The 72,089-nt window shown below is 36.5% G+C and overlaps 1 long non-coding RNA gene across 2 annotated transcripts; it reads right to left on the minus strand.

The window, feature by feature from the left end:
* Positions 1 to 21,229: 21,229 nt before the first annotated feature.
* Positions 21,230 to 32,055, minus strand: LOC115837536. Of its 2 annotated transcripts, none has more exons than XR_004032549.1 (3): positions 31,996 to 32,055; positions 27,464 to 27,656; positions 21,230 to 22,312 (listed from the first exon to the last, which is right to left on the minus strand). It is a non-coding gene; the product is annotated as an uncharacterized LOC115837536 (long non-coding RNA). The 2 variants fall into 2 exon arrangements; XR_004032550.1 differs by lacking the exon at positions 31,996 to 32,055 and adding an exon at positions 28,448 to 28,555.
* Positions 32,056 to 72,089: the final 40,034 nt, after the last annotated feature.

The raw sequence follows: 72,089 nt of genomic DNA on the forward strand, positions 1-72,089 counted from the left end.
CAATGGGAGGAAATAATTCTCTCTTACTTGGGGGGAAAGTCAGTGTTTTGTTCTATTCGGGCCTTCAATTGATCAGATGAGGCCTACTCATGTTATGGAAGCAATCTGCTTTACTCAGTCTGTCAATTAAAATGTTAGTCTCATCTGAAAAGACCCTTACAGACACACCTAAAATAATGTTTGATCAAATATCAAAGCACCCTGTGGGCCAGTCAAACTAACACATAAAATTAACCATTACAAGCAGTAAGGATACATACTCATGATATGTTCAATTAAATGTCATTATTAATTGGCATTCAGAAAAGATGGTTTGAAATATCTTAACTAATTTCCACATTTAAATAATAACTATAAATATCCCAGCAAGACTCTCTGGCTAGAAGAGTGTTTCCAAACTTCAACCCTAAGCATAGAACACAGAGATACATAACACAAGCAGGAAGCGATTTCTTCTTTGGTAGAAGTATAAAACCTCAAGTGCTGATGTGGTCCTTCTGCCAGCAACTCTCATAAAAGTTGGCCGGGCGTGGCAGCTCACACCTGTAATCCCAGTACTTTGGGAGGCCAAGGCCGGTGGATCACCTGAGATCAGGAGTTCAAGACCAGCCTGACTAACATGGAGAAACCCCGTATATACTAAAAATACAAAATTAGCCAGGCATGGTGGCGCATGCCTGTAGTCCCAGCTACTCGGGAGGCTGAGGCAGGAGAATCCCTTGAACCAGGGAGGTGGAGGCTGCAGTGAGCCGAGATTGGGCCACTGCATTCCAGCCTGGTGACAGAGCAAGATTCTGTCTAAAAAAAAAAAAAAAAATTCAAAGGGTCCACAGTCATGAATTTTTCTAATCTGGCAAATTCCCAACTCAGCAAGTGTTTTATGAAGACTGTTGGCAGGTTTGTTCATGCTTAGCCTAGATAAGCATAACCATCTTGTAATTTTTGCATTATCAAAGTGCCATTTGTACTTTTGTACTTGGATTGCTTTTTTCCTTCCATCTACACACACAGACACACATTTCAAATATATTCTTTTTTGCTGTTTTATTTTACATTTATTTAAATATTGTCAAGAAAATAATGTTAATATTACATTTATGAAATCATGCAGTTTTTGCACTAGCTCTATTTCCCCAATTGACAGTAACGTAAATGCATAATTAATACAATTTAAAAAAATCTGTGTGCCACATAAAATAAGCTGATTACTACCAATGGTTTGAGAAAAACTAAGTTTGCAAAAATTATTATTATTATTATTTTTTTTTTTTTTGAGACGGAGTCTCGCTCTGTCGCCCAGGCTGGAGTGCAGTGGCACTATCTCAGCTCACTGCAAGCTCCGCCTCCCGGGTTCACGTCATTCTCCTGCCTCAGCCTCTCCGAGTAGCTGGGACTACAGGCGCCCGCCACCTCGGCCGGCTAGTTTTTTTGTATTTTTAGTAGAGACGGGGTTTCACCGTGGTCTCGATCTCCTGACCTCATGATCCACCCGCCTCGGCCTCTCAAAGTGCTGGGATTACAATCGTGAGCCACCACGCCCGGCCTGCAAAAATTATTTTTAAAGGATGAAAATACCAGCCACAACTTGAAAATTTAAAGCAACTTTTTTTTTTTATTATTTTGAGACGGAGTCTTGCTCTGTCGCCTAGGCTGGAGTGCAGTGGCGCCATCTTGGCTCACTGCAAGCTCCGCCCGCCAGGTTCACACCATTCTCCTGCCTCAGCCTCCAGAGTTGCTGGGACTACAGGCACCCGCCACCACGCCCGGCTAATTTTTTGTATTTTTTTCAGTAAAGACAGGGTTTCATCGTGTTAGCCAGGATGGTCTCGATCTCCTGAACTCGTGATCTGCCCACCTCAGCCTCCCAAAGTGCTGTGATTACAGGCGTGAGCCGCCAAGCCCGGCTTAAAGCAACTTTTTTTAAAAATAAATGTTTAATCTTATAAATAACGTCTAAAAGAGTAAAGTGGGCTTTTGTAAACCAGGGGCTATACAGTAATAAAAATAGGTGGTAAATTTGATTAGATAATATTCACATTGCCATATTGGTGGTTTAGGCGTAAACATATGAACCTTTGTGTATTTATAAATAAATTTGATATAATATGTGATATTAATATATTATGAGATGCAAAACATAGACCAAAATTAAAAATTTTAACGGATGATATATAGAAACATGTATAGAAATACGCATGAAACATTTTTTCTCCACTTCAGTTGATAGTCTTCAGCAATCTCTAGTGGTTATACTCCATTAGATGAAATCTATAAATCAATATCAGGGTTTGGCTGCTTATGTGAATCAATCATTTCACATTTCTTAAAGACTATTTGTTTGCCGTAATCTCTTGCTTTATTACCCCCCTTCACAGTTTCCAATTATTTGCATACTTTAATTTTAGTTGTGGGGTGGAGTTAGAGCAAAACAATGGATAACGAAATAAAAGAACAACTGCTGAAGGACCAATAAGAGTAGATTTAGGTATCCTAATTAGTGGTATTCAAGAATGTTAAACATAGATTTATTTTTCTAGGAAAGTTACAGTTTTGTTTTGTTTTGTTTTTTTAAAGTAAATAGCTGAATTGGCAAAGACACTTTGCAGACTGCGACTCAGTATTAAGTTAGTTCATGGTTGTTTACTATGAACTTAAGGACAAACAAGGGTCTTTCAATTTTTGCTTATGAAGACAAAGAGAAACCTGTTTTAAGTAGCATGTGGCTTATAGAAGCATCTTATTAAAATAACGTTTTCCCTATGGGCATATGTATTAAGAACCAGTTTACCCGGCCTAAAATCAATTACTTCTGCCTATGGCAATGAAGGTCTGAGTTAAACATAATTCTCAGAGGTAGTTAGCATTCCACTGAAGGTTATTGCTTCTATCCAAGAGAGGAGTTACCCAATTTAATCAATTCTCTGAGTATTAAACCTTAGATAGTAAACAATTTAGATTATAAATAGTGCAATTATTAAGTATAACAAGACACTGTGTTTTAACTAGATAATTCACATAGTAATCAATGGCTAGCAAGAGTTCCAGTTGTTTAATATTTACTTGAACTTTTGATCAGAAGTCAACATAAAACAATTTTATTTATTAACTTATTTCCATGACTCTAGACTTGCTCTCTCTCTCTCTCTCATATGCTCTGCTCATTTAGTTAAAGGGTTTTTTTATTTTTTCTAAAGAAGGAACTGAGGTAACTTTCCTGATTAAAATGTTTACTTTATCTTCTGTGCACTCTGGTAGAATCCAAATGCCTTTACAGGGCTTAGTAGGGTTTTCATTATCTGACTCCTGTTTACTTTCCTAGCCTCAGGTTTTATCTCAGTAACTCTCGGTTTTCCGTCCTTTCTTCCACTTGAATTCTACACTCTGGTCATTCTAAAAATTTTTTTCTTTTATTTCTTCAAAGACAGTTCAATCTCTCCCTTCAGAGTGTTTATATAGGCTGTAGCCTCTGTTAGGAAATTTCTTCTGTTTTTGCCTCACTCATTTATTTCGATGTTTAGGTTTCAACATGGATACCAATACCACTGGACATCCTTCCCTCACTTGCCAAAACCAGATTAGTATTCTTTCTCAGTAGTCTCATAATGATTTATTTTTTTCCTATCATATGTCTTTCCATCCTGAACTTGCAGCTTTATTTAATACCATGTCTAAATCTTACCCTGTTGTGTTCCTAGAGGCTAGGTGCTAAGCAGGTGGTAGTTACTCAAGACATGTTTATTGAGTAATTCAGTGATTAAACTCTTAGTTAAAATAGAAGTGTTTTTCAATTTCTTAATTAATACAGAAGTGATTCTTAACACACTCCCAACATTTGATCCACTTCCATCAGAAGCAATGGTTTATTCGTAGTGGTTTTATTTATTTATTTATTTATTTTTTTCTGAGATGGAATCTTGCCCTGTCACCAGGCTGGGGTGCAATGGTGCAATCTTGGTTCACTGCAACCTCTGCTTCTCAGGTTCACGCAATTCTTCTGCCTCGGCCTCCCAAGTAGCGGGGACTACAGGTGCATGCCACCATGCCCAGCTAATTTTTGTATTTTTAGTAGAGGCGGGGTTTCACCGTGTTGGCCAAGATGGTTTCGATCTCTTGACCTTGTGATCCACCTGCCTTGGCCTCCCAAAGTGCTGGGATTACAGGCATAAGCCACCGTGCCCAGCCATTTTGTAGCGTTTTAATGGAAAGTGGGAGGCATAGTAAGGTCTCTATGAGTATGAGGTGGATGAGGGGTGTGTGTGTGCGCGCGTGCGCGCGCGTGTCCAGTTTGAAAGGTTCCCAGATGACTCTGATACATTTCTCTGTGCAACATGTCTTCTGGACTAGATTTAGTAATTTAAGAATAGTCATTTGAATTCTTCCAAAATCAGCTACCTGTTTTAATATAAATTTGAAAATCTTTTTATTAAAACCTTGGGGAGAAAAAAAAAAGACCTCATTATTTGGATACTATGAAAAAAGAAGACAATGGCTAACCAATTACCTACCTCTGCCTTCATTTTCCCATTCTGTTCCTAATAGTGTTATTTATCACCTGGCAATTCTTTACTTTCCATCAGTGTAGAATATAGGGTGCTACTGTTAATGGTTCATCCAAGAATATGACTTAGCCGTAATAGACACCTGCTAAGATTTCTGTTTAATGGGGATATGGAGGTGTTTGTTAGCTCCTAGGGTTTATCCACATAGCATGAATTTTAAATTATACGTAGAAGTCTGTCAACAGCTACTATACCTTTTTCTAGCTATATCCAGGAAAAGATTTTGCCAATGTAATCAGATCCGAAAATGAAATAAATTATGAATATTAGAGAGTAAGATATTTAAACATAAAAAATATAGTGGATTTTGAAATCATCAGCTTTTATGAAAAAATAGAAGAAAGTTCCCGAATTCTTTTAGATTAGTAAGAAATGAGTCATAGCAGTCATAATACTAGCAGGATTTACTGAAATATTTGGGGAGGCATATGGTATTAAAGCCAGCAAAAATGGTTTTAATGAACTATTTAAAAATATTATACCTTATATCTTAGAGAAAGAATGCTGTTACACAGAAGAACTTACTATTTGAGAATGAATAATTGAGGAAAAGTGATGGATTAATCAATTAATGGTGTGAAGGTAGGGGGCTTACCTCTTAGAAAAACAAATTTGACTCCTGCATCACATGGAATAAATTGCCAATGATTTAAATGTGAAAATATTTTTATAGTACTAGAGGAAATATAGATAAATTATGTAAGTATTGACATTAGTAAGCCATATTAAAACATGATACCAAAAGCCAAAATTATTGTAAACCTCTCTGGCAAAAAAAAAAAAAGTACATGATAAAAAATAATATGTAATATATATCCTTTGTGATAAACCGCAAGAAATTTGAAAATGTTATCTTAGCAATGTTATCAGAGGTAGGGGGAAAAATATACTCATAACAGATTGCGTGTTATGCATCAATTAAAAACATTTCTTTTTTTTGAGACGGAGTCTCGCTCTGTTGCCCAGGCTGGAGTGTAGTGACGCGATCTCGGCTCACTGCACCCTCTGCCTCCCGGGTTCACTCCATTCTCCTGCCTCAGCCTCCTGAGTAGCTGGGACTGCAGGCGCCCACCACCATGCCTGGCTAATTTTTTTGTATTTTTAGTAGAGACGTGCTAGCCAGGATGATCTCGATCTCCTGACCTTGTGATCCACCCACCTCAGCCTCCCAAAGTGCTGGGATTATAGGCATGCATTTAATTCTTTTGATTTTGAAAATTTTCATCCAAAATTCATTCTATGCTAAAGACACATGTACAAAGATGTTTTCATAACTCCAAAATGTTAATTGCTGTGGAAGCAGGGAATTAGTGCATTTTATTAAGTTTTATGCAAAGTATCTAGAACAGTATCAAGTACATGACGCTAACTAACTACTTCCTCTTCATGAACACTTTGTTCTAGTCAAACTGAGCCCCTAATCAACCCATAAAAATTACTTCACTTTATGGTATCTATTTTAATATTACTTAAAGTATTCTTTTTTCTGAGAAGGACTTTCCTTTTGTCCCTGTTCACATTTTTCATTTGTCCCAGATTTGTCTTAATTTTTGAAAACTAATTTTTAATTTCAATTTTTTCCATTCCATTATTTATTGTTTCTCATATGATATGTAATTCCATATATATATATAAAATCTTTGTTTTTCTGAACATGTAATTTCCACTCATAGAATAAGTTTTTTGATGATATAGACCAATGCCTTATTTATCATTTTATATCATATAATGGATAGCAAACACTTTGAATAGAGCAGAAGATTTTTTGAATTACTGAGCTGAGAAGATTTTTTCAGAAATGGTGCAATTACAGTCTTTCTTATATAGAATCTAAAAAAACAAAGAAAATATAATGTTTACAAAGTAGCTTAAAAATCTGAGGGGAAATGTCAAAATCGCTCTCAAGTTAAGCTTTTATTTCACCTGCCAAATAGAGCTTATGTATTTATTTTTAAAATGTAACTAACTCAAGTATAGAGCGTTGGAATTAGGAGGTTTTTTTTTTTTAGCCAATGTTTTATTCATTCTAAGTCATTGTTTTGTTCCATTTCACAGTAATTAATTTATGTCAGTGATCTTATCAGATCACACATGCAGGAGTCACAGCAAAAGTAATTTTGAAGCTAGCATGAGTAAGAGACTCAGAACAGATAAATGCTTACAGAAGTTTTTGTGATTTTTCTCTAACCTACAAATATCTGAAATCTTTCTGAGCTGATCCATTTGAGAATTTAAGACCAGCAAGTTTAGATAAGCATCTTAGAAATTATGACTCTGTTTTCTCAAATGTGGCAGGTGTGCAGAACTTTATTTTGGCTTGCTTACAGAATCTTAACCCATGCAGGAAGTATGCCACTGTATCTGTCTCAGTCATTAGTTCTACTGACACTACTAAGTTGGGAGATCCAAATGCAATCACGGATAGCACACACCTGCTTAATGCTTAACAGCTCTTGTCATAGTGGTCATTTAAACACAAGGTGGTACTAAATATGTCCCTATTTTCTGGGCAAGTCATTGTGTGGCTGGCCAATTTCCCCATTGAGACGCTTATCTGACGTGGCTTCTGCCACCATTGTGTCCTGCACTTCTCCATTAAAGAGAGTTCCCCATTGCTTCAGCTGGACTCCCAAAGCACTCTGAACTTACAATACCCAGATGCTCCATGACTGGCTGACTTTATTTTCATTTTTCCAAGAATGGCGAAGTAGTTACGTGTTAGACTTGGGTTGATGAAGGAGTCAAAGCAAAACAGCCTGCTCCACAGTTAAAAACAGGAAAGTCTCACAATGAGTTGCCACAACTTTCTGAGCTGGGGAGAAACAAAGCTGATTTATTTTGAAGGCTTTCTTGCTCAGATCTCATTACAGTGCTTATGGGGCTGCCACGACTGCCCTCAGGTATGTATAAGAGAGTAAAGTACAGCCCACGGAAAGGGTTGAGCAAAGCTGTCCTATGGGATCAGGCCTCATCCCTATTATCACCAGAAACAATGATAATCACAACCACCACCACCACCAAAACAGATATTTTCTACTTTTACTTATACCAGCAATGCATGTCTACTCAGGTTGTGCATTTGCCTATAGACTATTGCTAAAATGCTCTCAGCTCATTTTTTTTTTTTTTTTTTTTTTTTTTTTGAGTCGGAGTCTCACTCTGTCGCCCAGGCTGGAGTGCAGCGGCACAATCTCGCCTCACTGCAAGCTCCGCCTCCCGGGTTCACGCCATTCTCCTGCCTCAGCCTCTCCGAGTAGCTGGGACTACAGGCGCCCGCCACCATGCCCGGCTAATTTTTTTGTATTTTTAGTAGAGATGGGGTTTCACCGTGGTCTCGATCTCCTGACCTCGTGATCCGCCTGCCTCGGCCTCCCAAAGTGCTGGGATTACAAGCATGAGCCACCGCGCCCGGCCTCTCAGCTCATTTTTTGATATTAGTCATGTTATCATCCTGTAATGTTACAGATGTGATCACTCATTTAAAAAAAAAGAGTTGAATTTTATTTTAATTTGCCTTTTCTCTTTATTTTCAAAGTTCCAGCATTTTAGCAGTCTAGGAAAATGTTTCGGGCTTTCATTTATTTATTTTTTTCAGATTAAAACAATGTGTGCCTGTAGCATTCATCATTTAAGAAAATAGTGTTTTTCTCTTTCAGATCCCAATTTCCACTCATTATTAGAGAGCTGAATTCTAAATCAAAGATTGTGGAGAATAGATGTGCAACCTGAATAAAACATTTCCAGAAAAGCCTGAATAATGGTCCTGAATAAAGGGACCTGCAATGTTCTTGAATTGTAATTGGAAAAAATTCAAGTGTGTGTACTCAGGAGCACATGCACTAAGAAGAGGTTAGTTATTACTATTTTTAGTGCTATTTAACATTTATGGCGCCCCAATAGTATATTTAGTTCTGAATTGAACACAAGTGGTCTGATAAGTGATCTCCCATCTAAATTACCCATGTGGAGATTCATCTGTAATCATTCTTTGTGCAGAGAGAGGCAGCACTGACAAACAACCCGAGTAGGGGGATTGTGAATGCAGCAGTATAATCTAACTCACTCCCAAGTAAAGGAATTTGTTCAGACAAATAGGACCTTTGAAAATATCACTGGCACTTTTTTTTTCTTTTACCTGATTTTTCTGTGCCTGGACATTCAGCAGTCAGTGAACACAGTTGTTGTGCTCATACCAGGTCAATGAAAAATTGGAGAAAGAAGTAAAGGTTTAGGACTATGATTAGGTTTAATCTCTGACCTCAAGGACTTTATACTCCACAGATAAGTAATAGAGTCTCTTTTTGGACAACAATATAAAGCAGGGATGGCTGCTTTTGAGACACTGTCTCTGATACTTAATTCTGAAAAACATAATAGAAAAAAATACTGAAGTAATAAATACCATAGTACAAAGGAAATTATAAATATACAAGCGCACTCCTATGATAATTCAATGTAAGATGGAATTGAGAAAGGGAGATGTGTGTGAATCATGGTAGAATCTACAGAAATAAATACATACTTCTATGTATAAATCTCTGTCAGTTACTCTCTACACACAAAGGAAAAAAACGCTCCTACTTCCTAAGAAGAAACTAAACATCCACTGATAATAATAAAACAGGGGACATTGAATTCTAAGCTAAGAAGCATAGACTTTGTTCTCTAGCATTGGGGAGCTGTTGAAAATTTTTGAGCAGGTGAGTGACATGTCCAGAATTGCATTTTATGAGGATTAACCTGATGGCATTTTCAGGATTGATTAGCGTGAAGCCTGTATGGCGACAGAGCAGACTGTAGTAATGCAAGTCTGAAATATGGTGGTGGCAATGAGAATAGAAAGGAAGAAATTGATTTGAGAGATCCATGACAGTGGAACTACGGGACTTGATTATTAAATATGGAACCTGAAGTAGAGAGATGTCAGAGATGACTCCAGATGCTTTGAGCCTGGATGAGAAATCCAGTATGGAAGAGAAAGAATGTCCTGACTGTCAGTGGTTGATTATTATCTTCCAGATGCTGTGAATCATGTAATCGATTGCATTTTCAAAATCTTGGGTCCAAATCCATGTTACACATCTACTAAGCATACTGTGTAATCCTGGCATCTGTTTTTTGCACAGTAATCCATTGCCAATCACAGGTAATACACTACAGAAAAGTATTGTGTGTGGCGAAACTGTAGTTGACAAAAATGAGAGACTGCAAAAACATCACATTTAGAATACTAAAAATTAAACCTCAGTAAATAAAAATTCTAGTAGAAGTCCACTTCCAAAATAAAATAGATCAATCTGAGTTAAGTACCTGCTTTAAATTTATCCATCTCATCAAAACAAAAGCACTAGTTAGACACACCCATACACACACACACAGAGAACTTTTCTCTGGAATCCCTTTTGTTTTCTCAGGTGATATTATAGAAGTGGTATATTCTGCTGAGGCAGATTCTCCTAGAAGTTTTGCATTATGTGGACTGTATGTCTTTGCAAAGTTTTCAAGCTACCTTTTACTGTCTTGAACTTTAATGTATCTTTTTATCCATTGCATTTTTAGTAAGTCTCAGACAAATGCTTGTGTACCTGCGTGGCATGTTCACAAATTACTAAGGTCCTGAAGGACATGTATTTCTACTCTTTCATCTGCACATTGAGATCATGGGATTTAACTTGATGCCTTATACCTGCAGAATCCCCTAGACTCTTTCAAGTGATCCACAGAAGTAGAGAAGTGAAATTTCAGTAGAGTCTTTTGCTTAAGGAAACTGAAACTATTCTGTGTAAAAATATATGCATGCAGTTAGAAGATTTTATGCAGCTATACAAGGTTTTATAGAAAAATAAAAACATGATTGTCAAAGTCACAGTCGATAAGGCATTACAAATTAACTTCATTTATGACCTCAAATGTTTTCCACCTTCATTTTCCTCTGTTTTGTTTTTTTCTCTTCTTGTTAAAAATTTTATTTTCTTTTATTGTGTGTGTGTGTGTGTGTGTGTATGTGTGTGTTTTGTAATTCTCATATATCATTTAGCCGAGATTCTCTAACTGTAGAGGTCTCATAGAGGCATAATAAAGCCACAGGATAAATGTCACTATCTTCAAGTAAAGTATAAAAGTATTGCTCCAATAATTTTTGAAGAGGTTCCAAAGTTTAAGTATTAATATAAACATTTATTGTTGGTGCTATTGTTGTTGAGTAAAGGCAGTGATCACAGGAATTGAAGTGATCAAAATTTTAAAGGGATGCCATGCTTGAAGCAGGCAGCTTTAGACTCTACCTATAATTTCAAAGGACTTGTTCACAAACTGATGCGCAGCTTAGTAGTCAAGATTTCAGTTGTTGGAATCAGACAAATTTTGTTTGAGGTCTGATTGCATTATTAACTAGCTGCAAAGCTGTGGCAATATACTTAATTTCTTTAAACCTTAGCTTCATTGTCTGTAAAATGGGAGAATAATAATATTTACTTCACAGCATTGCTACAAAGATGAAACAAAATATTATGTGTAAAATGCTTACCAGGGGCTTGTCATGTAATTAGTGGTGCATGTATGGTCTCCTGTGTTAATTCATAGCTGCTTTTGCATTTTATTGCAGTAGTCATAACAGAAGGTACTTATTTGATCTTGTCGATTTTAAAACACCTTCCTAGGAAACCTCAGGAATTGAATAGCTCTTTTCCTCTTCACTGCTGTGGAAACATTATGCACCTTCCTTTATTACCTTATGCATTTCTGCATTATCATTGTGGCTTAATTATTTGGTTACTTTTATTCCACCAAGGAAACTGTGGGCTTCCTGAATGGTTGCTCTGAGAAAGGATATGGATATCTCAGTATACACTAAGTGATTTTTGTAAAATCATAGCGTGTCCGGAATTGGTGGATTCTTGGTCTCACTGACTTCAAGAATGAAGCTGTGGACCCTCGCGGTGAGTGTTACAGCTCTTAAGGTGGCGCTTCTGGAATTTGTTCCTTCTGATGTTCGGATGTGTTCGGAGTTTCCTCCTTCTGGTGGGTTCGTGGTCTCGCTGCCTCAGGAGTGAAGCTGCAGACCTTCGCGGTAAGCGTTACAGTTCTTAAGGCTGCGCATCTGGAGTTGTTTGCTCCTCCCGGTGGGCTCGTGGTCTTGCTGGTTTCAGGAGTGAAGCTGCAGACCTTCACGGTGAGTGTTACAGCTTGTAAAAGCAGTGTGGACCCAAAGAGTGAGCAGTAGCAAGATTTATTGCAAAGAGCCAAAGAACAAACCCTCCACAGCCTGGAAAGGGACCCGAGCGTGTTGCCACTGGTGGCTTGGGCAGCCTGCTTTTATTCTCTTATCTGGCCCCACCCACATCCTGCTGATTGGTAGAGCCCAGTGGTCTGTTTTGACAGGGTGCTGATTGGTGCATTTACCATCCCTGAGCTAGACATAAAAGTCCTCCACGTCCCCATCAGATCAGTTAGATACAGAGTATGGGCACAAAGGTTCTCCAAGGCCCCACCAGAGCAGCCAGACACAGTGTCGATTGGGGCATCCACAAACCTGGAGCTAGACACACAGTGCTGATTGGTGTGTTTACAATCCCTGAGCTAGACATAAAGGTTCTCCACATCTCCACCAGACTCAGGAACCCAGCTGGCTTCATCCAGTGGATCCTGCACCGGGGCTGCAGGTGGAGCTGCCCGCCAGTCCTGCACCGTGCGCTCGCACTCCTCAGCCCTTGGGTGGTTGATCGGACTGGGCGCTGTGGAGCAGGGGGTGGCGCTCGTTGGGGAGGCTTGGGCCCGCACAGGAGCCCATGGAGTGGGTGGGAGGCTCAGGCATGGCGGGCCGCAGGTCCCGAGCCCTGCCCCGGGGAAGGCAGCTAAGGTCTGGTGAGAAATCGAGCGCAGCGCCGGTGGGCTGGCACTGCTGAGGGACCCAGTACACCCTCCGCAGCCGCTGGCCTGGGTGCTAAGCCCCTCACTGCCCAGGGCCGGAAGGGCCGGCCGACTGCTCCGAGTCGGGGGGCCCGCCAAGCCCAGGCCCACCCGGAACTCCAGCTGGCCTGCAAGCGCCGCGCACAGCCCCAGTTCCTGCTGGCCCCTCTCCCTCCACACCTCCCTGCAAGCTGAGGGAGCCGGCTCCTGCCTTGGCCAGCCCAGAAAGGGGCTCCCATAGTGCAGCGGTGGGCTGAAGGGCTCCTCAAGTGCTGCCAAAGTGGGAGCCCAGGCAGAGGAGGCGCCGAGAGCAAGGGCTGTGAGGACTGCCAGCACGCTGTCACCTCTCAATAGCTGACTCTAAAGTTAAATATTTTAAATAGCAGTAGGACATGGAAATATTCTAATAACGTGATAAAGTTATTGTGTTGAGTTTTAGTCATATTTGGGTAATAAATACTTTTAAATGAAAATGTAAAGCTAAATTACAGAAATGACTATAATTCATGCTATACTACGGACAGAGCTAAACGGTTGGTAAATTTGGAAAGACCGATGGAAAGGCTGGATCACTTATGAGATTAAATTCCCATTTTAAGTGAGTTAAAAAAGTGCAAGCATTTCAAATAGATCATGGTTTAATTAAGCATTCATTTTTCAATTCACTATATTATTTCATGGGCAACATGCTGATATTATTCACGTATTTTCACATTCCTGGATGGAACTGATTTATTATTTTGAGATTAGATACAAATGTACAGGAACAAAAATACTGCGTCATTAGAAATTTCCTCCTCAAATGCCCATAGATGCAGACCTTATTTACAATGCAATAAATACCTGAAATAGTTTCAAAGTTTGCAGGAAATCTATTCATGTCTATCCCTGAGTTTTTTATTCTGTGATATATTAATGGAAACATACACAGCATTCTTATATACTTTTAACATTTTACCCAATAAATTGTTTTCTTTTAAGTCCTCAAACCAGGCAGGAAGAAGAAATAACTTAGGTAAAACTAAACACAATAAAACCGATACAGCGCAAGGTAGACTTAGTCAAATTAGAAAAAATGTGAGCCATCACACAAAGGCCAATTATTCTTAGAAAAATATATAGATAGAGATGATTATTTCAGTAATCTGGGGATAATGTTCACCTCGTTTTAGCCTGAGTTATCTTGGCAAATTGAATTGTGTAGATTTTACTTTTTTCTGTAAATAACATAGCGAGTGACCCAAGTCCTCTGCTGTCATCTGACTGGTGACTTCCCTTTAACAGAGCATACATTGTGAAATGTGTAGATGAAGACATTTAGTGTCACTGCTTCTCTATTATCTTTTCAAAAGGTCATTGGAGAAGAGATAGTCAATGCTTGGCTCTTTAAGGTGTTTAGAACACTTCAAGAATTTCCTATACATGGAAAGATTTGGAAGAGTCCTTCATTCATAGGTGAGTGTGAGATTATCTGAAGGACTGCTTGTTTCTAGGACTTGGAGTCTGGAAGCATAGTTTCTCAAAATGTAGTGAATGAATTGCTGCTGGGACATAAGATTATTTTAGGTGGTAGGTGAACAAACACCTTTAAACTTTAATAGCTGAGATTTTTAAAATTTTAAATGTGAGGTAGAAAAATATAGCTAATTAAACACACTGGAGATTTAGTGAGATAACTGAAATTAGTAAATCTATAGATATATCTATTATTATATATATATATTAATACACCCCCCATAGTAGCATCACCACCTCCCTATACTCTTTCCCAAAGGTCACTGGAGAAGATAATGAGTCCTTGGCTGTTTAAGGGCAAGGTGTTTTGAACATTTTAAGAATTTCCTATACATGGAAATATTTGGAGGAGTCCTTCTTTCATAGGTACCATGTGCTAATATTATAATATTATATATAATATATACACACACTATAATAGTGACTACAGCAAATACCTGTGTTCTTTTTCATGATATATTAACATGTCTTACAAGGATATGGCAGCAAAATTATGAAGAGATTATACTCATGGCTAAACTTTGAGAAATACTGCTCTTAAAGATCAGTTAGGTAGATGATACATTCTTCATTCAGTTCGTATGTCTTCCCTCAGTCAGGGATACTGAGCATTTTGTTACTATCACCACCAATGAACAAGAGAGAGTACATCAGTATAACATTTTCCAACGAGAAAACATAAGCACTATGTAGTGCCTACTAATGTATTAGTTTGCTTATTTTGGTTTAAGGTAACACAAGAGTTGTTTTTAAATTGTAAATTGTGCAGAAAGTTAATCAGTTTGAAGCAGGGATTTTTTATTTCTGGCTACAAAATTTGAGTATCCAGGGGATTACATGTTGGATAAAGCTGTTTGCATATTTATTCTTCCAATTGTCTATTCAATAAATATTTATTAGGTTTCTATTTTTTCTTTCAGTTGACCATAAAACACTTATTATGATATACATGTTTTACAAAAATTATAGGCCTCGTTTTTGTTGATATCAAAGAAAAGAGACATGTCCACAATTGTTTGTTAGGTAAAATTACCTTAACAGATTTTTGTGCTTTTTTGTCATAAGAATAGAAAACAGTGTTTTGCAAGTTGTGGGTCATGCACCATCTGAAGGAAAGTCTCCTGAGATACTTCCCTTTCAACTTCTCTTGGCGGGGTCTGGAAGTCTACAATTTTAACTAATTTTTAGGTGATTTTTATTCATATTTCAAAGTTTAGGAGCCACTAAGAGAGTAGGTAATGAGTCTACTCTGTGCAGATTTTCACATGTAAATGGATGTTAAACATTCTCCTTAAATAATTATTAAACATGGTTCAACAATTTGAGGATTAGCTGATTGTTTTTATTCTTCTTTCATTCTCCAGTCCTTCAGCCCCTGCCCAAGGCATACACACATAGGTCTCTAACATTTTAAGCTAAAACTGCTTTGGAAAAAAATGGATTCTTCTATTATTATGTCCTTGTATAAACTTGAATATCACCCAAATGCAATGTTTTAATTTCACTTCATTTTCAAAATGCTTAAACAACACACACACACACACACACACACACACACACACACACACTAAACATGGAAGCTGAAAAACAAAGTATCTTCACAAAATACTACAGATTGAACATCTGACTATGCTTCAAGATATTTTCATTGATTCATTTGAGACATTTTCTGTTGAGCTGATCAAAAATTATCAGAACACTTGTCGGTTTTAGGATAATTTTACTGCTACTTCTAGCTGTACCCTGGCAAGTAAAAAAAATAAAGAAAAATGTAAACACATCTTGTTCTAATGCAGAGATGAATAGCACTGAAAGAGTCCCAGTGTGGCACTTCTGGATTTGGTCAACACGGCTGAAAAGCAACCTGGGACAAACAAGGGAAAATGGAGGGGAAATGTTCCCATAAATTCAAAATTAAGTTCCTTCTTCAATTTCCGTGAAACAAACTCCCTGTGGTGAACATCTGGCAGGCCATTAACTTTTGTTACTTTATTTTATTAAAAAATCTTAAGGTGAGAAAAATTTCTCTGTTTGGAGACTTGATTTAGCATTCAGGCTAAAAGTCTAGGCCATTGTGTTGTCATTTGCATGGTACCCATGATCCAATAGGGCATATCACACTTACAGCTTTTACTGTTTTCCATCAAAGGTTGCGGTTATTTGTCATTTTTAAGAGTCATTAATTATGAGTTATTTTTTAAATACATAAATCATCTGATCGGTGGCCCATATCTGCTGGAAGAAAAGTGACTGCAAGATTCTTCATACTTTACAGCTTCTTACTTGCATTTTTTCACTGCATTATTTTCTACAGGCGCTTGAACGTCAAAACTATTTACGTAGAACTTTTTCAATGATTCATCAGGAGGATGTGAACTGTTGATTGCACCATTTTCTTTATTTGCACAGCTGCTATAACCTTTAATCTAAATTATTTTCTTACTCTCTTTCTCTTTTCTTTCTCTTATTTTTTTCTTTTGTGAGCTAATTGTCACTTTCTTAAGTAAACATTCGTATTTCACTACCAGAACTATTCTTGCACATTACTTTTAAGCCATTGCAATTGCTTATTAGTCAGGTTATTTACTGTGAAAAGTGCTGAGTAAATGTTAAACAAATGAAAATTATTTATTTTTTCCTAAGTATAATGTAATTTATGAACTTGCATCTTTGTATTTCCTGGATTATATGTGTGCATCTATCTGTCTATCTAATCTCATCTATCTTTCTTATTTAACATATGAAGTGTGTTAGTCTGTTCTCATGCTGCTAATAAATACATACCCAAGACTGGATAATTTATAAAGGATTAAGGTTTAATGGTCTCACAGTTCCACATGGTTGGGGAGGCCTCACAATCATGGCAGAAGACAAAGGAAGAGCAAAGGGACACCTTACATGGCGGCAAGCAAGAGAGTGTGTGCAGGGGACCTCCCATTTATAAAAACATCAGCTCTCATGAGACTTATTCACTATCATGAGAGCAGCACGGGAAAGACCCACTCCCATGCCTCAATTACCTCCCATCGGGTCCTTCCCATGACACATGGGAATTATGGGAACTACAATTCAAGATGAGATTTGGGTGGGGACACAGCCAAACCATATCATGAGGTTTAAATAAAGCAGTCGTAAGTTAAAAAATGTACTTAATTTTATGAATAAATCTAATAAGTGTTTTCCCCCTACAGCAATACACAAGTATAGTTTCTACTTATTATAATTGCCTTGCCCCAGACAGTGATACAGTACTTATGGCAAGCTGCTAACTGATCCTCAATCTTTTATAAGTAAAAACATACACATTTTCTTCTTCTTTTAGCTTTTTGTTAAATGAAATGCAGAAAAACTTCAATACTGTTTTCTGAAACAATTATAATAGCTAGTTTTTAGTTTATAAAACAGATTACATTATTAATTTCAAAATGTAGGAGATTAAGTATAAGCTGAATTTTGTGTTTTGGTTGTGGATTCTAATATGACACATAGTGAGTTACATTTAAAAATACGAAGACAGGCTTATTTATATTTTTCCCCAATAGTCTCAGCTTAACTAAATATCTACATCTATACATATCAATGTATAAAATGCTCTGCTGTTTGCAGAATGAATTTTATAGAACCCCTTTGAATTTGGCAGTAGCTCCAGAAATTGAGTCTGGAATGGTATGATTATGGAAATGAGAAATCAGCAGGACAGATAGCATTTTGAAAACGGAAGAGTGAGGTTCAGATTTCAAAGATTTTTATGAGGTTGTATAAAGAGCAAAAGCAAAGTTCTATGATTCTAAATATGCTGCTCTTTCCAAAATGGTGAGTTTTATTGTTTTTAATATTTTTAAACTTGTTTGAGGTATTTTAAAACACACATATGAAGTAGAGTATAAAAATTAAAACAATTTTATATGTATAATTGAACCTTATAACTTCTCGAGAAAAATAGGAGATCCATAAAGAATTTCACTTTTGTATTGCTTTTTAATTATATCTATAATATAAGAATACTTTATAAGCTATTCCAAAACCCAGATGTATATAGAATTAAAACATGAAAGCCCACTTTTAGGCTCTCAAAAGCAAATTCTATTTCCTTCTGCCAATACAACTGCAATTTTCTTATCTATTTACTGGTACTTAATTTTCTTTTTTCACTTAAAATATATCTTGGAGTTCTTTTCGCACAATTTATTTTGTTCTTTTTAATTAATTCATAGTTTCTGTAGTAAAGATATGATATCATTTTGAGACTGGAGAGTTCCCTGGCCTTCGTTCCAGATCATGCAACAGGGGTGTGGCTCTCTGTTCAGCCACAGCAAGCTCAAACCCCTTATGGGAGGGGAAGCATGCAGACAGGGAAGTGCAGGAGCCAGGATGAATGGCCTGGGCTCCAGCCCCATGGCAGTGTCTAGGGGTGGGTGTGTGTGACTCCTGAAGCCCAAGTGGGCATGTGTTACAACGCATTCTCTCAGCTTTGCCATCCACAGACAGCTTGTGTTAACCAGCTCAGTGTCCTCTCCTTACCCAGGTCCTTGTCCAACGTCCAGGAAGAATCAGGTCACATACAGACTTGAAGGATGAATGCAGAGGTTTTATTGAGTGGTAGAGGTGGCTCTCAGCAGGATGGATGGGAAGCTGGAAAGGGGATGGGTGGGAAGATCATCTTCCCCTGGAGTTTGGCTGCCCAAAGGCCGATCTCCTCTCCATTTGTCCCCAGCCGAACTCCTCTCGGTGTACAGATGCTCCTTCTTTTTTCTCCTTCTCTGCGACGCTGTTCTGCCATTCGTCTGCTTGCCTTCTCCTGGAGCTTGAGGTTCAGGGTTTGTATGGGTACAGGATAGGGGACATGACGGACCAAAAGGCAACTTTTTGAGTGCGAAAACAGGAATGCCTGTTCTCACTTAGGGCTGTGGTTTCCAGGCTTGAGGGTGGGGCTTACGTGGGGGAACCATCCTCTCCTACCCAGTATTTCCCTGTCTCCTGTCCGTACCAATTTTATTTATAATTTCTTCATTGTTGAGAATTTTGTCTATATTTTTGCTATTAATAAATTATTCTTTAATGAACTTCTTTTTCATATCTCTGAGTGCACAAGTTAGTTTTTTTTTCTTTCTTTCTTTTATTCAAAGATGGAGTCTCGCCTTGTCACCCAGGCTGGAGTAGAGTGACGTGATCTTGGCTCACTGCAATCTCTGCCTCCCAGGTTCAAGTGATTCTCCTGCCTCAGCCTCCTGAGTAGCTGGGACTACAGGCTCGTGCACCATCATGCCAGGCTAAGTTTTGTGTTTTTTAGCAGAGATGGGGTTTCACTATATGTTGGCCAGGCTGGTCTCAAACTCCTGACCTCAGGTGATCTGCCCCCTTCTCTCTGGGATTAGAGGCATGAGCCACCGTGCCTGGCCCAAAAGTGAATATTTCTAACAGGTATATTTCTAGAGGCACGACTATTTGTTTGCCATCATGCTCACATTTGAGTTTGATACATCCTGCCATAGTACTTTGTCCTATCAACAGTGTATAGGTGACCATTCGTCTCCACCAGTGCCAAACCAGATATAACCAATACTAATAATTACATCTTATTTTTTATTTTCTTGATCACTAGTTGTGCTGATTGGTTTTTAAATATTTATTTTCTCTTAGAAGTACGTATCCCTATTTTGACGATTTTTCTATAAGATTTTTTTTTTCCATATTGGCATGTAGAAAGACATTTTTTTTTTGAGACAGAGTCTTGCTCTGTCCCCCAGGCTGGAGTGCAGTGGTGTGATCTTGGCTCACTGCAATCTCCGCCTCCTGGGTTCAAGCAATTCTCCTGCCTCAGCCTCCTGAGTAGCTGGGACTACAGGCATGTGCTACCACATCCAGCTAATTTTTGTATGTTTAGTAGAGACGGGGCTTCACCATGTTTGCCAGGGTGGTCTCGAACTCCTGACCTCGTCATCCACCTGCCTTGGCCTCCCAAAGTTTTGGGATTACAGGTGAGAGTCACCATGCCTGGCTGGTATGTAGAAATAATCTAGCTGAAATCTAGACATAAAGGCAGAAGAGTGAGGTAACTTCCCAGTCCTATGTTTTTTCAACTACAGTAAAGGCATCTGCTTCATAGTAAGGGCCGAATAATTTTTAGCTATTTTTATTAATCTTCTATGACTATGTATTGAAATCCACAGTGCTCTTTCTAAAGAAGGCTATTATTAAGATTCTTTACAGAATACAAAAGTACAAAATAGGATAGACATGTTCCCAAAATGTTACCTATATGTATTTCTATTACTTGATATGCAGATACCTAAAGGGAATCATTAAGAGGGTCTGTGGGCACTTGCCACATTTTAAGTAGAAACTCATTATTTGATGAATTTAATCAACATTGACAAAGGGAAGTTTTCTCAGGTCTCCTCTCCAAATGTATATCTATCTGATTTATCTAAATGTACCTATTATTTAATCAGATAATTGCTGATCTTTAATGAATTTATTATTTGTAGATATAATTAATGTATGTAGAAGATTTATGGAAATTAATTTTAAATTTGTTACACTTTCAGCTTACTGGTTAAGTTTTGTGGAGTTCCACTATTGTCTATTTTCTTTGACTTTCTTTGAAATTTTAGTTCCAGAGTGTTTATTCTGTGTATAGGTATGTGTACACACACACATATACATATAATATACACACAAAATATATATGTGTATGTGTGTATTTGCATATTTTATCAGAAAAACATTATTTAGAGAAATGGAGGATAGATGAACCTCAATCTGACCAGCAGACATGCCTTTTTCTTGAAGAAAGAGAATCTAATACTAGTGTCTATGCAGACAGATTTTGACAGGTAATTTTCTTTTATTAAAGAATATGTAAAGTCTTTTTCCCTTATAACTTTTCATCATTGTAATTCCCTAAAATTACTAATAATCTCCAAAGACTCTTCCATACTTTTATCACCTTGCTCTTTTCATCTTCCTTCAAGTTGCTTATGCTATTGCTACTTTATTTCAAAACTTGCTTCTTACCCACTTTATCTGCCAACTGAGGTTTTACCTTCTGAGGCTCTTCGAGTTGCCTTTTCTTGCCAGCTGGCTGCATGCTCTCAACATGCTTCTGTACACTCACTCTCTGCCTTTTCATCTTTCAGTTTATACCATCTCTCTTTCCTCTCTTCTTCAGCTGCACTGAGCTTGTTTTATTTTGTGTGCATAGACAGAAAATGCCCTTATGACAAGAAATGCCACTGCTAATCTTATTTTCCATTTCTATTGTATATTTTATTAAATATTTTTGTTTCATTTTTTAACCTATGTACTGACACAGTGCCAGGCTTATTTCAAGATTTTAAACTCAGTCAACACCAGCTGCCATGTGTTAAACTAGGAGGAAAAAAAAAGACATCAAACAGAATAAGAATTACTGGAAATCAACGGCACTTTCTGGATGAAGGACTTTGGTAATTGAATTGTTACATAGCCACTAGGTTTAGGCAAAGGAATACAAAATGCCCAAGATAAAACTGAGGTGAATTGCTGAGTCTGTTAAACTAGATTCAAATAATTTGCTCCTGTGATAGAACCTATTCCTATAGAAAGGCATCATATGACTGAACCTGAAAATAAAATTACTGTCAGATATAAAGCTCGTTGTGAACACAGTAGCAGTGCTAGAAATGTAGAACATTAAAAAATATAACCAAGTGCCCAGTTATGATTTACCATCGGCATCAGGAAACAAACATATTGCATAGGCATTAGGTTTAGAGCAACTTTTTTTTCTATGTATGTTAATAGGAATAAGCAAATGGAGAGATTAAACTTTTTTCTGTTTCTGACATGCTACTGAATACATTGAGGCCAGCCTAGAATTTTAAAACTTCTTGAAAATATATTTTCAGCATTTCTATTCCAGGATAACTCTTTGCACATTTTGATGTAAATGTTTCCTCGTTTAAATAACCCTGCACATACGTGTGTGTGCACTATAAGGTTAAAAAAAAAAGTCAAATAAGATTGCTTTGCTCCAGAAAGAACTGTTGATATATAATGATAAAAAGTAAAATTAAATATTAAATGCAATGAGAAATACAGGTTTAAATTGGTTCACAGTAACACATTGCAATTATCTTTTCCAAAGACAGAGGTCATTACTGAATTAATATTTGAAAAATTCTTTCTATTTATAGGCCTTCAAAATGGTGTACTCTTGTTTTGAAACTTGGAGAATGCCTTAACACATTGTTTGCAGGCCAGATTCCTTGTTTCAGCTGTAAGAATAGGTTGGCTGGTCTTCCACAGAAATAACAACTTTGGTTCTTTAGGGTCTGATGTCTTACATTCTGGAAGAAAGAGGAAATTTAAGTTTTTTTTTTCTATAAAAATATGGTAACCTTAAAAATGAACAAAACAAAGTGTTGGTATGATATTTAAGTATATAATTACACAATAAATTTGGAGTTTTATGTAGTCTAGATCACATTAATATTGGTCTTTTTCAATCCATTCTATAAAGATGTATACCTCATCAAACATAAATTGCCATTTCTTTATATATCAGTGTAATTTGACTACTTTTATTTCAAAAACCACAATTCTCCTATGGGTTTTTTCTAGTTACGTCTTGTGAAAGAGGAGAATTTATGCTAAGGCCATCCCAATTTCTCTGCATTTCTTGAGGACTGGAAATTACTAGTAGATAAGTGATTCTTATGGAAAGCTAAGTGCACATTGAACTTATAAAGCTATTAAAAAAAAAAACAGGGCAGTCTTGGAATTAAAGTCCTGCTATGTCTGCTTCAGGTGCTTTTTACTTTATCTTTATCATTATAATTGGGAAGACTCAAGACTGGAGTAGCAAATGATTAGTCAAGCCTGCAATTTCAATTCAGTGTTGGAGATGTGGGTGAACATCCTTGTTTGCTCAGGGATTTTTGACTCCAGTTCTCCTGTCATTGTCCTGTACTTTTCCAAATGTTAAAAACATACCATTGGAATAACATTCAATATGACAATATTTTGCGTACAAGATAACAATGTCAATATGGAGAAATCACAATATATTAATAGCTAGATCTATATATTTTATGACCAAGTTGAAAGAACAACGGTAGCTAAAGATAAATAACATATAGCTTTTGTTACATGCTGAATTACTGGGAACATTACATTTTCTTATATATTCTATTGCACAGGTAGGGAATCAGAACACTTTTGATGTGTTTGTGGATGGTTTGTGTTTGGAACAAAAAGATGCAGTTTTCTCTCTCTCTATATATATATTTTTTCATTTTATCCAAACTGGTAAATGTTTCCTCTCCCTTTTCTACTGACAGTGATAATACCGTTTAGATCACTGAGGATATATATTTCCTAGGAGCTCAGATTATAATAATATAATATTTATATAAAACCTTGCAATTTATACAAATCTTCATATTTATCATCTACTTAGTGTGGTCTTTATTGTGTGTGCCATGCATTTTTATTCCTTAATATTAAAGAACTAAAAGGAAGACAGTTTACTTAATGTAGCCTAGCTTTCCTCAACCTATTTAATACTGTTTTCTGTAAACCAGGTTACTGATCCCATGAAAAATTCCAAAGGTAAAAATCATAAAGACAATAAAAGGACTAATCAATTTGAATACAAAATAAATTTTATGTTTCTGAGTGGAGTAACTAAAACCCAAATAGAGTAATGAGGAGAATAATGATGCAATAGCATGATATTTTGAATTGTTATCTATAACTTATTTTTAACAGTTTCCTTCTCCTATGGAAACTTTCTTCATTCAGAAGCTCAGCATTCACCTGCCTTGTTTCAGAAAAGGGATAAGACCACAGAAAGCAGAGAAAACAGAGCACATTAATTCTGAATTTTCACATTCAAGTAGCCAATTCAAATTGATAGCCAAGGGTTATGGCTCCTTTTTACCTCCTATACTCCAAGAAGAAAAATAATTGTGCCACAAAATAATAAATATGTAGATAGGATGGATTCCTAAGGAAAAGGTGTTGGGAGCCATTGCTTGCCAGGAATGGGCCTGGGTGAAGCAATAATGTTTTGGGGCAATCTGGGGACATAGATGCCTCGTCCTTCCCTTTCTGAATAAAGCACAATGTTAGGACCCAGAGAAGGCTTTAAGACATGTTTGGTCAGGGATAAACAGATGGAGTGCAGAAGTTTCATGCTTCACTATGGGCCCCAAATAACAGAATGAGCCCCTGTATCTCTGGCTAAGTCATATAAGTAAATGAAAGGACAGGAGTTTCTGAAGAAGCCCTGCAGCTGGAAAAGGGCTAGTTTAATTGTACCTACCTGGACTGATGTTTGTGGACCTACTGGAGTTAAATGTAGCTGAAGTCTCTGTTTAAATGGTTGTCTTCCCTGCCCTGGCACAGCCTCTTGAAATCTAATGCAATCTTGGGTAAAGAAGCCTAAAATGATTGCAGTTATGCCTGAATTGCTGAGTTGAATGAGGTTAATAAGTAGAGGATTTTTTGATAATATAGATTTGGCAGATTAAAGTTCTTACCTATTATAAGAACAAGGTTTTCTTTCCCTGAGGCTAAAGGAGATTCCGTAACAACATGGTAAGAGGGTATCAAGACAAATCTAGTAGAGTTTAGACAGTGGTGGGTATCTGAGAAGGAGAAGGGCCTCACACTACATCTCCCAGCCTGAGCCGGAGGAATGGAGACAGAAATTCTAAGTAGGGTGCATGTACAAGTGGTCCCAGGACTTTATTTCTTCCTCATTTCAGGGTAATGCTCAGGGAGGTGGCAACATGGCATCAGAAACAAGCCCCGAATAGAGAAGGTCTTAGGAAAACTTGGCAGAGTTTCTGGGCACCTGTGATAGCCTGGGAGGGGTGGAAGATGCACACCAGTGGCAGAGGAATAGACAGAAACTTGGCTCCACAGACTTAAGTGGTGCTTGTCAAAGAAAAGTCCTGTGGACCGCAGAAGGATACTAATATATTAGGAAAACCTGGGCTTGACTTGATGGTTTGGAAAGACAAATGATTTAAAATAATGTGCATGAACTAAGACTGAAGGAACGATGTGACCAGAGGCACCTCAGTAGATGCTCAGGGCATACCTAACGATCCCGGCAAAGTACACCTTTACACTGCGCACTCATTCTTTTAATCTGTGAACACATTCCAGAGGTAGGAAATAGGAGAATGGGGAGATGGTGGTGAATTGCCTAGATTAAGTTCTACCACAGGGAGGAATCTGGACTCCAAATAAAATTATTTTTTAGAAAACTATAATTACATTTCTCGATCAACTGAGTTTATGAAATGTGATTTATAATACTTTTCATTTACATGCCATTTTACACTTTTCAAAGTATATTCTTTTACTTCAGATGCACATCTGCAGCAGTAGGTGCTAGCAAAACGTATTTTATTTTACCCATGCTGTTAAAATGGAATCTTTACAATTGAGACCTACTGAAACTAGGCATTTTAAAAGCCTCTGAAATTAGAATCTTTGTTCTTTCTTTTTCGGAATTTTAGAATATTCTAGTAGTCTGAAAAACTAGATCTTAATGTTCTTCTAACTTTTCTGAGTAATGGCTGTTCTTGATCAGAATAATTTAGGAAATCAATACAAGGAGCTAGGCATCAAAAGTCAATTCTGATCCTTATATTGTCGTTAAGTGACTTTTAAAATAGATTACTGTGATCGTTTTGCTTGAATTTCTATTGCTATGAAAAAATTTTAAGTAATAAACATGAATCACTTTATTATAGGGAATTGCTAATTCATCATTTTATGCTTAAAAAAAATATCTTCCAAAGCAGGGACATTTTATGTAGGCCTGGTAATTGTTAAAATACAATCTACATAAAATGTTATTAAGGGCTGGGCATGGTGGCTCACGCCTGTAATCCCAGCACTTTGGGAGGCGGAGACCAGTCTGGCCAATATGGTGAAACCCCGTCTCTACTAAAAATACAAAAATTAGCCAGGCATGGTGACACACGCCTGTAGTCCCAGCTACTTGGGAGGCTGAGACAAGAGAATCACTTGAACCCAGAGGTGGAGGTTGCAGTGAGCCAAGATTGCACCACTGCACTCCAGCCTGGGTGACAGAGCAAGACTCCATCTAAAAAAAAAAAAAGTTATTAATGCCTTGACATATTTGCCATTAATTCAAAAGGTTAAAAGGTTAAGTGAAACTAAATACAAATTTAAATAAAAAGCTGGGCATATGCACTGGGCCAAAAGAGTTACAAGTTACTTGTAATTAAATGTTTAATGTTATTTATATTTGATGACTGTGATGCAACTATAAAGGCATGCTACAAAAGAATGGATGATTTTGATAAGTTGTTTAAAGTAGTATTTTATTAGTCTTAGATATTGTTTTAATGGGTTTGAATATCAATTGTATGTTATGCTATAGTTCATACTTCTGACTTTTATTTCATGGCTCGTATGTGGATTTTAATCTCATATTCTGAGGATAGTCTTTTAACTGATTCAGAATTTTTTGTACTTCTGCTAGTTATGCTTTTGTTGAACTGTCTTAAAAATGCACATTCAATTAAATTGGCTTCTTTCAATTGTTCCATATAATGATGTTTCTATAAAAGATACAATTTTAAAAAGGGCTGCCTATGACTTTCATGTCTAATTTCTTTTCATTCAGCTTAGCTGATGATAGCATAATTTTGAATTTCACAAGAGTACCAGTTGGTTTATTTCAGTTGGAGGCTAAATTTACAGGAACTTATGGAAACTCCAGGAAATTCACATCATTCAATTACTTGACTCTCTCAACAGCCACATCTTCCTCACACAAAAAGGATTTGTGTAGAGTAAGAGCTAAACACCTGCAAATGGACATGAAAAGAACATGAAAAACAGATAATACATACAGAAACCTGAGTGATTTTTAAAAAATTTTAAATATAATCATATTATTTCCCTCTTAAAATGTATTAGGGCTTTCTGTGGCATAAGAATAAAGTGAAAAAAAAAACAACTCATCATTACCTATAGGACCTGTCATGTCCCGTTCCCTGCTTACCCCTCAAAGTTCACTTGTCATCTTTTTGTCTCTTCCTGTAGCTTTATTGGACTTTTATGATAACTTCAGTGTCCTATGCCCTTTTTAGCCTTTGTTCCTTTGCATGTACTGATCCCCAAAGCCTGAAAACTCTTCTCCCTATCCTCTTCAATCTGGCTAACTCTTATGTGTCCTTCAAGTCTCAGCTTCAAATATCATTTCTTCTGTGAAGACTCTTCTGACACTTCAAACAGAATTAGGTTATTGCTCTTGAATAGAACTTTTTTTGTGGCTGTTCCCTATCACCTACCTCAGATCTTGACATACTAAGGGCATTCAAGAATGCCTCTTGACTGAGGAATCTTAGGAATTATGAGGCCTCTCCGATTAGATTTAAGTATAGAAACATCTTTATGTGGGAGTTATTGAGGTTCCTGCTGTTTCACCACTTAGTCATATTTCTTACCTTACAATTGTAAGCTTCCATTCAGAATTAGTATCCAGGTGCAGTTTGAGAGCTCTTGATCACCAAATATGTAGCTCTAACCTTCAAAACTCAAATGCCAAGTCTTTCTTATTTTCTCTTTTCTTGATACCCATCATGAAGACTGGGAAATAGAGAGCTGGAAGGAGGTTGAGCAGAAGAGCTCAGACATACCCTGAAAAAATTCCACATTTATGAGACCCAAAAACAAGGCAATAGAACACGCCTCATTTTGGCCATCAGATATAGGATCTACTTCCTAACTTATTTTATGCCCTGATAAAAATGGGTAGAAGAGTATGAAGACAGACAAGGGTAAATTAATCAGTCTGCAAGTCTACCCAGAGGCTGCATGATAAGCATTGCATCATGGTTTATTTATATCTGTGGAAAAAGAAACTATGATTTTAATAATAATACATTTTCTGTTTTCATAATTTTATTTTCTAGTTCAGGTTTTTTTTCTCTCTTTCTTCATTCATTGTGTCGTGAGCGTCCTGTGACAGTGGCCCAGCTGGCTAAACAGCAGTCTGAAAACTCAGGTGCTGTGGAGCCTATTCCCTGCTGGGCTTTTAACTTGCTGTGTAACCTTGAACATACTTCTTAATATCTCTGTGCTCCAACGTCAGGATTTGTAACATAGTGGAAAAAAGTATTAAACTGCAGGCATATTTGTGAAGAAACGCTAGTAAATGTGGTTGAAAAGCTCTTTGAACATATAAAGTCCTAACCATAAGAAAAAGAGGAAATCAGCCAAAAGAACAACTGAGAATGCCCTTAAATGTACTTAGCTGTTGATGGAGAGATTTAGGTCTGATGTGTGGAAAATTTTCCTGACAGTGGATTGTTAAAATAGGCTACCTCTTTGGCTTATAATATTTTCCTGCTGTTTCACATTTTATTATGTCAATGACAATCTCCCATCAAGGTATATGTGGAAGCTATAAAATAGAAACTGTGCCATACCTTGTTATACGAGATATGGCCAGGTTTTGAGTTAACGGTCTTCATTAGTGATCAATTTTCATCTGTATCTTAGACAATTACTAGGCAGAATCTGTCAAGTAAATAACATTGTTTGGTGGCTCCAGAATTTCACAGCTTAAAGTGTGGTCTTCTTAACAAAATAGTCAACCCAGAAATCCGAAGTTGTAGAAATTGAGGCATTTGAGACCAGGGAAAGGGTATTTTTATTTATTTATTTTTAGTCAAAGGTCCTTCTTGGGGCTGCAGAAATCACATCCTAAGTGATCGCTTGTTTTCAGCTTAATTCCAAATTTATTATCCGATCTATTTAACCTCTTTCTTGAGTACATGGTAAAGAGTTGGCATCTGAGAAGAGATACATTTCTGGAGGGAAAGTTTAAAATAGTGATTTAGGAATTAAAATGTGTACATAAAATATTATCTAAAGGGATTTTTAAAATTTACTTTTAGATGTCATATAATGAATTCATAGAAACAGATTCGTTTCCAGAATGTTACTATTGCTCTCCTAAACTTTAATATTAAAGTTTATTACAGCTTCTTTTTTCTATTTGGAACATTAGTCTTCTATATGTGTGCAAAAACAAATACCCTACCTTAAAAATCAAATAATGTTTTTGCAGTTATACCCAAACATGATAAGGTAATAATATTGATGATATTAACAAGATATAAAATCCAATGTAAAAATCCTACTGCATTAGTATATGGTTGGTTTTTTTTTTTTTTTTTTGCATTTTTTAAGATTGTCCTAAATATGTCCGCCGGGCGCAGTGGCTCACGCCTGTAATCCCAGCACTTTGGGAGGCCGCGGCAAGCGGATCACGAGGTCAGGAGATCGAGACCATCCTGGCTATCACTGTGAAACCCCGTCTCTACTAAAAATACAAAAACAAAATTAGCCGAGCGTGGGGGCGGGCGCCTGTAGTCCCAGCTACTGGGGAGGCTGAGGCGGGAGAATGGCGAGAACCCGGGAGGCGGAGCCGGAGCTCAGCGAGCCGAGCTTGCGCTACTGCACTCCAGCCTAGGAGATAGAGCAAGACTCCGTCAAAAAAAAAAAAAAAAAAAAAAATTGTCCTAAATCTGTCACAAACTCTGATGGATGTGCATAATATTACCATTAATTTATCATAAGTAAATCTTGTGATGCTTACACAGAAGAAAGGAGTCTGAAGATTGTGAGATCACTTTGGTTTATCCATAGCTTTTATTTTGCAATTTCAGTAACTTATCTCAAGTTTCAGTCTCTAACTTGTCCTCCCTTGATAAAGATTTTTTAAGGAATGTAAAAACATTATTTTCAATACATCAGTAAACTTGCAGTGTTTCCTAATTAAAATCTAAACCTTCAGGCATATAGCTTTTAATTGTGACTAATGTGAAATAAAATTAAATTTGGCCTAAAGCTGTCTCTGTGGATAGCAAACTATGACCTAACTTAGTATATAAGCAAACTGCAACCTAACTTAAAGATGTAAACAAACTGCAACCTAAATTAAGAGTATATTCTTATAACAAATAGCTGAGTCACAGCCAATCACAGCAGCCACGATTCAGCTAATAATCAGAGGCCGCCAACTATTCAGACCAGGCTCATATAAGGGAAACACCTAGCTATAACCAATCTATTTCTGTATGTCACTTTCTTTTTCTGTCTATAAATATTGCCTGCCCACATTGCTGGGTCGAGCTCTGTGAACCTCTTCTGGTTCTGAGTGCTTCCTGATCTGTGAATCATTATTTGCTCAAACTCTGCTAAATTTAATTTGTCTAAAATTTTTAAGAGTATATTTTATGGCATTCTAGTTGTTTAATTGTTGAAAATATAGTGCAGGCTTTCCTTAACATATATCACAGACAGCTTTCTGAGTTATGGTCACAGCACAATCGACTATCAAATTGAAACGGTTTCCCTTTATACCCTCAGCCTTGAAGTTTTTTCTTGATATGACCTTTGTCTTTCTGTTTTCAATTTCCAAATTTTTAAGTGGCAAAATTACAATTTTTTTCCTTTTCATTATAACATGATTAAAAAATCCCCAATCAATACTCAATACAACATTTACTATTAATAACATTTTAGGCTTATCATGGAGTTTCTTTTATGATCAGAGTAAGCATGTTATTTTCCAAGAGGAATATACAAACTTTTCCTTTTGAAAGCATAGGTTAAAATGAGGGAATCTTTATAAAAGTGAATGGAGGAAGAGCACAACCAATGAAGCCAGAAGATGTATTTTACTTAGAAAAGCAGACACAAGGCCGGGCGCGGTGGCTCACGGTTGTAATCCCAGCACTTTGGGAGGCCGAGGCGGGCGGATCACGAGGTCAGGAGATCGAGACCACGGTGAAACCCCGTCTCTACTAAAAATACAAAAAATTAGCCGGGCGTGGTGGTGGGCGCCTGTAGTCCCAGCTACACGGAGAGGCTGAGGCAGGAGAATGGCGTGAACCCGGGAGGCGGAGCTTGCAGTGAGCCGAGATTGTGCCACTGCACTCCAGCCTGGGCGACAGAGCGAGACTCCGTCTCAAAAAAAAAAAAAAAAAAAGAAAAGCAGACACAAAATTTATAGTGCCCTCTTTAAATAATACATTAGTTTGACCCTGCTGTGCTATATATTTTTATATATTTAATGTGAACTTGGGGACTCATTTAGGTTTGGACCAAGCTAGTTTTACCTGTGTCTATACCAGGGAAGTTGTTGCTGCTTACAGGACAGAAAGAAGCAGTGACTCATACATGTCAATCCTCTGAGACAAGTTGAGTTTTATTAACTGCCACAAAACATTTTCTTTGTGTAGGGTCCAAAGCAGCATTCAATATATTTAGGAGCTTTGTCATATGGCATACGTTCTACTGGTCATTAATAATATTAATACTTCTATATTTTATGTGATTAATAAAATTGAAATTATGTGCTTTGTTATAATGGAAAGTGAAGAACTGATCATCATTTCCTGAAATATACTCTATTGGTTTAAAAATAAACCACCAAATAAATACCTTGCCTTCAAATTTAAGCTATAGGAAAACTCTTTTCTCTAGACCTGATTTACACATACGATCAGGATTTGTTTTCTTCTTCCTTTTTTTTGTAAGAATTGACTAGTTAATGTTTACAAAGTATTTTGAAGGTATAAAGTGCTGTGCAAGTGCTAAGCCCAATAAAAAGTATTTTATACAAAATCTGAGAGCCGACTTGTACAGCATCCAGCTTTGTGAGTGAATAGAGTAAAGACGATTAAAATCAACATCATTTGTAATTTAAAATACCATGAACAACAAAGAGGATCCAACTATTGCTTTCGTTTGGCAGGCTGCAAATATAGATTGCTGAACAGTGGTAGTCTGTCAATATAAAGCAGTTAGCACTTCACTAAATAACTTGAGAATTGTCTACTTTAGGAAAAGAAATATGAAATCAGATTTGGTGTAATATTATTATTTTAATGGATTAACTATATCATTATTAAAAAGAAAACTACAACTCAACAAAATCCACGGAAGTCTTTGCTATAGAACTTACCAGTGTGGTGAATGTTCACAAAGATGAAACCCTTTCCGTGAAGCCTTTCCCTAGCTCCACCCATCTTGAATGTGCAGAGGGCTGATGACAGAATTCAATTGCATGGAAGAAAGAAAGCATTGTATTCAAAGAAAGCATTATATTCAAAGAAAGTATTGAGAATAGATAAAAGGTTTGTTGGTCACAGACCACTCGTGAGGTGGGGCTTTGGAATGCAGGTTTCCACAATCCTAGTTTCATAAAATGAAAAATATTTTATAGTACTCTAATAAATGGTGATTGAGTCCACAAAATATTCTTAGAACTTTGAAGGAATGCTTTTACTTACTGTATTTTTATAAAACCAGTTCTAAAAAATAATTTAACTCTGCTCTTAGGGAATATACGGATGAATAAGGCACAGATCACGAACTCACTGAACTAGCAGTAGGGAAATTATAATAAAACGCGTAAGTAAACACCTATACTACAAAAGAGAATGCGGGAGTTAGATAATTAAGGTATTAATTTGATATTTTGGGAATTTAGAGGAAGACATTCTGCCTTCATCAGGGGAAATCAAATAATACTTTTAATTAAAATTACGTAGTTCTGCCAATTTATATACCTGTCACCTCTAAATTATTTCAGATAAAAGGATTTAAGGGCTGGGCCCGGTGGCTCACGCCTGTAATTCCAGCACTTTGGGAGGCCAAGGCGGGCGGATCATGAGGTCAGGAGATCGATACCATCCTGGCTAACACAGTGAAACCCCGTCTCTACTAAAAATACAAAAAATTAACGGAGCATTGTAGCGTGCGCCTGTAGTCCCAGCTACTCGGGAGGTTGAGGCAGGAGAATGGCGTGAACCTAGGAGGCAGAGGTTGTAGTGAGCTGAGATCCTGCCACTGCACTCCAGCCTGGGGGACAGAGCTGAGACTCCGTCTCAAAAAAAAAAAAAGGATTTAAGGTAACAGCAACAATAAAAAGATTAATTTGTTCATTAATTCTATAAGTATCCTGACTCTGATTGTATTTATATTTTTTATGTTTCTGTTGTTGTTGTTTTGAGACAGGATCTTGCTCTGTCACTGAGGCTGGAGTGCAGTGGAATGATCACAAATCACTGTAGCTTCCAACTCCTGGCTCAAGTGATCTTCCCATCTCTGCCACTGGAGTGGCTGGGACTACAGGTGCACACTACCATGCCTAGCTAATTTTTAATTTTTTTTTTTTTTCTGTATAGACAAGTTCTCACTATGTTGCCTAGGCTAGTCTTATATTCCTGGCCTCAAGAGATCCTCCTACCTCACCTTCCCAAAGTGCTGAGGTTATAGGTGTTAGCCACCAAGCCTGGTCCCATCCTGACTCCTACAGTATTTAAAAACAAAGATCTTGGGTTTAGAAAATGCATTGCTTTGTTGGAAAATCAAAGGTGTGTGTGTATGGTTCAGAGATTAATTATTTTTTTTGTGATACATTACTTAGATTACTATGCTTGAGGACAGTCCACTCATTTTTTTTAAAGTTGCAACAAGATTCATTCCCATATTTTTACCTAAATTCTGGGCAGATAGGTTACAGTCAATATGCTTTAATCATCCCATTGGCCGATGGACCTTTTCAATAACAAAAAGAGATATGACCTGCCCCCAAATGTGAAGAGATCTAGATACTATTGAAGTAGAAAAACTATGCTTTATTACCATTGTAATACCTTCTACTGATAATCTTATTCTGTAGCTTGTGGCCCTCTCACACCCAGGTTCTTCATGTTGCTTCTTAATCTTCCATCATCCGTATTCCTGGGACCTTACCACTTTCTTTTCTGCTGCTAGAGTTTATCATAACTCTCTTTAAATGTACACATTCAATGAAAAGTATTTAAAAAATTTTTAAGTATAAGGACATTAACAAAATCTCTCATGATCTCACTACCCAGGATAATTATTTTTTAAACTATTTTGGTACATATCCTTCAAACCATTTTTTCCAACCCGACTTCTTTAAAAAGTTGTTATGATACTATATAAATACATATTTACTTAACCTCATTTTATCAACTTTCTAAAGATTTATTCTGGAAGGTGTTGCTGGTGCCTTTTCTCCATTATTTAAGTTTCAAGAAATAAGAAATACCAAATGCATGTAAATTTCCAACATAAAAAGAAGTTAATTCACAAAGCTCAAAACTAAAAATATCATATTTGAACAATGCCAACATTACTCTTTGCCTAAAATATTTGAGTATGGAAGCTGTATCCATTCATGAATCAATATTTATTGAATGCTCATTAAATGCTGTGAGAAACACTGGGAGGAGCACAGTATTTTGCAATGCAATGGGATGTGATGGGCAGGAGTACTGCCCTGTCCAGGATTATTTGTGTGATCGTGGAGTAACCGTTTCTATACATGTCAGGTTCTTCACTAGACTTTGGGCTCCTTGACTGTAGGATACATAATTCATTTTTGAATCACTAGCACCTAACACAAAACATAACACATATTGGGTGGTTAATGAATTGAATTAAACAACAGGACTATATTGGATAATTTTAATCCAAGTTAAATTCTAATTTTGATGAATAATTCCTAAGCTATATATCAAACATTCATCACTAAAAAGACAACTAACTTTGGTTTTTCACATATATCAAATTCTTATACTGTGACAGCCAATGTGTTTTAAATATATTGGCTATAACCTTCACAAACTCTAAGGGGTAAAGGCCCTTGTTTTTATGATTTTATAATAACTGAGGTTTAGAATATTTTCTCAAGTTCTCGTAGCAAGTGAAGAACGGTATGTGAATCCAATTTCAACACCCACTATAGCAGACTGTTTCACAGATGATACCTTAAAGGAAGGCACTGAAGTTCAGGTGACTAGAACTTTCAGAAATTAAAATCATCACTAGCTTAAAAGCAAACTGTAAAGGTCCTGTATTTGCATTTTTTTTTCGGAGGAGGGACCAACGATTGTGACATGCTACTCTAGATGAAATAACTCAGCTTTGTTAAGTAGGGGTAAAACATACTAGAAAGTTTTCTTGTACTGTATTAATTTCTCAATTCTGCATGTGAAGAAGGATACTTTCAAAGTGGGACTTATCCCAAAAGACAGCGAATAAACTAAAAACAACTTCTTTTAAGGTTAAAGTAACAGGGTTTTACAAGCTTGAATATCCTATTCAAAATATTCCAGATTGGCGGACACATCTGTGAAAGTCTAAGTGAAATTTATTCCATGTGAGTAGAGTTCAGACTTAAGAACAATGAAGAACAGTGAATGGAAATTCTCAGGGAACTGAATCTAAGTCTTTAAATCATTTTAACAATTACTGCTACCTGTCCCACAAGAGGGCAGGTGATTGTGTCTTTGATCTTTATTACCAGGGCCTGGCATCATGTCTGATGTTGTAGTCACCTTTCAACGTTGATTTACTAAGTAAATGAATGGATGTTCAAACAAACAGCATAAAGGGCTACTTGGTAAGGTAGTGGGTTCCTGTTAATGGAAGATCAATTCTCAGTCTTGATAGGGACTCGTCAGTATTCTGTGGAAGGATTCCTGAGAGCCTAGTACGAGAAAAGCCTAGGACTAGGTAACGTACAGATGCTCAGCTAGGAAAACCTGGCTGCCAGGTCAGGGTGGAGGTTAAAGTTGGACAATGAGCTAAGAATTCCTGCTTAGAAAGTAGATCAGTGCCAGTGCTGGGGGTGGGGCTGAGGCTGCAGAAATGTAGTAAGAGGTTCCAGCTGTCAGAGAACAGGCAGGCCATTTACATGAGTAAGTCTTAGATGCCTTTGATATACAATATTTTAGCATTTTGATGAGTTAAGATTACTTGAATACTTGGAAAAATAAAATTGCAGATCTTTTCATAAACTGTTAGTAATTACTAAAAAGAAATCGTTTCCAGAAATAGTATGTTCAAATCAGTGGCTCTCAAATGTGACAGTATAACTCCCAACTGTGAGTATTAATTCTGATTTAGGAGTGCGATGAAATTATTTCTAAGTTAACTTTTCACTTAAAAAAGAAAAAAAAAACAGCCCTCTCCTCTCTTCCTACTACTAATAAAATATAATCATACAGTTTTTAATAGTTTTGGATGTTCTTTGATATATAGAAATACTTCTTCACTTATGTTTATGAATGTCAGCAAAATAGTTTAAAAGTGAAAATTTAATTAACACTTTTAACTTTTTTTGCATTATAGTAAATAATAGTCTGATTGTTTATATGTTATGTTATTAAATTATCTATAATTTTAGTTTTTAGGAGCCTAAGGTATCTGTTTTAATATTTTCTAAAGTTAAAAAAAGATTCTCTCCACTTTAAATATCAATTTTTCTCCTCTTCCAAAGAACCCCCAAATTTAGTTGACTACCTTGCTGCCCCCCTCAAAGACTGGATTCCTCCTACCAATGACTATCGACAAATGAAAATATTTTGATCAATGAAAACTAAGTATTACATGTAACTTTCAGGAAATATACTCAAAGGGATTTTGAGATATCCCTTCTCTTATTCCCTTTTCTTTTTTCCTGGGATGTGGATAGGATGACTAGTGCACAAGCAGCCATCTTGCTCAATGAGGCAGGACAGAGGATGGTGGAGTATCAGAAAGCTACAAAACAGCTCTGAGCTGTTAAATTTGAATATCTAATACTGAAAGTGAATAAATATTTATCTTATTTGGCATCTTATACTGGTGCTGTTATTGTGATTGCCATTGTTAATGTTTTATGTAACTGAATGCTGATACATCAGAAGATTGAACTGTCGTGAACAAACACACCCACATACTCTAACATTTGTGTAACACTGTTGTAACTGATTTGTACTGGAGCTGCTGAGCAACCTTTACAGCTCTGACAGTGATACAAGTTTACCAAATACCTTTGGCGATTTGAGCCATCATAAATTGACATCCATGACTGATGTTATTTCTAAATCTTACCTTCTGGGAAACAGGAAAGCTATCTCAAAATCTTTCCCCAAACCTAGTACTCTCTAAGTTGTTAAAATATATATTTGGAAAATGAATCATATCTAATAGAGGAAATTTTTTCAAATAACTTTGTAAATTTAGATAAATTGCCATATTGTCATTTGAAGTCTGTAATAACATAAAAAATTTGTGATATTATTTTATTTTAATAACACTACAGTTTTGGCTATCCATTCACATGATATGTAGTAGAGTGCTTGCATTGAGACCTAGCTCCTTGTTTGTGCTCTGTGGTCTGATATCTTTTTATCCCATGAGTTTGCTTTTCAACATAGACTTGACTGCAATAAGTCAACTGAAATTTTGCTGAGTACCGTTTATGGAACCTGGAGTCAAAGGCTCCTTCCTCGCCTTTGGGTGCTCAGGGCATTGCGCCAATATTTTGATTTGAGGTCATGTTATTCCTTTATTCATGCTGTTCACAATGTGGCTATTAAATGTATACCTATATTAAGAATTCCTGCTGTTATAATAGGTGTACCAAATAAAACTCAAATCATGCGTAAATGCTCGCCCCATAGGGAAATTGGGCAAAGTCTGTGAAACTGGCTTTTTAAAAAACATTAGGGATGTTTTAAGAACATCTTTAGTAGAAGCATCTAAATTACTTTTCTTTGCAAGTCTTGTTTTAAACAATAGTTCATCTGAGGCAAGAAAAATGTGTAAAGATTTTTGTGATTCTAAGAATATCTATGAAAGAAGATAATTGAGAAAATGCTTTACAACAAAAGTGATTCTAGATAATTGTTCTTAAAAGTCATGTGTTAAAAATAGCATCCAAAAGAGTTATGTTGTAGAAAAGATTTGCAATGCACTATTGTGCAAAAGTTACTAATACAGGTATGATTATCATGTGTACATAATAGAAGTCTGTACTTATGAACATTCATCTATACAAATGGATCCTATACCAGAGAAAGAAAGTAGATTTTTCAATTTTATTTTAGCTGATTCTAATGTGGGACTAGGTGCACAGTTTGAAGAAATAAATTTATTTTTCTAATCATAAATAAGAGGTCAATGCCACAGATGTAGATATAGATAATATCTATATCTATATATATGTTATTCACTCACTTCACTCTTGTAAGTTTTCAAATGTAATACACCTATATAAATGTGCATATATCATAAGTATACAACTCAATGGATTTTTGCAAACTGAAAATACTCAGGTAACTAGGACTTAAGTAAAAAAAAAAAAAAATTGCCAACTTTCCAGATACCCACTTTTGCTCCCTTCAAGTCACAAGCTAACCACAGTTGTAACCACTATCCTGACTTCTAGTAGCATAGAGATTTTTGCTTTTTGGCATTGTTTTTCATTTTGAAAGTTGAGAACTCAAATATTTTCAGCTAAGTGAAGAATGTGAAACAATTTTAAAAGTTCAGCTCAATGAAGTTTTACACATTTATACTTTTGTGTAACCACAATTCAGATCAAGATATAGATTTCTACCAATGCCAAGATTATTCTCATGTTCCTCTCTAGCCAATAGTCATTCCCTTTCCAGAAAGAGGCTTTGTTAGCTGCTGTGCTGGCTGCAGAGGCTAGAAGTGGATGAAACGTAGTCCTTGTCCCCAAGGAATGTATAGTAGAGGATCCAGATCTATAAGCAGGAAATTTCAATGTTGTGTGCTAAGGGTTATGATGGAGATAAGAAAGGAGTGCCCTGGGGCCCCCTAGGAAGGGCAGCTAGGTCCCTCTTAAAACATCAGGCAAGTCAGTGAAAGCAATGATTAAACCAAGAGGTAAAAGATGGGAAGGGACTAGCTAGGTAGAGAAACTACCAAAGAACTACATCTGTAGAACCCTAGAGGCCAGAAATCAAATGGCCTGGAGTTCCAGATGACTGTATCTTAAAATATTAGACAGAGAATGATAGCAAATGATCAGGAAAGATCATCAGAGACCAGGTCACATAAGAAATATGGACTTTGTCTTGAGGTTGTAGCAAATGTGACATGGTCAAATCTGAGCTTTAGAAAGTTCACTGGCTGTAGTTTAGAGACCGAATTGAGAAGAGCAAGGCTGAACCTAGGGAGAAGAAAGGTGATAGTCTCAGGATTCTAAGTGACAGTAGAGCCAGAGACAAAATGACAAGAAATGTAGTCAACATTAAAGCCAACATTAATCAAGCCAGGTACTACTAAGTACTTGCATAACTTATCTCCTGTGGATCCTCACCACAGCAACATGAGTAGATTTTATTAGCTCAATTTTACTGATGATGAAACAGACATATAAAACTGAGCAGCATGCTTAAAAATCACACAGTAATTGATGGAGCCAAGATTCAAACTCAAAAAGTCTAACTCTAAGATTTGCCATCTTAAGTACTCTGAGAAAATTCTTAACACATTTAATTCATTATTAGCAAATGTCTTAAGTTTACATGAATTAAAAATTTATAGAACTTTTCTCCGTGGGAAGAAGCTTAATTTTTCTCTTATTGAATCTGCATTCCCATCTTCACCTGTTCTTCCAAATATATAATAATTTCTCAGTTTTGATCTAAGGTATTAACATAGTTTGACTGTGTCCCCACTCAACTGTCATCTTGAATTGTAGTTCCCATAATCCCCATGTGTCCTAGGAGGGACCTGGTGGGTTGTAATTGAATCATGGGGATAGATATCCCCATGCTGCTGTTCTCATGATAGCAAGTAAGTTCTCATAAGATCTGGTGGTTTTATAAAGGGCTTTTCCGTCTTTTGCTCAGCATTTGTCTCTTGACTGCTGCTATGTAAGATGTGCCTCTGCTCTTCCTTTGCCTTCCACCATGATTGTGAAGGCTCCCCAGCCATGTGGAACTGTGAGCCCATTAAACATCTACTTCTGTATAAATTACTCAGTCTCAGGTATTAGCAGTGTGAGAACAGAGTAATACAGTAAATTGGTACTGGTAGAGTTGGGTGCTGCTGTAAAGATACCCAGAAATGTGAAAATGACTTTGGAACTGGGTAACAGGCAGAAGTTGGAGCAGTTTGGAGGGCTCAGAAGAAGAAAGGAAAATGTGGGATGTCTGGATCTTTCTAGAGACTTGGGTGACTCAGAAGACAGGAAGATGTGGGGAAGTTTGGAACTTTCTAGAGAGTTGTTGAATGGCTTTGACCATAATGCTGATAGTGATATAGACAATAAAGTCCAGGCTGAGATGGTCTCAGATGGAGATGAGGAACTTTTTGGGAACTGGAGCAATGTTCACTCTTGCTATGCAAAGGGACTGGCGGCATTTTGTCCCTGACCTAGAGATCTGTGGAACTTTGATCTTGAGAGAGATGATTTAGGGTATCTGGGGGAAGAAATTTCTAAGTGGCAAAGCATTCAAGAGGAAGCAGGGCATAAAAGTTGGAAAATTTGCAGCCTGATGATGTGACAGAAAAGAAAAACCCATTTTCTGGGGATAAATTCAAGCCTGCTGCAGAAATTTGCAGAAGTAACAAGGAGCTGAATGTTAATCACCAAGACAGTGGGAAAATGTCTACAGGGCATGTCAGAGAGCTTCATGGCAGCCCCTCCCATCAAAGCGTGGAAGCCTAAGAGGGAAAAATGGTTTCCTATGCCAGGTTCAGGGCCCCCCTACTGTGTTTAGCCTAGGGACTTGGCTCCCTGCATCCCAACTGCTCCAGCCATGACTGAAAGGGGCCAATGTATAGCTCGGGCCATGGCTTCAGAAGGTGCAAGCCCCAACCCTTGGCAGCTTCCACGTGGTGTTGAGCCTGTAGGTGCACAGAAGCCAAGAATTGAGGCTTGGGAACCTATGCCTAGATTTCAGGGGATGTATGGAATCGTCTGGATGTTCAGGCAGAAGTTTGCTGCAGGGTTGGCATCCTTGTGGAGAACCTCTGCTAGGGCAGTGTGGAAGGGAAATGTGGAGTTGGAGGCCCGACACAGAGTCCCCACCAGGGCATTGTCTAGTGGAGCTGTGAGAAGAGGACTACTGTCCTCCAGACCCCATTACCATAGGTCAGCCAACAGCTTGCACCATGCACCAAGAAAAGCCTCAGACACTCAATGCCAGCCCATGAAAGTAGCCAGGAGGGGAACTTTACCCCACAAAGCCATTGGGGCGGAGCTGACCAAGGCTGTGGGATGCCCACTTCTTGCATCAGCATGACCAGGATTTGAGACACGGAGTCAAAGGAGATCATTTTGGAACTTCAAGCTTTAATGACTGTCCTATTGGATTTTGGACTTGCATGGGGCCTGTAGCCCCCTTTTTTTCTGGCCAGTTTCTCCCATTTAGAATGGGTGTATTTACCTAATTCTTGTACCTCCATTGTATTTGGGAAGTAACTAACTTGCTTTTGATTTTACAGGCTCATACATGGAAGGGACTTTCCTTGTATCAGATAAGACCTTGCACTTGAACTTTTGAGTTAATGCTGAAATGTGTTAAGACTTTGGGAGACTTTTGGGAAAGCATGATTGTGTTTTGAAATGTGAGGACATGAGATTTGGGAGGGGCCAGGGGTGGATTAATATGGCTTAGCTGTGTCCCCACCCAACTCTCATCTTAAATTGCAATTCTTATAATCCCCATGTGTCCTGGCAGGGATCCAGTGGGACATAATTGAATCATGGGGAAGGTTACGCCCATGCTGCTGTTGTCATGATAGTGAGTGGGTTCCTGTGAGATCTGATGGTTTTATAAGGAGCTTTTCTACCTTTTGCTCAGCACTTCTTTCTTGCCTGCCACCATGTAAGACACGCCTTTGCTCCTCCTTCATCTTCTGCCATGATTGTAAGGCCTCCCTAGCCATGTGGAACTGTGAGTCCATTAAACTTCTATTTCTTTATAAATTACCCAGTCTTGGGTACGTCTTTATTAGCAGAGTGAAAACAGATTTATACAGGTATCGTAATAATAAAACTCACTAGCAAATTTTTAACTTTTCTGCTACTAATTTGCTAGATGAATTTAGTATATCATTTAAACTTGCTGGGCTTTATTTTCTTTGCAACAAACCAATAAACAAAACAAAACAAACCTCATTTTTATTCTATGTTGTTCCATTTGTCATCTAAATTCAGTGCACACTCCTTAACATAACACTCCAGACCCTCTGAATTCCTGATGCAGTCTGTGACTACACTCATTTTCGTCACTCCAAATGTCCAAAGATCAGAAGATAAATCACCTGAAATTCTTGTTTTTCCTTGGACATACCCGATTCTCTCATACTTGATTTTGTTCCTGTTTTGAAAGCTGTCTGCTTCTCTGTTAAAATGCAAGGCAGTATTCAAGGCCTAGGTTTGGGAATCATCACCCACCCCTCACACCTATTTCATGCGCGTCCATGTGAAAAGACCACCAAACAGGCTTTGTGTGAGCAATAAAGCTTTTAATCACCTGGGTGCAGGTGGCCTGAGTCCGAAAAGAGAGTCAGCGAAGGGAGATGGGGTGGGGCCGTTTTATAGGATTTGGGTAGGTAAAGGAAAATTACAGTCAAAGGGGAGTGGTTCTCTGGCAGGCAGAGTGGGGGTCACAGGGTGTTCATTAGGGGAGCTTTTGAGCCAGGATGAGCCAGAAAAGGAATTTCACAAGACAATGTCATCAGTTAAGGCAGGAACAGGCCATTTTCACTTCTTTTGTGGTGGAATGTCATCACTTAAGGCAGGAACTGGCCATCTGGATGTGTACGTGCAGGCCACAGGGGATATGATGGCTTAGCCTGGGCTCAGAGGCCTGACAACCTATCCTTCAGACTCAATTTAGTTTCCCTCCTCTGCTAAACCATTGTATTTCTGAAGCAATGTTCTCTGTTTATACCTTTATAGCACTCAATGAGCATTCTATTTGGTGCCTGCTGTGGTTTGATTGCTTCCCCCAAAAACTGTATGTTGCCAACTCAGTCCTCAATGCAACAGTGTTGGGAGGTGTGGCCTAATGAGATGATTGAGCCATGAGGCCTCTGCCCTCATTAATGGATTAATGCCATTATCACGAGAGTGTATTTCTTATACAAGCCAAAGCTTGAAAGTAATAGTTCCATCTCTCTGCAAAGGTCAGCAATGTTGCAGATTATTTTCTGATCTCATAGTCAAGTTTCAGGAATTTGGTACTTTCCCCTGTTTCTGATAATCATCTGGTCTATTCTAATAACTGAGGCCCTGTTTTGTTTCCCCTTGTTTAGGTCCGTGACTCAATTTATCCTGCAGAGAATATGGTCTTGGAGGTGTAAAAAGAGACATATGGTTTAGGGAAACCTTTGACTCACACCTCTACGAAGACTAGATATTGGATTGTTTAAATACATATATATGCATGCACACACAGAAGGCAAGAGCAAAACAACAACAGCAACAAAAGGCAGTATTGTAAGAATGGGGAACACTATGAGCGCAAATGGCAAAGTGAAAAAGAATAATAATAATGGGGCTGAGTTGCTAAGAGATGAATGAAAGGCAAAAAGAATAAAATACCTAGGAATATAGCTAACCAGTGAGGTGAAATGTCTTTTCAGAGAAATACAAATCACTGCTGAAAGAAATCAGAGATGAGACAAACAAATAGAAAAACATTTCATGCTCATGGATAGGAATAATCAATATTATTAAAATGGCCTTACTACTGAAAGCAATTTACATATTCAATGCTATTCCTATCAAACTAACAATGACATTTTTTACAGACTTATAAACAACTATTCTAAAATTCATATGCAACAAAAAAGGAACCCAAATAGCCAAAGCAACTCTAAACAAAAAGAACAAAGCTGGAATCTAGAGGCATCAAACAACTGGACTTCAAACTGTACTACAAGTCTACAGGAACTGAAATAACATGGTACTGGTACAAAAACAGACACATAGACCAATGAAAGAGGTTAGATAATACATTAACGAGCCACACACCTAAAACCATCTGATCTTCAACAAAGCTGACAATAACAAGCAATGGAGAAAGAACTCCCTATTCAATAAACGATGCTGGGAGAACCAGCTAGCCATTTGCAGAAGATTGAAACTGGACCCCTTCATTTCACCATATACAAAAATAAACTTTAGATGGATGTATGAGTCCATTTGCATGCTGCTGATAAAGACAAACCTGAGACTGGGGAAAAAAAAAAAAGGTTTAATTGGACTTACAGTTCCACATGGCTGGGATGCAAGGCACCAAGTCCCTAGACTGCACAGCATGGGGATCGTAGGCCCAGCCCACAAAACCATTTTTCCTCCTAGGCTTCTGGGTCTGTGATGGGTTGGGCTGCCACGAAGACCTCTGACATGCCCTGGAGACATTTTTCCCGCTGTCTTGGGGATTAACATTTGGCTCCTTGTTACTTATGCAAATTTCTGCAGCCAGCTTTAATTTCTCCTCAAAAATGGGTTTTTCTTCCTACTGCATCATCAGGCTGCAAATTTTCCGAACATTTATGCTCTGTTTCCCTTTTAAAATGGAATGTTTTAACAGAACCCAAGTCACCTCTTCAATGCTTTGCTGCTTAGAAATTTCTTGGGCCAGGCGTGGTGGCTCACAGCTGTAATCCTAGCACTTTGGGAGGCCAAGGTGAGTGGGTCACGAGGTCAGGATATTGAGACCATCCTGGCCAATATGGTGAAACCCCATCTCTACAAATACAAAAAATAAGCCGAGTGTGGTGGTGTGTGCCTGTAGTCCCAGCTACTTGGGAGGCTGAGGCAGGGGAATCACTTGAACCCAGGAGGCGGAGGTTGCAGTGAGTCGAGATTGTGCCACTGCACTCCAGCCTGGTGACAGAGCAAGACTCTGTCTCAGGAAAAAAAAAAAAAAGAAAGAAATTTCTTCTTCTGCTAGATACCCTAAATCATCTCTCTCAAGTTCAAAGTTACACAAATCTTGAGGGCAGGGGCAAAATGCTGCCAGTCTCTTTGCTAAAACATGGCAAGAGTCACCTTTGCTCCAGTTCCCAACAAGCTCTTCATCTCCATCTGAGACCTTCTCAGGCTGGACCTTATTGTTCATATCACTATCAGCATTTTTGTAAAAGCCATTCAGCATATCTCTAGGAGGTTCCAAACTTTCCCACATTTTTTTATCATCTTCTGAGTCTTCCAAACTGTTCTAACCTCTGCCTGTTACTCAGCTCCAAAGTCACTTCCACATTTTGGGGTATCTTTTCAGCATGTCCTACTCTACTGCTACCAATTTACTGTATTGTAAATTGTAATAAATATTACAATTACTGTAACTATTAATGTTAGAAAATATTTGGAGAAAAAATATAAACATAAACATTAAAAAATAGACTCAAAGTCATATGCCACTTTATTTACAAAGTCTATCTTTGGACGGTTGAAATATATGCATTTTAAAATTTTATTATTTATTATTTTACTTTGTATCTATTAACTTATCCAACTTTTCATCTCCTGGCATATATTATTTTTAATCAGAGAAATATGAGTAACAGTATAGATTAAAAATATGGGAAGATATATTCTGAAATACTAATAATGGTTATCTTGAGGTGGTGGTATTTTATGAGATTTCCTTCTGTAGACACTTTCTTTTGAACGGTTGCTATAATGGAAACTATTAGAAGTTAAACTTTATCTAAAGTAACTCAACAAGTCAATATCTAAATATTGCATAATTAGTATGCAATATTTAGATAAAGAGTTATATACCATAATTAGTATGGGTATAGAACTAAAAAGTTATATACCATATATATCATAATTAGTTATATACCATAATTAGTATGGTATATAACTCTTTCTAGAGCAGCTTTTTTTTAGAAAGCTATATTACTTTAATACTTACCATACGTTCTAAATAACTATATTTCCTTTTATGCATGTCTTTTTGACAATGCCTATTTTTAAAATCCCTCAGAATATTTTTAAAAATGTTGGACTAATTAATTGCCTCATGCAGTAAGCATTAAGTTAATAATGTTATGTTTATTCATTTATTTTGCAATAGTACTTCAAACTTCTTTCATCTGAATGCTGGCAATGTGATAATAAATGAAAATATTTTCAAGACTGATTTTATCGATAGTCACTCTAACTCAAGTGATTAAAGAGAATACCATAGTCTGTAGTTACTAAATGATAGTTTTATTCCCTGCAATGTAGTTATTCATCTTGGTTGGCTGCTCTAGTGGAATTTTGTTTATGACTCTAAGACTTGTATTAGAAGGCAGCTGTGTCTTAGTCTTGCTTTAAATTCTTATTAATATAGAAAGGACAACTAGTCAAAGAACCAAAATGTATATATCTTAATCCTAAAAATGCTATCACTTCAAAGTGAATTACAGCATTATATGGAAAAAGGCTTGCATTGTTATTTAAGTTCATCCATTCATTTCAACAGGATTAAAATAAATGGTGCACTTACCTCACACAGCATTGAAATGCATGGTGATGAAAAGAAAGGGTGAACTTCAAAGATGCAATGTGAAAGATTTCGGAGTTGATGGAGGGATTTACTTCTCAAATTGTCATTGCCATTGACTGGATTTACAATCAATGAGCAAAAATTGAATGAAATGAGAAGCTGTGCCTAAAACTAGTAAATCTATAATTCATATTTTACTTTTGCTTGTTGAAAGACAGGGCAATTTTGATCAGTGGCTGAGACAGCATTATATATGAACCCTAAACTTTTATTCTGGGCCTTTACCTAAGGCTATTTCAAAATCACACCTAAATTTGTTTAATAATATAATTATTAATTTAGAAATGTTTTTTTAAAAAAGTAATATTTAGAATTCTACATTTTAATCATGCCTTGATTTATCTGGCCTTGTGAATTTATGTTCAGGTTTTACATTTTTAGCCTTTGTTTATTTTACATTGCTTCAGCTACTTTTTCAAGCATTAGGTTGATCATCTAGGTCATAAATCTTACTTTGTCACTGAAATTTTATATTATACAAAATGCCTGATTAATTAAATAAAATTAATCAAAACTACTAAATAGACCGAGCAGGCTTAGTGATTAGTTGTCATGTATTTTTCCAATAATTATTTTAAGCCAATTCATTTCCTTTCTAAAAATACATACATGAGTACTAATCATGATTAATTTGAGGTGTGTGCACCATGACTTATGGCAGCTATGAGCAAAATGTCATCCTTTAAAAAATATTTTTTGCAGTTTTGCTTTAGGATGATTAAAAAAAAAACTTTTAGAAATAGTAGTAATGGCTATGTAACATTGTAAATGTAACTAATGCCACTGAATTGGATACTTAAAACTGAAAATTTCATATTTTATACTATATATATTTTATTACAATAAAAACTTTTAAAAAGAAACAAGAAAAAAAGAAGTTAAATTGTGTGTTTGCTTTATAATCACAGCTAACATTTCAAAGGATTTATGTCACTATATCACAACAGGTTAGTGAAGATGATGGGTTTTTACTGGAAATTTTGGGAAAGAAATAGTTGTAAGGTGTTCTCATCAGGAACTTTGTACCAATTCTCTCTGGTTAAATATGAACTGGGTTTTCAAAGTCTGCTGAGTGAAAGCTGCAGCATTTTCAGTTGGTAATGTCTTGAAATTTTCCATCTGATTTAGTCAGCTAGGGGTTTTAAGAGTTCCCTTTCCAATATTGAGGTTGAGGTGGTTGGCAAGTTGATCCTTTTATTGCTTCTGGGTCCCTCCCTCAACTCTCCACAGCAGCCAAATGCTGTTCAGAGGCATGTGGGGAACCAAAAAGCGTGAATCTCACATCCTCTTAAAATTCTGTCTTTCTGTTTGGACTAGTCATCCCAATATACAAAACCATCTCTGAGAAATGGAAAGGGAAAAGCTCAGAGTGAGAGAAGTGGGATATTTCAAAATTTTGCCAAAAACAGCAAGGCCAGAAAATCCCTGGCAAAACAGAAGAGCTGGCTACTTTAACACCTTTCTCATTCCTAGGATCCCGGGTGATTGAATCTGGCCTCCCGTTAACTACAGTGCTACTGTCCCCAAAGATTCTGTTTTTGCAGGTGGAAAAGCAGTCGGAGCAGCGGCACCTTCTCTCCAACTCAAACATTCTTTTCCAGGCCCTCTGTGGAGCAGTCTGCTCCAGTGAGCACAGCATTCACTTATCAAATCCCTGAAGGCCCATTACACCTTAACCAAATGACAGCCTGTAAAGTTCCTTGGCGCGAAGAATTAGGTTGAGCTGTTAACCTTCCCCATGCAAAGGACAACAAAGAAATTCTAGTAAGAGGTAAAAGGACAGACACTCAATTTACTGTTTTACTATTAAATTCTCGTCTTTTGCTCATGGAAATAAATGTGCTCGCTTTTCACAGCCATTTTCCTTTGGCAACTGGCATAGGGGGCTACCTGTAGCAGCAGTCTCTTTGCCTCTCTGCTATTTATTATCCCATTCCAGCTTGCTGCCTACTCCACTCAAGCACCTTATATAAAGTGATACCGCTTAAGCTGAAGTGCTAAAATCTACCCGCCCTAAATGGGATATGGAAATGTGGGAATATTAGCCCTTAAACAGTAGGCTAAAATTTCTTTCATCCATAGATCCCTCAGGCAAACTGTATTTTAAAGCCAAACTCGCAGGTTGCCTTTTGCTTTGTAAATCAGCAGTTGGGTGTGTAACTGGGACTTTTTTTTTTTTTTTTTAAATGTCAAAATGACTCTTGGGTGTTGATCTGGCAAGTGGAAATAACATAGAAGGGCTGTATAAGTAGTTTTGGAATGGCAGTTAAAATCTCATAATCTGACTTTAACAATTGATTTTGCTCCAAATTTCCATATTGGTATTATTCAGCTTTTGGCCCAGGATCGGGAAATGGAACTTTTCCCAGTGAAACTCAGACTAAGCTTAATATTGGACTTACCCTGCTCATAGTTTGGGTAGGTAAATTTTAAACATCTGATTTGCAGGCCAACTTCTAGAAAAAGAAGATGAAAAGACCATTTCATTTATTCCCCTGGTGGGATGGAACATTTTCTTCCAATATGTTTTCCAATTTACTTTTGAAATTTATGGAGCTTAAGAAAAGTACCATTCCATTATCTAACGGTTCTTGCTAATAGGCAGTTTCCTTAAATACCCAGCCTAAATTTTCCATTGCTCATCTGACTTCAAATCTTCACCATTTTCCAATCATATGGATTTTATAACTTAATGTTTGCTAAATCCTTAGTTAATAGACATTCTCAAGATTGTAATTTTAAAACAATGCATATTAAGTGATTTTGTTCCCTTAGAAATTCTGTAAAGTACTGATTGAATGTGTGAATCATTTATGCCCTATCTCTAAAGGAATGAACACTTTCTTTGTAAACAAATGCTCTGGAAAGCGAGAGATGAACTCATTTATTTTGCCTAGCTAAGAGAATTGTTCTGCTTGGCTTGATGCTGTCAGAGTTTTTAAGAAAGAATCAAATGTAAAGTAAGCCTGCTTGTGGCTATTCTCCGAGGTTAAGCCAAGAATAATAGTTATGGAAAGAAACAATGCATTTTACAGAACTGGTCAGCAGCAATTTCTTTCAATCACTAGTAACCTGTGGAGTGTTCAATCATTGACCTACCACAAAAGGTTGCATCTTTCATTACCAGTTCTTTGATATATTGGAAACTTTAGGTCCACTCACAGTTCAACTTTTATATTAGGTATTGAAAAGCCATCCTTACTAGACTTGCCAATTTACCTGCTATATGGATTAAAATTGTTGCAAATCTTTTCTGCATGTTCCTCCTGATAATTAATTTCAGCTATTTGGTAATAACAGCTAATATCAATTGAGTACTCACTATGTACCAAGCACTATTTAAAGTGCCTTATCTGAAATAATTTAATTTCACAGAAATCTTTGTTAGATGTACTTATTGGCCCATTTTACAGGTGAAGAAAGTAAATCACTGATTGATTCATTTGCCTAAGGTTTCACCTCTAGAGTGAGGCAAAACCAGGATTAGACGCCTCATTCTCGGTCTCCAGAGACCATGCTTTTAACCACAATTTTATTATAGTCAAAATGTGAATATTTTTATTATTAAAGAACACTTTACAGCAGCATGTATGGAGTATTCTTGCCAAAAATATTAAACATGAATTTGATCAAGCCTCTAGATCCAATTTCAAATTTACAGGAAATATAGAGGATAGAGGAACGTGTTAAGGAACCACAGGGATGCTGTCAGCAAAATCCACACATGGGAAACTGGATACATAAGGAATCTGGTTTCTTCAACAAATAAATTGCAAGGAAGAGAGAGAGAGAGAAAGAGAGGAGTGGAAGCCTATAAATTAAAAGAGATTTAAGAAGCACATATCAACCAATAACAACAGCAATGCATGCACCTTATCTGGACCTCTATCCAAGAAAAAAAAACATTAAAATTAAGACATTATGAGAATAAATTTAAGTTCTATACATTTTGTAAATAATATCATGAAGAGAGTACATGTCTAATGTTGTCATCGCAAAAAATGTTATACTTGAGGTTATGTATATGTTAATTTGATTTAATTTTTCCACATTGTATTAAAAAATCATAACACTACTTGTATCCCATAAGTATATATAACTGTAATTTGTCAATAAATAGTAAAAAATATAAAAACGAACGCTAGAGACCAATTGGTATTAAGAAATCATTGGAAAATTTTTAAAAAGTAATCATGTTGTGGTAATGTTTTAAAAAAAGAGACCCACATATATGAGCCTTTTAGTCCATATATATATTCAGTCCATACATTATTTATACAAAGTCTATATACATATATTTACCCATACATATGTATTTCTAGATAGATATGAATAAAATTATATGTTGTTCAGGATTTCCTTAAAAATGTAATCAGAAATATAATCAGGGCCAGGTGCAGTGGCTCACGCCTGCTGTAATCCCACCATTTTGGGAGGCCGAGGTGGGTGGATCATGAAGTCAGGAGATCAAGACCATCCTGGCTAACACCGTGAAACCCCGTCTCTATTAAAAATACAAAAAATTAGTCCGGCATGGTGGCGGGCGCCCGTAGTCCCAGCTACTATGGAGGCTGAGGCAGGAGAATGGCGTGAACCCGGGAGGCGGAGCTTGCAGTGAGCCGAGATCATGCCACTGCACTCCAGCCTGGGCGACAGAGTGAGACTCTGTCTAAAAAAAAAAAAAAAAAAATTTATATATATTTATAAAATCAGGGCTGTGACAAGTGGGTAAGGGTATCAAAAATATATATTGGTCGTGTGTTGAAAATAATATTATGTAATAGGGATATGTGGGTTTGTCCTATTTTTGATCTCTTTTTGTATGTTTGAAATTTTCCAAAATTAAAAGCAAAGAAAATTAAACTAAAACAAAAATAATAATTAATGGCAGTTCCTGCAATCATTTGAAAAAAGTGTGATTTATACCAATTTATAAAATTTGTTACACATAGAAGTAAGCCAAAGTTTTCAAATGCTAATGGTTTTATGTTATAAACTGCCAATTCTCCTATTTTTATTAGTGTGTATTTCTTTCACAGAGAACCTTGTACAGCATCATGGTGACTTTAAGGGTTAGTCTTTAGTGGGAAAATTTATTTTCAGAAGGGATCTGACAGCAAATGAAAAGATTGGAAAAATCCTTCAGAGCAGAGTATGATCAGATTTACTATAAGTGGTACTCATTTACCAAAAGTGATTATAGTCAGGATGTACCCTGAAGCACCCACTTCAGTAGACAGACTAGAATATATTTAGGAAACATGGAACACTGCACTACATCTGTGCTTTACCTTTCACAAACTAATCTTATGTTTCCATTATAGTGGCTTGCGCTAACTCTGCTTTCATCACATATTTCATTGGTGCTTAGAACATGAAACATGTTGCAAAGATCATATTTTTCTTAATTTTTTTCTATAGATATTGGAAGACAAACTGCCTATGTAAAACAATCCTTGACTCAAAAAAAAGGTTGGTGTAATAATGAAGGTTAGAAATGCCACAAATGGGAATAGGATCAGCCACAACAAGGGTGTTAACTTTTGCTGGTAATGCATGTCTGGCTTCTTTTAAGCAAGCATAACTATATGCTTTGGAAAAACCTTACCCTAGTAGTTATTAGATGTACTTCCTCCATAAATGACAGAAATATCTGTTCTTAAAATTAACTATTCAATGTAAGAGTTTCTAAATCTATAATCTGTCAAAAATCATATTCTGGCCTTTGGATACTCAAAAAGAAATCATTATGAATTTATGGGGCCAGAGCCATATATATATATATATATATACACATACACAGACACACACACACACACACATATATATATATCATCTACAGTGTACTATGCTTATGAGAGCTACTCATTTATCACATTTGAGTGTAGTTAAGCGGAGTACTTCAAAGCTGCATTTGACTTCAGTTTCACTTCTCCACTGTAAGTTATCAGCACTCAACAGAGGGAACAATTTGAGAGGTGTGCAACTCTTGATCTCCTTATTGATCTCTGTTTTCTCTGATATAAATTAGGAGTTTTCATTTTCACTCAACACCCTGCAGGAAAGAGAAAACAGATTCAGACTAAAGCACATGTCTGACAATATGTCTGCTGCGTTGCATGAGGCAGCCTTGCTGCAGCCAACCATAGTGGGGTGAGTTGCAAATCTATAGCACTGAGTTATTTTACATCAGTTATTTCATTAGCGTTTGTGCATTACCACAAAATCCCGTTTTTTTTTTTTTTGACAAAAACTTTTAGTGAAATTCTGTTTCATGAAATTACTGAAGCCCCCTCATTGCCTGTAATAGTTTTAATTAAATATTCTACTTGGTTTTTAGATGTTCGTGATGAGATAGAGACCAAAGTCTTTTTGCCAAAAGATATATGAATTTCTAGGAAATTTCATCATATCAGATGTGTAAAGGATTTTAAAAGTATGCTCTTTAAAACAATACATTTTGTTTACTATGTTTTGGCAACTGTTGTATGTGGTCTATCTTAAGGAGACAATGTGAATTATTATGAATTACTGTTGTTTGCTTTGAATACAAAATTACTTTTCTGTTAATTGTGACCCATCATTTTCTCAAGAGAAGGATGGGTTAAATAAATAATTAATTTATGCTATGACAATTGTGATTCCCATGAACATAAATTTCTATTATCTATACATAATGGTGATTACCTTGATTAAAATGTTGATGATCAATATCATTTATCTGTCAGTGTCACCCATAAAATTATAAAAATGGGAGGATAAAACAATTGGATAAAGATTTCCTCCCTATTTTAAAATAGTTTCAAAATGAGAATATATTATGAATTGACTGAGTGGGAAGAGATGGTATCATCGCTGATATAATTTACACAAAGTCCTGATTTTGTGTTTCTGTCATAAATCCTGAAAGCTGGAAAAAGCAATAGTCTGTCACTTTTTCATTTTTCTCAATTCATATGTTTTCTTGAAAAGCTGATTCTACTCTAAATGTTTGTGCTCATACCAAACAAATATTTTGCCTCACAACCATTTTTTCATCCCAATGTGACCATATTTCTCCCCTGGTTTACAACTTTTATGACTGTGTACATATTATTAGCACCCGTTTTCACTCTAAAATATCCTGGGTTAGACTACAAATTATATGATCAACATAGCCCATATCTGTGTGCATAATTAATTCCAAAAATTCTAGTTGACTTTAGAATGCTGCTTTTTATGAAATAGATCTTATTCAATTATATCTAAGTAGTGATTTGCAATGCCTTTTCTATGAATGTCAAAAATAAAATAAGAAATGCTGAAAATGTAAAAGGTTTTAAATAAACTTAGAAAATATAATTTAGAAAGTATTAAACATTTGTATTTGTTAATTCTGGAGAAAGGGTAGATTATAGTGAAATAAAAATATACTTTAGCAATTATTCATCGATACATAAGCATACAGACAGGAGTTTCTCAAGAATTAAAGCATATTAGTCCGATAAATATTTTTACAAAATATTTGCTCTGAAGCCATCTGTTCAACAATGCCATTGAGGTAAAATATTAAAGGTAGAGAGAATTTAAAGTATTATAATATATTTGTTATATAAATTATATTGGAAAGTTAGCATTATGCATATATATATATACTTGAAAGTGGGTCAAGTACAGCACCTTAATTGATCAATGGGGAAATCAGCTTATGACATTTAGATTCACCCATGACCTGATGTAAAAAAAGAAATTGTTTCCTCTGTGACATTGGATTGGCATCAGTTATCTCCAGGGAAATGGAAAACTCTGAACTGATGCTTTAAAGGATAAAGAGCCTTTCAGGCACCTCTAAAGTGTGTTTTAGTAAACCATGCAGATTGATGTAATAGTATCCCAAATGTAACTTTCACAATGAAATAGGAATAATAATTAGGTAAAATGTTATTTTAAGATTTTATTCCCAAATGGTCCATTCCTTTCATATTCTAAATTCCAGTGCCCTTGTAGGTCCAATTAAGAGGCTTAATTGAAGAATTCCAAGTTAGCAGACTGTCCTGGCACTCAGGATATTGTGGCTGGTAATGATAGTGTTGAATTGGACAGAAAGAATATTCACAAATGTTAGTAGAGATACATGTATTTTATAATGTGACATTTATTTTTTAATCATATGGAAAATAAAGCCTGAGTGCACTTATTTTCTTTTTTTCAAATTAATATTAAACTATCCATCGCTTCATTCCCACTCCCTGCCCGCCCTGGAATCCCTTCATTCTTAAGTAATGGATAAAAATGCACAAGCAGTAGTACATTTTAATTTATTATCATTATTTTTCTGTTAATATCTGTGGCTTAGTTTGTTTGAAATGCAGGTTGAGGCAAGTCATTCTATGACTTCCAGTCACTCCTTCCAAAGTAGAACTATTAGAACAATCGAAGCTAAAATTTGACTAAGGGCACAAGAGAGAGAATTGCCTATATGCATTTGATTTCATACACACATTAGCACCCAATTATACACAGCCTTATATTGTCCTAGCATATTGTCATGATGCACTTCAACTCTTTCATATGGGGCCTTTGTTGGCATGTCTTTTATCATATTAACATAGAGGCAGGTATTTTCTCTACTGAGGATGAATACCACATAAAACACATGGCAGAGAGTGCATTACTTTTGTGGTATTTACATTTCTCTGATAAATTGTATGGCAATTATTGTGTTGTGCCGTTAATATTTTTCTCTTAAGAATTATACTTTCATCTTACTTATGAGTCATTTCATAAACAAAAAAGTGTATTTGCTAATAAAGAATCATTAATCTTAATTTCAAAAATTTAGAACTTATAGGTAATATATACAACAATAGGATATAGGGTCAAAGGCATTTTAATAATTTTTTAAAGGTATAATTAATTGTGGGTTTTGTCAAACTATATAATAAGAAACATACTATTTGTTTTTTTCTTGCAATAAATGAAAAGCTAAAATTGGATATAAATTTTTCTATTTCTATCTAAAGATGATTTCTTAGAATGATTACCTATTGTGTTTTCTTGTTGTGATAGTAAATACTTGTAAATAATTATTTCACTGCTCCCACTGCCCTGCTCTCATTTTTTAAAGCTATCTCCTGAGTTTGAAGGTCATTTTTTTTCTATCCATTGGCATTCTAACCCAGTACTCAAATGACTCAGACCAACTTCTTTAATTTCCATACATTAATATTCTCTGAAGTGGCACCAATAGTGCTAACAATTTTCTCACTGACCCAGCAAGTGTTACTTGTCTTTAGTCATAATCCAGAAAGACAGTCTTTCCCACAAATCCTGCATATAAAATTAGTGCCTCATTCATGGGACAAACAGTGAACTTTTGTATTGTTACAAGACTACTTAATGGTCAAATCTCCGTGTGCTGCAAGTTTCCACATTCGTTTGCCTTCTAATGTAGCACATTTCAGTGTCACACATCTGGGCTAAACAAATACAGCTCATGTTCAAATATTCTATACCTGTCAAGAAGTTCAAAGACATTGGAATTGAGTTTTTCTTTATTCCTATGTACTTATAAAGGGACAAAAGCTAGAGAAACAATTACCATGTTTTTGAAGCTAGTGTTTACTGATGTTTTCCTCAATTATATGAGGAATTGAAATGTGGTCTTTTCTTCCTACAGTTGACATTATGTGTCAAAAATATGTAAATAAGAGAAAATTGCTAAGAATATAGTTTTGTTATAGCTTAAACACTTTCTGCTGGCCAAGCCGCTTTTATTTCACATAGGTATCTATCTTCTGTACACTCTGGTTGAGAAGACTGGAACTACACATAGTTTTGCTTCCAACAGGTGTTTTGACAGAAATTTTCAAAAGCTGTGTGTTCTTTGCGAAACACAGCTTCCATAATTTGTTTCTGTCTGCCATCTTGTTCAAAACTATATCCCCTCCCCCAAAGAAAAACTATTCTACCTTTAATCTTCTGACTTTTAAATGATTAGTGCTTAATGATAGCTGTCAGGCATTACCAAGACTGCAGAGAGCAAACTTCATGAAATAGAAAGTAGAAAATTCTGAAATATAAAGTAAAGGAAGCTCTAGAAAATGCTGTATAGTAAATAAGAACTGTTCACCACAAAGTTATTGCTCTAATTTGCAGTTTTAGGTAATTTTCATCCTTAAAAACTAAATCAGATATAAATAGGATACCTCCATTTTTATTGTGCTAAGAATACTTATTAAATATGATCTCTCTTTTGCATAAATATGTCTTTAACTTCCTTATTTCAGAGACAGAAAATTGTAATATTTCATCTCATTTCAGCATAAGTTTTAGTCTGCTAAACTAATTTTTGTCCTATGACAGAAATTAGGAAAACTTTAAGGTCTATCTTATCAAAAATAGGGCCTCACTACACAGTTTTTTTTTTGTCTTAGCACTATACATTTTCAAAATTAAGACAAAGTATAGGCATCTGGGTTAAACAACTACTACTCAAGTTGAGATACTCTATAGCTGTTAGGCATTTAAAGAATTTAATTGCACTTTATTCAATGCCAGAATGTCACAGGTTTATTGTTTTAATGATCACAAACATACATAGTATATATTTGTATGTGAATGTGTGTGTATGAGTGTGTGTGTTTGATGAGGAAGAAATGGCTGTTTAGCTCTTTGAATTAAATCAGATACTTCAGTGATATTTTGGGGAGATATTTTTGTGTAGTTTTTCAATATTTAATGGCTATATTTGAATTTTACATTGAAAATAATTTTATGATAAATATAAATTAGGTGAAGAACAAGTAAATTTCCATGTAGAGCAAATTGTGTGTGAAACTTTCTTTTAGACAAAGCTTTGTTTTAATTTGCTTTAAGCATCACTTTTTAAAATTACGGATTAATATTAGCAAATAAAAATCCAGAATTTGAATTGAATTACTATACTGAATTCCACACTTTGGGATCAAGAATAAAAGACAGTGAACTACTAAATTGTACCTCACATAGTGTACAAATCTGTTACATGAGTATTTACTTTTTTATTTTACAAAGTACTAAATCTCTTATTCTTTGAAATTGCTTACAAAAATGAGTATTGTCTTTTATTCAAATGGTTGTAAGTAAAATAAACAGCTAGCTTGACCTTAACAACTTTAACTCCTGTATTAACTTCATACATACTTGAGAATTATAGGCACAGCTGAGTAAATTACAGGGAGAATAATTAGAAAAACAGAACAACAGGTGACAATTTGGTCCAGCTGCCAAAATCCTAGATTATTAATTTCTTATTTATCTATCCTTTTTCATTTTACAGTTTTTCTCTTGATATTAGATACTGTGCTCATTCCCTATTGCTCATTTTAATGAATACTTAACCATAGGAAATATTTGTTCATTTCAAGGGAATTCCCCCGGTTTCAAAAAAGAATGCAGAAGCCATTTCGGAGCTTAATTAGGGAGATTGGAACCTCTATGCTTGTTCAATCAATTTTAACACAAGTAAAAGCATTTTAACTATTCCCTTTGTCTATGCAATCCTTTGCAACCCAGCAGAAAAATTCCATTCCCTCCACAGTAAGCTTAACCAAGCAGGACAGTCAGTTGGAGTGAGGTCACACTGGAAAATGTTTTTAAAAGGGTTTTCTAAACCCTTTAAAATTTTAAGTTAAGTTTTAATGAGCATTGCAGAAGAGTTAGATCCCCAGGGGGCAAATCAATTCTGAGTGTTGCACTGCCTGTTCCTTTTAGCCTCTGAAGTACCACCTTAGCTGACTTTTCAGTGGTTATGTTGAGCCAGATATTCAGGATGAAAGAATGCAAATATACAGCCTGTGAATTTCTCTCTCACCCAGGGGTCACCAAATCTTTCAGCCATTTTATTTTTTCAAGTGGTGAGAGGGATGGAATGGGTAGAACAAAGTGGTTGGCTATTTCAATACTAAGAGAGGTGTGAGGTTTAAAGTGGGCTATGGAAGGCTTGGGAAGCCTGGGATATGCCTAATGATTTTTTTTTTTTTTTCCTCCCTTGGGCCTAGGTCAGTTCCTGGTGTACAGTAAGTTTAGGATTCAGCCTGGGACCCGCTGTGGTTTAATGTGACAACCAAAAGATGAAAGAAAGCTCCCTAGTGACATATAGTGAAGTCCGGAGCCCAAGTTTACTTTTAATTTTCTCTCATATATGTGCTGTTTAAGGGATTTTTAGACTCTTACAAGCTTGGAGATGTAGGATTCCTCCCTATACAGGTTGCACAATTGCTTCTTCTTCACATATTTCCTCAAGTAAACTGACACCAGGCATCCTACTAAAAGGGCATTATGCTCCAGAGTGTACTTCTCTGGGACTATTTACTACATTCTGCTATGTCCCAGCAGTAAGGAAATTATATATTAAAGATTAACTGAGCATGTCATTTCCTCTCTCTAAGCTGCCATGAAATAAGCCTGCAGACTGCTGCTCAGTGTTTCTGCAGTGTGTCCCTGTGAAAGAGAAGTTTTGAGGCCAGATGAGTATATGACCTTCATTCTGCCTATGAATAAATATTTAGCTTTTGATTCATGATAATGTACAGTATTGAGCTTTTATTCTAGAAGATATTTTATTACTATTTTTTACCTGTTATCTTTTCAAATCATTACTTAAAGCTCATCTTCTCAGAAAGATCCACATGATAACCCTATTTAAAAGTACCACACCCTGGCTCGGCAGGGTAGCTCACGCCTATAATCCCAGCACTTTGGGAGGCCAAGGCAGGCAGATCACAAGGTCAGGAGTTCAAGACCAGCCTGGCCAATATGGTGAAACCCCTGTCTCTACTAAGAATACAAATATTAGCCATGCATGGTGGCGGGCACCTGTAGTCCCAGCTACTTGGGACGCTGAGGCAGGAGAATGAGGTGAACCCAGGAGGCAGAGCTTGCAGTGAGCCAAGATCACACCACTGCACTGCAACCTGGGCGACAGAGGGAGACTCCATCTCAAAAAGAAAAAAAAAAATACCATACCTCACTCTTTTACATCTGTGCTCAGTTGTTTTCTCATGGCATTTCACCACCTAACACAGTATATACTTTTCTTAGTAGTTCTCTCTTTCCCTATTGTAATGCATGCTGCACGTGGGTAGGGAGTTGTTTATTTTGATTACTTATGCATCCCAAGTACCTAGAACAGAGTCTGGCACAGAGAGGGTGTCAAACAAATGTTACATTCTGTAAGTTTATTTAATAATTATTATTAATAAAAATATAGTTTTTGATACATACATTAATATAAAGTGAACTCACGTAATATTACATTCATTTTTATAGCTGAATTTTATACTTTATTTAATATTTACACCAATCCTATGAATAGCTGATATGGTTTGGATGTTTGTTCCCTTCAAATCCCACGTTGACAGGTAATCCCCAATGTTGGAAGTGGGGTGTGGAAAGAGATGATTGGATCATGGGAGGTGAACCCTTCATGATTGATTTAACACCATCCCCTTGGTGATAAATGAGTTCTCACTCAGTTAGTTCACGTGAGATTTGGTTGTTTAAAAGTCTGGGACCCACGCCTCTCCCACTTCACTCCCCCTTCTCCCATGATTGGAAGCTTCCTGAAGCCTCACTAGAAACAGATGCTGGTACTATGCTTTGTGTACAGCCTGCAAAACCATGAGCCAATTAAACCTCTTTTCTTTATAAATTACCCAGCCTCAGGTGTTTCTTCATAGCAATGCAAAAATGGAGAGGTACAGTGGCTATTATTCTCATTTTACTGATGAGGAAACAGAATTTATTTAAGGTCATGGAGCTTGTAAGAGGTCAAGAGGGAATTATTTATTTATTGAGACGGAATTTCCCTTTTGTCGCCCAGGCTGGAGTGCAACAGCGTGATCTCGGCTCACTGCAACCTCCGCGTCCCAGGTTCAAGCGATTCTCCTGCCCCAGCCTTCCGCATAGCTGGACTTACAGGCACCTCCACGACATCCAGCTAATTGTTGTATTTTTAGTAGAGATGGGGTTTCATCATATTGGTCAGGCTGGTCTCGAACTCCTGACCTCAGTTGATCCACCTGCCTCAGCCTCCCAAAGTGCAGGGATTACAGACATGAGCCATTGTGCCTGTCCTCAAGAGGGAATTTATGTCCATTCTTATCTGACTCCTGTGGGCATATTCTTTATACTGTCCACAGTGCTTTATTTATCTTTGAATGGTCTAAGATAATGCCTTGAAAAACACATGTAATCATATTAATGTGGTGAAATATTGAATTCCAAATGCATTCTTGTTGATTAGAAACTTGCTTTTTTAAATCTGAATTTTCTTTGGGTATTTAAGTTCATCTATAGTAAATAATCTCCAACTTTGGATAGCTCAGTTATCCTAAAAAATGGAGTCTAGTCACTGGCCAAAATTCAGGTTGAATTTACATCTCCTGGCTTCTTTGCATTTATTTGACAGACTTATATATAATCCTTAGACTTCTGGTAATAAGTGACACTAAAGATGACTGGCATCTTATTTTCTTTCTTTTTTCTTTTATTTCTTTTCTTTTTTCAGACGGAGTTTCGCTCTTGTCACCCAGGCTGGAGTGCAATGATGCAGTCTCGGCTCACTGCAACCTTCAACTCCTGGGTTCAAGCGATTCTCCCACCTTAGCCTCCTGGGTAGCTGCAATTACAGGTGCCTGCCACCACGCCTGGCTAATTTTTGTATTTTTAGTAGAGATGGGGTTTCACCATGTTGGCCAGGCTGGTCTGAAACTCCTGACCTCAGATGATCCACTCGCCTCGGCCTCACAATGTGCTGGGATTACAGGAGTGAGCCATCGCGCCCGGCCTGGCATCTTATTTTCATACTTAGCTATTTGGTAAATATTTTGTAGCTGCTTTATAAGAAGTTGCTGGAAAGTGTAAGGAGCATACACAACAATAATCATAACCAATTTAATGTAATTTTACCTGGGTGAATTGTCTTAAGTACCCTTAGAGTGACTGTATAATTTCTTTTAGACTTTTTGATTGGATGCATCCCCTCATTTAGAAGCATAAAAAAGAATACAGGCTATTTAAAATTTCATCAATAGTGGGGGAAAAAAGATAAAAAAGTCAATTTTCTTAACATGAATTTTCCAAGACATCATTATGTTTGACAGAATAGGTTAGATTATGCTGAGGTTACAAACAACCTGAACAATCTAAGTGGTTTACAATAACAAAATGTATTTCTTCTTTGTGGTATGCATCCATCGCTGGTAAGCTACTGTTCAGCATATTCACTCCAGGACTTTGGCTGAGATCTGCCTCCACCTAGAACATCACCACTTGTTCCAAAGAGAAGAAAGAGATGTAGCAACTCACCTTCTATCTCTTACAACTTCTGCTCATCAGTGACATTTCATTACCCTAAACAAATCACTTGTCTATACCTGAGTTTAACAAGGCAAGGAAGGGCAGCAAGAGTCACGTGCCACAACCAGAGGACAATAGGGAGGAGGGTGCACATTTTTCCAGAAAGATGAAGTGAATAATTTTACATATTAATAAGATTGACTTAAATTTTCTTTTCAAATTTGACTCACAGAGTTTTTAATTTTTTTTAATCTCACAGTAATATGAGAGTATTTTCCCTCCATTTTTGCTGCATCTGAAATACAGCTAGGTAGATTATGTTGGGCTTATATAACTCTCTAAGATCACCAGTGATTTCCATTGACTTTCAACTTATGTGAAAAACAACATTCTCTTCTGCATTTTCTTGGAGGTAACTCTATTTACAATTAGAAGTAGTCTTTGTTCAGAAAATTCACTTGTTTGAATACCCCGTCAAACACCTACTCTCCCAGTTATTAAGTTCACCTCGCATGTTTACACATACACGTTTGTTGGCATACTCTGCTAACCTGGAATAATCTGTATCAAGCATGCTTTCCAAACTATAGTTCATTTCACATAATAAGAACACAGCTGGCATAGTGGATTTATTCCATGTACTCTGAACATATGGCTTAGAAAAGGCCACAGGAGTCCAGATCAGGAAACTTGATTCCTATTAGAAGAGATGTATTGGGGTCTATAGTCCTGTGAAGAAAAATACTGATTTATAAATATCAGCTTCATTAGGCACCTGTCTGCACAATTTGCTGAAGTTATTCAAGTTTTAAGTAAGAACAGCAGTGAGGGATTATACTTCAGTTTGAATATCAAAATCTATTTTGACTAAGGTCCGAACTACAAAGTAAAATGACATCTAAACCTCTTTCATGCGCCTCTCACTACTGGTAATCTGAAGGTTGACTTCAGTATTCATTTAGGATTCCAAATTTCCAACAGGCTAGTACTGTTCCTCTTTGTCCCATGAGACATTTGGACAGCTTTTGTCCTCTTGCCAGAGATACTAAAACAGTAAGGATTGCAGCCCTATTTCTCTTTATTGTGGTCTTCAAAAATGGGCAAGGGGTGGGAAGATAGGTATGTGAGCAATGCCCTATGGGCTTGAGGCCTTTCTTTGTCCCAGCAGAGTCAGATGGCCCCTTGCATTGGATCTTTCATCCCAGGCATTATCAGCTGCCTTAGGCGTTTGGATAACTTTCAGAAAAAAACCTTTTTGCTAATGTGAGAGCTGGGTATTATAGTTCTGTCAGCTGCTTCCACTGACTTTCCCTTATTAGTCCTGAGCTCCCAATAGCCTTAGGAGAAAGCAATTCTAAGAGACTACTAATCAATATCCATGTGATTCTTTTTGAGAAGTAGCAAGCAATAATCTTGGGGGTGGACTCTTCCCCTCCCTCCTCAATCACTTACTTTATTCATAAGTTCTACAATTTAGAGTTTCTCTTAGGACACTACAATGCTGAACATTATTCTTTCATGCAGCAGCTCCTTTAGGAAGCACTATTTGATCTCCTACAATTGCCTGGTAATGTTAGATTTTGAAACACAGCATGAGATCCTTGTATTCCTTCCATAGCCCATTAGCTTGAGGTGATTTCTAACACTGCGTCAGTGTACACTGAATACGGAGTCAAGTTGTTCACTCTGTTCAGTGCCTTTCCTTAAAGGAAGTATAAGGTTTTATGCACAGAACTTAGTCGGTTCCAAGGAATAGCTCTGAGTTTCCTACAGCTTGAGAGGATCCAACACTGTGCTTCAGGGATTTTCCAGGTATTTGTCCCTACAGATCCACCATTCTCCACTTTGTTCAGTCATAGAGGTGTTGTTATTGTGAAATGCATCAATAGGTACACTTGCCTTCAAGTTAGGCATGGGCAGGAGATTAGAGGGTGAAAGGAGGGTGAGGTAGGGGACATTCACTCCCACAGCTCCTACCTACTGCATTCCTTTACAGCAGCTGCTCCTTCAGTCCTAAAAGTGTAATGGATCCCCATGTCGCAAGCCCTGATATTCTGCACCATCTCTTCTTGGTTTACCTTGACACTACCCATGTTTAAATAGTCCCTTTGATACCTCTCATCAGTTACCCCTTTTGATGTAATATCTTTTTTTCTGCTATGAATTTGACTGATACAAAAGCAGTTTAAACTTAACAAATGGTTACAATTTTGAGGGACTGATCCAAGAAATTATGCATCTCCAGTGTATTTGGCTCATTCTTGTGATGTTGTTTTCTGTAACTTGTGGGTGTAATTGCTGTTCTTTAATTGTAACTCACCAACTTTTATTTTACCACTATGCTCTTCATTTCCTGATTTGAAACATCTTCCTTCCCTACCTAAATAGTCTTCTGGCTTTGATAATGTATGTTCCTAGATTAGAATGCAGTAGTGTGCAGATAGTAATCTTTTTTATGCATTGAATATATGTAACTATTTTTAGGAGACTTGAGAACAAACAAGAGTGTGAGAAAAGTCAGTTAGTTCTACGATAGCTTTCGTAACTCTGAGAAAGATTTTTAACATCTCTAGATTTTAATTTCTCCTTATGTGAAGTAAGGGAACTGGACCAAATAAGTGTTTTGTCCCATGACCACAATTTATTCTTTTATTAATCCTCATCTGTATGAGGATTAATACAGAGACTCAGAATATGAGGATTAACTCGGAGACTGCTTATAGTATGTTAATCTACAGTAACTTAGTGGAGAATGGTGCTACAAGTGTCAATTTTGCTCCTAAATTATCTTTCTTGATTCTAGTCATCCTTTGGAAGACTTATGGATGATGGTCATTAGGTACGGTGTGAACTTCCTTGAAACTGTGTTAAAAAAACTATGCCCCTGCATCTTCTTCTGGGGCAACTGTCCACAGATTTCTAGATTCTCAAAGGACTAATGACTCTCCTTCTCACAAAAGATTAAGGACCACTCTCTTTTGTCCTTTCCTCACCCCTGGGGTGTTAGAAAACATGGGGTGTTAGAGTTCTAGACTGCCAGATACATAATTTGAATATATTTAAATGCTTCCATAAATGCATTTATCATGTACCATGAGCCATTTTCTTTTCACAGGTTTTCAAATTTCTTTAGTATCTGCTGATGGATTTTCAGATGAAAAGATCAACCCTTGACTCAGAGAAATGAGAAAGAGGCTTTTTGTCTATGTGACTTACTTTATAGCTATAAACAGCAGGTACATTCAAGGACTCTGCTAGGATAAAGAGAAGAAACTGATATCTCTCACAGAGAAAATCAGATTAGGAGACTTTATTTTAAAATGAAGTGTCTGTGTTCTGTTTCTCAGAGTGCTTTTCGTTCTTGGAAACACTGACTTATCTTATGGAATTCTCATTGAAGCTTCTGTCTTTATCACACTGCCTTATGAAGGCTTTGGTTTTTCTTGCATTGATTTTTTTTTTCTCCTGTTTTCTCTTTACAAGAGGCATCAGGACACATCTACACGATAGCAAATGAATTAACACATCAGTATTTTCATACAGGCTCAAATTCTAAAGGAGGTAGAAAATTGCTTTGCCTATGGGTGATGATGTTTGTGTTTCCAAGATATTCCTCTCTCTCTTCTATATTCCAAGATATTCCTCTCTCTCTTCTATATCTTCAATATTCCTGCAAAAACAGATTAGCTATTTTAATCAATGATTGTGTTTCTGTCTACCTGCCTATCTACCTACCTTTCATTTTTCTGTCTACTTGTTCATTATCTATTTATCAACATACATACATAGAATTTTGAAACACTTTTAAGTACTTCATAAGAATTAAACCCATACTTTGCGAAATCCTCCAAACCAATGATTCTCAAAGTTTTCAGTCTCAGAATTCTTTTATACATGAAACTACTGAAGAAACAAACAGCTTCTGTTTATGTAGGCTTTTTTGATTATTTGTGTTTCACAATAGAAAATAAAATTAAGACAATTTAAACTATTTATTTACTAATTTTTTAACAACCATAATGATGAATCCGTTACATGCTAACCTAAATAACATTTTTAATAAAAAATAAAATATTTCCAACATAAAAACAATGTCACGAAGAGTTACACTGTTTAAAATTTTTCAGATTTTTGTGATGCTTGGTTTAATAGAAAACAACTAGACTTCCCTATCTTCCTTTGCATTCAATCTGTTGTAATTTTGAAGTTTTCAGAAAGCATGTGAAGAGTTCCAGCTTCATTTAGATATCTACTTGGAAAATGAAGGATAATTTCAATAAACTAAAGGTTATTTCCAATGTTGAGTCTGAAATCATGTCAATAAATTTTTCACAGTCTGTTACATTTGAATCCATTGGAAAATTTTGCACATTGAATGAATATTTTTACCCATGTACAATTTTGGAACATCATGCATTATTTGGAAAATGTCAGTTTACTGAGATATGCATGTCTTGGCAGGGTTTGCACATGTCATTATACAACATAAAAGATCAAGATATAATAAAATTAATATTTGTACTATTTAGTGATTCACCAATAACATCCTTAAAGGAAAATGGCTTCTTTTTTTAACTGCAAATGGATTATGAGAGGAATACAATGATAATACATTTTAGGGTTACTACCTTGGTTTGTGAGAGTCAAGGGCAAATAATGTCTAAACATTATTATGGAAGTAGTTTTGACTTCACAAAGCTCCCGAAAATACTTCTGGGATCCCCACATGTCCACAGGGCACACTTTGATAAGCACTGCTCGAAATAGTCCTTGAGTAGGTTGGCATCATGATCCTCATTTTATAAATGGGGAAACTGATGAAGAGAGTTTATGTGGCTTTCTCTAGGGTACCCAGCCAGTAAATGAGGTAAGAGGGATTCATTTACCAAATCCATGCCCTTAAGCCCCATTTTGATAAATAACATTATTTCAGTCCTCACTTTACTTGACCTATGTCAGTTCTCATCATTGCTGTTTCCCCTCTCAGCTACTCTGTTACCTTTGCTTCCAAAACATCATCCTGTGCTAGTTTTCCCATACCTCATAAGCAACTCTTTTTTAGTCTTTTGCAGTAGCATTCTCCTATACTCATCCATTCTAAAAGCTGGAATACCTTAAGGCTTCATTATTTATTCTCCTCTCTTCTTCTATTTGAACTCTCTCTAGGCAGTATCCATGAGCATGCCTTCAATTACCATTGATATGCAAATGACTCACTGATTTCTGTCTCTTGCTCTGACTTCTCATCTGCAAAATACTTATTTTTAACTCATTTTACGTGATTTCTTCTCGCAAAGGCATCCTAAACTCTAAAATTGGAATGGGCATCCTCCTCCTATGCCTAAACCTAGCCTAAAGCTGGTTCTTTTAGGTTTCTTATTTAATAAATGTGATTACTATCTACCCAGTTATGAGACAGAATCTCAGGAGTTACTCATGTTCCTTTTTTCTCCCTCAACACCATTCCTCACTGCCTTAAATGCCCTCATCCTAGAATAAACGGCCATCGTATTTTCTAACCTCCTATCTATTCTCCACAGTGCAGCCAGAGTATCATGCAAGTTCAAACCTGTTTTATTTCTGCTAAAATTTTTTAGGGACACTCCTTTGCCTTTAGGATAAACACTGAAACTTCAAGGTGGTCTATAATGAGGGCAACTATAGGTCCCCAAGTTACTTGGTACCTTCCCCAGCTGTGCCTGTTGTTATTAGGAAGAACCTGTTTCATTTTCAAATGTGCCTTGGTTTGGATGATGAACCTACATGGCCACACTATGCGAATAATCTGATCTCTGATATAATAATGTACAAAGGTCTCCCCTATTCTACACTTCACCAGAAATGCTTTTTTAAAGTCCATGAGTTACACACATTTTTATTTATTTACCTCCTAATTTTTCAGATTTCAGCTCAGTCTTCCCATTTAGGATAGGCTTCCACATTCTCCCTGTTTCAGTCTGATAGCTTCATAGAAACTCTCTTTCATAGCCCTTGTCTCATTTGGGGGGATTGTGATAAATTTCCATATCCCATCTTAGACTAGAAGCTTTGTGGAGGCAATAAATGTGTCTTTTTAGCTCACTGTTGTATCCTTCAGTGTCTTTCAATATTTAGACAAAGTGAGTATTCAGTGATTTTTTTGAAGGTATAAATTCACAATGCTTAAGATATTGCTTGTAATTCATATTTTTTCCAACCTTTGTGGAAAAAGTTAATTTTTAGTTATTTTGAATGTTCTTTTAATGTGCAAATGTAAATAGCTTTAAGCAAGGTTAAGATCTCTTTTTTCTGAGGTGGTTCATCAGATAATTACTTCTCTCTATAGGAAGAGACTGGGGATAAAACTGAATTGAGAATAAAGGAAAGAATAGGGTAGTGGTAGAAGTTAAAGTGTGTGTGTGTGTGTGTGTGTGTGTGTATGTATGTGTATGTGGCAGAAAGGAGGAGATTTTCTTTCTCTATTTGACTCCTGCATTGTAGTTCTGTGGGGTAAAGTGTCAAGTAAAATGCAGACACTTGCACTGGAGAAAAATACTTTGATATAGGCAAGCCAATGGGACTTGTTTTTCTATTTTTCCCTGGTGAGGTGTTTTATTGTTGGCTCACCAGTCTTTCCAGCACCTACAACAATTGCTGTCCCTCTCTGAAGAAGAGGCAAGGGAGAATAGTGCAGGATATGGCAGGTATAGAGGTAGTCTGAGAGGTCACTGTAGCTTTGTTTAGTGAGCACATGGAGGACACAGCCTTTGCCCCTAAGTCTTCAGGATTTTCCAGAAGTTCCATATTGATATAATACTCTGAGTCACAGGTAATCTAACAATGACCTCTGCTATAAATGCCTTGAAGAAAGCTTCCTTAAAAGGGGTCATTCTAGGATGATGCTCAATTTGATAAATGTTCTCACATATTTTAGCCCATTGTTTGTCAGGGGATCTGAAAGTATAAACTCTGGTTCTAGTGGCAGGGACGTTTTTTAGCTAAAATTATGAAAACACCAAGTGACCTTTGATCTACTTAGAAAGCTGGAGAGACTTCACATTACTTTGCTGACCCAGGAAGTGGCAAATGACTACTATAATTACATGATTCAAAGCTCCTCCTCAGCCTCTGCTTTCACCTTGAAGGCAGATGATGTAATAACCACATGTCAAAGCATCTAAGAATATATTGAAGGCCTATGGTATTTAATTTATTTAGTCTCAAGACAAGACTTGTAATATATCCCCTTGAAAGATACCAGACACATTTGAAACACAGTTTTGTGTTGTGCATTTTCTGTGACTTAATGGTCGTTTTGTTTAGCAGTTTGAAAAATCTTTTCAATGACCAATATTCAGTCATTAATACAATAACTGACAATATTAGACCATTTTATAAAATAAATAAAAAATACAACTTGTTCATATCAGTCACCAAAATTTTCTTTCCTCATGGTTTTCTTCAACTTTACTTTTGGGATTGTTTTACTATAACTTTGCGTATTTAATTTAGTCATTAGTGTCAATATCTAGAGAAGGAAAACTTTCATTTCTGTAGTCTCGTTGTTAAGTGTAGCAATGAGGATTATTCCTTCAAATCTACAAAACTAGTCAAAGAAATCAATTTCAATTAACAGATTTCATTATAAATTCATTAACTTACTCTGTACTTTTGAGAAAAATTTTAAACTTTGCTTTACTTTATAGCTTTTGTTTCGTTATAACCAAAGTTGTTAAAGGAAATCTACTGTTAGGATAAAGGACCATAAATATACAAAATAATGTTGTAAACATAATAACTCAAAACTTGACTGTTTTGAAACATGCAACTCAAATTTTATAAATGTAATATTTCTTTACTCACAATGTAAATTAAATGCCATCTAAGAACATTTTCCACAGTGAGTAATTCTCATCTTGAAGTTTAAATTGTATTTATACATGTTAGCTCATATACTTTAAAATAGTTGCTCTATTAACAGTTTTTTTTTTTTTTTTTTTTGAGGCAGAGTCTCGCTCTTCGCCGAGGCTGGAGTGCAGTGGCACAATCTCAGCTCACTGCAACCTCTGCCTCCCGGGTTCAAGCAACTCTCTTGCTTCATCCTCCTGAGTAGCTGGGACTACAGGTGCCCACCACTATGCCCAGCTAATTTTTATATTTTTGGTAGAGACGGATTTTCACCATGTCGGCCAGGCTGGTCTTGAACTCCTGACCTCAGGTGATCCACCTGCTGGGATTACAGGCATAAGCCACCACGCCTGGCCACAGACCCCATTTTATAAGTAAGATTTGATTAAGTGGTTTTAGAGGTTTCAGTTTAAATGATTTTCTTGTATGCTGTCATTAGAAAAGGAACAGAACAAAGAAAGTGCGCAATAAATATGTGATGAATGAAGTAATGAACCTTTAGGATAATTGTTCTCCATTAAGTCTATGTTGAATAAAAATAAAATAAAATAAAATAAAATGGAGTTTGTATCCTCACCACAGTACATTCTGATTGGTGTTGGGATAGTAAAATCTTAATTTTCAGAGTTATGGAGTTGAAAGGCTACCACCACAAAATGTGCATGATGACATTTACACAGCCTCAGTGACACGACACTTTCGAATGAGAGCTCCAAGTTTCTCGACTGAGGCCCACCTGCAAGTCATTATAGACCATAATGTGGTTCTCAGAGCCTGACCATATTATTTATAGAGCTTGACCTGACTGTCAGGAAATAATGACAGCATTTTATACTTCTGCTGTGCCCTACTTCTCAGTGTTCCTTACCAACATGAATAAATTCTTATATCACTTCTGTGCGGTATTGGATAAATATTATGACATCGAGTTTTACAGATGGGGAAGTAGAAAATGAAGCACAGATGTTCAATAATTTTCTCCAATTTCCAGTCACTATGTAGGACTTTTCCATAAGCCATTTAGATAATATCAAGGATAAAGACCCATGTATAGGGAAGTAGAAATGGGTGGAAGGGAGTAGGGCACATTTGAGTCAATTGAATATGGACAAGCCACTGTGGGAGTAGTTAAGCTAGAAGGTGATTGAAAAAAAGGTGGTGGGATTAAGTTACTGTGATTTATTTGTAGCTTCTTTCCTACTAACTGCCAAAAATGATTTGAAATTGGACAATTTAATATATCTGTTCTCCCCTTCAGTATCCCTTCTGGAAAAAAGAATGATAACAGATTCTAGTAATAAAATTGTGTATATTCCTAATGAGGGATTATTGCTCAGTTGGACTGATTATACTCTCTGATAATGAGTTTGAGGATAGACTAAAAACGAGTTCGTTGGGAATTCATATTTTTTGATATATTTAGCACTAGAATTATCTTCTTAATTTTTTTCTCTCCCTTAATCTTTATCAACATCTGCTCATAGCTGTTCACTTCATCATTCACCAAACAATATATATTTAGAGAGAATGTATTTCGTATACATGTATTATATATGTTCTGTCTCTCTCTATATATATTTTGTACTATACACATTGTACAATGTATTATATACAGGTGGCTGTCCATATCCATGGGTTCTGTATCCATAGATGCAGAATTCTTGAATACAGAGGGTTGACTGGGAGATCTGACATCTGCAGATTTTGGTATCCCTGGAAGGTTCTGCAATCAATCTCTGGTGGATGTGAGAGGTGATTGTACTTAAGGTGAAAATCAATGGAGAAGGCCACTATTGGAATATGGGCAACTCAAGGTGACCCTGCAAAGAGGAAGTTTGGAGAATAAAAACCCTTTCCATGACTAAACCCTACTGAAAGCCAGAAAGTCAACTGCTGTGATCACACAGTTGAGACTTCTGGCTTGGAAACAGAGGAAAAGTGTGAACAGCAAACTGGGAGGGACAAATAAAAAATATCTAACTTTTCCTTCCTACCACAAATTTGAATTATGCCCCAATCTATTCTCATCCTGACCTGAGGTCTCTTTATTCCAATTGTCTTCAATCACATTCTGACTTTGTTTCAGATGCCAACAGAGGTTATCCAAATGAAATGGAAATAAATTGATTACAAATAATATTCAAATAAAAAATAACTTGTGATACCTGCTGAAAAATTGAGTGACTGACATATATCTTAAATATGTGTCTCCTTTAATTTGGTCTTTCTGTTAATAATGTGGTAAACTAAAGGCTAAAGGTAGTCCAGCCTATGAATCAGGAGTAACATATGCATGAGTTTTTCTTATGTTTGCATATACACTTAAAAGTTGTTTACTTATAAGATATAACTTTAAATCTCATAAAAATTATTGTTATGCAATTTTGAACTGAATTTTTTCTTGTGTAAAAGTGAAAAAGTAGTGAACTAGGCAAAACAGAATGTAGTAAAAGATACTCTCACCTGGCCATCAATATGGAAACATTCAATT

This window comes from Nomascus leucogenys, chromosome 2, assembly GCF_006542625.1.
Source record: "Nomascus leucogenys isolate Asia chromosome 2, Asia_NLE_v1, whole genome shotgun sequence".
Taxonomy (NCBI): Eukaryota; Metazoa; Chordata; class Mammalia; order Primates; family Hylobatidae; genus Nomascus; species Nomascus leucogenys.